This window comes from Anser anser, assembly GCF_964211835.1.
Source record: "Anser anser genome assembly, chromosome: Z".
Classification (NCBI taxonomy): Eukaryota; Metazoa; Chordata; class Aves; order Anseriformes; family Anatidae; genus Anser; species Anser anser.
The window spans coordinates 76356918-76429006 of NC_139723.1; the positions used below are offsets into that span (position 1 = coordinate 76356918).

The following is a 72089-nucleotide window of genomic DNA, read 5'->3' on the forward strand; positions in this document are numbered from 1 at the left end:
ATGCCAGGACTCCTCAAAAGCATGATTCCCTACTTCTTCCCTTCATACAGTCATAGTTCAAGATTTTAAATACTAAAAATTAAATTCTATGAACTAGCTTGTCAAGCCAAATTAATCCCTTAGGCGTCCTCCACTGCCTGGACCTGCAAACAGTAGTGTAAGGTGAGAATCTGGGGCTCAAACTCATCCCTTCCCTTGTGATATGGACAGGATAGTGGTAGTTCCTGGCATCTGGCATCACACTGGTTTCATTTTGCCTTCTGTGCCCCTTCCTGGGGTATTCATAGGTCCCCAGGTCTACTGGTAGGAGGTTTTAATGATGATGATGTTCAGCTCTGTTAAAAGAAGTGTCTGTAACTAAACCCTATAGTTCACTGAATCCTTTCTGCTGCTTATTAGGTCTGAAGATCATCAGGCTTTAACTGAGCATTCAGGTTTAGGTGTGCTTTACTTTGAAACCATTTACCACTGATCTGTTTGTCACTAACTTTTTAGCAATTACAACCCAGCTGCCTTTTAGTAAAATCTCATTTAATACTGACAGCTCCTCCTTGAAGTATTAACAAGGAGTGGGAGCATACTACCTCTGCTACTCAGCTGTAATGGCTTAATTATTTCTGAACAGTGACTGTCAGCGGCCATCTACTACAATACACATCTTGTCACCTTCTTTTTTAAAGTCTAATTACATACAAAAGTTAACTCTGGACTTTGCTTCTCTGCATTTTAGTCAAATTTTACAAAACTTAGTTTTGAAGGTGAGCAGAGCAACCCTGTATTCTCAGGGGAGGAATCTGACAGACTCTTTCTGACAATGAGAATAAGCCTTATTAATCAGCGTGAGTCTCTTATAATAAGATGTTCTGCATCAGTGGACAAAAAACAAATCTTCCTCTCAGGGATTCAATGTTGAATGTGCGTATTTGAAGTGATTTGAACAGGGGCAAGGAGATGGGAACAGAGCTCTCAACATTTCTTCAATGATGATAGATGATTAATAATATCGGACTCCTACCTGGAGATTCATACAAGAGTCTAACTGAGCCACATCGGTCTCAGTTGTGCAGTATCTCAGATCATGGTCCCCAGCCACATCTAGACACAGACACAAAGCCAGAGCTATGCTGTGGGTGTAGTAAACTTTAGTTAACCTTTGCCAACTGCATTTGTCATTATACTTCCCTTTCTCTTACCCTGCCTCAACCCTGGAAAGCGCTGCTAATATAAACTGCTTATTTAAATGCATTGCCTGCTAGTAAGGAAGAAATCACACATTTTTAAGTGTCTAGATCTGGCTTTTTAGTTTTCCCAGACTCCTGGAGAGGTGTGGTTACATTTTACAGGTCTGGCTAAGACTAACTGGTGCCTGGCGGTAAGGTTACACAAATAAACTCACTCTACGGAGATGAAGAAATGAATTTTCAATTTAGAGTTCAAACCAGCTGTGATTGCAGAGATCTCCCTCAACATCTCTCAAAACATCAGTTTGGACTCCTTATCAGCACCTGAGCTGAGGGAAGAAGAAAATAAAATGGGGTCTAGTGGGTATTTAAAGATATATGTATCTACATAACATAATTATACATTGCTATCTCTACCTGCAGTCTGCAAATTTTACTGTTACTGACAGAGATAACCAAAGATCATAGAATCATAGAATATCCCGAGTTGGAAGGGACCCATAAGGATCATCAAGTCCAACTCCTGGCACCACACAGATCCACCCAAAAGTTTAGACCATGTGACAAAGTGCACAGTCCAACTGCTTCTTAAATTCAGACAGGCTTGGTGCAGTGACTACTTCCCTGGGGAGCCTGTTCCAGTGTGCAACCACCCTCTCAGTGAAGAGCCTCTTCCTGATGTCCAGCCTAAACTTCCCCTGCCTCAGCTTAACACCGTTCCCGTGGGTCCTGTCGCTGGTGATAACAGAGAATAGGTCACCTGCCTCTCCACTCCCCTTCGCGAGGAAGTTGTAGACTGCGATGAGGTCTCCCCTCAGCCTCCTCTTCTCCAGGCTGAACAGGCCCAGTGACCTCAGCCGCCCCTCATATGTCTTCCCCTCTAGGTCCTTCACCATCTTCGTCGCCCTCCTCTGGACACTCTCCAACAGTTTAACGTCCTTTTTGTACTGTGGTGCCCAGAACTGCACACAGTACTCGAGGTGAGGCCACACCAGTGCAGAGTAGAGCGGGACAATCCCTTCCCTCGACCGACTAGCAATGCCGTGCTTGACGCACCCCAGGATACGGCTGGCCCTCCTGGCTGCCAGGGCACACTGCTGGCTCATATTCAACTTGCTGTCAACCACAACCCCCAGATCCCTCCCTGCGGGGCTGCTCTCCAGCGTCTCGTCGCCCAGTCTGTACGTATAGCCAGGGTTGCCCCGTCCCATGTGCAGGACCCGGCACTTGCTCTTATTAAACTTCATGTGGTTGGTGATCACCCAGCTCTCCAATCTGTCCAGATCTCTCTGCAAGGCCTTTCCACCCTCATCTGAGTCCACAACTCCTCCTTGTTTGGTGTCGTCGGCAAATTTGCTCAAAACACCTTCTAGTCCTACATCCAAATCATTTATAAAAACATTGAAGAGGACTGGCCCTAAAATGGAGCCATGAGGGACCCCATTAGTGACCATCAACCAGCCAGATGTGGCCCCATTTACCACAACTCTTTGAGCCCTGCCCGTCAGCCAATTGCTCACCCATCGCATGATGTATTTGTTTAGCTGTATGCTGGACATTTTGTCCAGTAGGATCCTATGGGAATTACTGATCATAGATCATTGATCATAGATCATTGATAATGTCCTATAATGTCCTATAACCACTTAGAAACAGACCCAGAGCTATAGTCTGTATTCACTTTTCTTCTGTAAAGTGACCTATGTTTCACCAAATTTTAAACTGGCCAGTTGTCCTTCTTCACAGGAGAGTTAAGGTATTCACACTCTTGAATGAAAGGGGATTTTATGGCTAATGAAAAGCCACTCTGACCTGTGATGGTACTGAGGAATCTGCCCACACAGGATTTCACACAGAAGCCAGGGAGGAGCACTCATGTTTCACATTTTGCGGCCTGGTGATGTAGCAGTGACTGCACCATGAATTTGTTTGCCTTCATTTTGCAGTCACTGTCCCACTCTCAGTGAACCACAGAAAGCAAGTAGCACCTCTGAGAGTCACTGAGCGGACAGGAGGAACTGTCAGGCTTTACCCTACCCCATCAGGCTGCAATATGTCTGACCTCCACTGCCTCATTTGTTTGTGGGTAAACTCTGCAATTCATTTCCAGCACTATCAGACTTGGACTTTTGACAAGCATTTGCCTGAACTATTAAGGCAAGATCCTGTTGATTTTAGCAATTTTCCAGCCTTGTTTTTCTTGGCATCATGAAGAAGTCCTACTAACAGTGGTGATCTGATACCATCTCTGAAACATCTCTTGTTATCTGAGAGCACTACAGTCAGTGTAGTCGTACAAAGGAAGGCGCTTCATCTCCCTGTCTCCATCCCAGCTCTTGGAATAATTTTCATGCCAAAGGTAACAAGGAGATGCATAGACTGAAATGCATCAACATTTGCTTATAGCATTCCTACATTGTTCAGCAAACTATTCTCTTTGCTTGTAAAGAAGCACCTTGCTAAATGATGACAGCAAGAGTTATATCATGTCTTGGATCAGCTGAAAATTATACTTTTTTAATTCACACTGCAAGGTGTAAATGCACATGAACTGAATGCTCACCAGATCTGCTTGATGGCAAGGACAGAACAGCTCTCACCTAGAGCAGCTCTGCAGGGAAAGAACATCTTGCTAACAAAGGTTTCATCGCTGATTGCGTTCATGCTTATCCAGCTCTACTCTGGTAATAAAACCTATGTTTCTGCTGTGGTTTTACTCATGTGAGACTAGCAAAAGACATAGTTCTTGGACAAGAAACACCCAGGAACATGAAGTGATGCACCCAGCCTTAAGGGAGGCAGGAGGAAAATTCCTACTAAAAATTTCCGGCCTGCTGAGACAGGCTCCACATGAAGACAGTGAGGTAGATGAGACAGGACTTATCCCTTAATCTGCCCAACCTCTGCTGCTGACAAACACAAATGCAACAGCAAGAACCATCTGTACCCCATGCTATATTGTTACGACTGATTGCCAAAAAAGACATGTTGTGATTCACTGACTGAGGGATTCTTCTGACATACAGTAAAATGGCTGGTGGCATTTTTTTTTGCAATTAAGAGACACTGATGCTGTGCCTGCATTGCTAAATAAGGCAGAGTCAGTGAGCGAGCTTAGTGCTGGGCTGCTGATCGCCTGGGTTGACTCTCTCTCAGCACGTCTCAGCCCAACCGTCCCCTCTGGGATGAGAGTATGGGTAAAACCACTCCTTTTGTGGCTTCCTCCCCTCAACACTGTCCCCCAGCACCCTCCTGGAGGATTCAGCACCCTCAAGCACCCTGGATGCCCTAACACCCTGCCTACTATGCACACCTATAGGCTCATGCAATATGAGTACCCACCAGTGGCCTGTTACACCCATGCATTATCTCAGGGCTGGAGCACAGCGCTTGACCTGTTTTATTTAGTGGTATGAAGGTAACTCAAGTCTCCTGTCTATGGGACCAGGAGAAATTACAGTTAGAAAGCATGCTTCATCAGAAGAAGTCTGCCTTCTTCCTGTTCAGCTTGTTCTTCCTAATTTCAATAGATCTTCGTTATTACACATTCATATAGCACTTTCAAAAGCACCCCACTTGCCTCAACTGCAAAATTTGCTAGTACTTTCTCTAGCATTTGTTACAAATATCAGTTTCATTCTACCTCTGTGTTTTGGCTCTTTTCTTTTCATTCCCTTTTATATATATTTTGTATATGTATTTCTTCTTTTAGTAATGGAATATATGCATTCAGCAGCTACAATTTTATGCCACAAAACCTACCTTTTCTATGAGTTTTAGCACATAGAGTAAGAGATGAAAATATAGCTAAAACCAACACAGTTTTAGGACAAAAATGTAGGAATTGTATATTCCGCATTTTTAAGCACCACTCTAGATGATCAGTTTAATTTCAGCCAGGAATGAGTCCCCCTTCTCTCCAGAGGTTTGCAAACATTTTGACCTGACATCAGACATCTGCAATGTGCCATGGCAGTGCCTGTGTGCCAGACTCCTCTAGCCTTCAATTTTTCATTATACCCTTAAGGATGAATGCCTGAAAATCCCACTATCTAACACAAATGGGTTTTGCTCATCTGCTCTCTCAGTGTGAAGAAACATGAACAAAAATTGCCTTAAGTGTGAAAGAGGAAAGGAGAAGGATTTCAGCTAATTAGAGGCAGATCCACTCCCAAGCCTGTTCTCTGAGCTCAAGTCATCTCTAATTATAAAATTCCTCAAAAGATAAGAACTGTCCTGCACACAACTGAGTGCATAGTGCCGCCTACAACGGCCATTGTGAAAACACAGAACAGACCTTGAATTCATCTGGGATTTTGGTGAATAACTGTCAGAGAGAATCAGAGAAAGGTCTTACAAATGGCTTGGAAGGTCAAAGGGAAAAGTGAACTCCAGCATTGAGGAGCATGTGCAGGAAGAGATGTCTCATTATAGAGCCGTGACCTTGAACTATGTCTGAGCATTTCATGCTTCCAAACTAAAACTGACTTCCTGCTTATGACTGAAGAGCATTAGAGAAAAAGGACAAACACATAAACAACTGCATTTCCTTCCTCTTCCCCCTTTCTGATATTTCTGGACTTGAATTGCTATTTATTTTTGTCCCTGTTGCTGTGCCAACAGGTAGCAAAGTTGGGATCCAAAAAGTATGAAGGCAGTTCCATCTCAGCTTGTTTATGTATCGCCCAAGAGCTTACTGAAAAACTTCTGGGATAGACTACAGAATGGCAAAACAATAAGGTTTTTGTTGTTGTTGTTTGTTTTCTTCTGAGGAGTTAAGCATAGCTTGACATTAGGTTTATTTATGCTGCAGATAGTGCTGTTAGAAGGCAGGTTGCTTAGACTCCTCTCCAATCCAATATTAATCCAATTTAATATTATTAAATTAATATTACTTAGAGGTCTTAAAAACAACAAGAACAATAAATGACAAACAACAACAACAAAGGAGTTCACAGATTTGTGAACGTAAGAAAAGGAAAAGACAAACTGTCTTGCTTCTTCTGCTTCAGAACATGAAGTATGAAGATGCAAATTTTGGCTTACACAACATTCATGTCATTCAAGCATTAATACAGGACTACAATGAAAATCAGGACAGAATTTTGTTAGAAGGAACTCAAGAGTGTCTTAAAGTAAAGAATACATTGAAGGAGATATTTCAGAGATTTTGAATTGTTTTATAACATAGTGGAGATTTGCCTGATACTACTTTGATTTAAGGTAATGAGATTCATTGCCAACACCCAGGGAATGGACAGCATTCTTCCAGCAGCACAACACCAGAGACTCACTGGAGCAATGACAAGCCCATTAGCACCAAAAAAAAAAAAAAAAAAAAAAAAAGCTTGAAACAGAAGGAGAGCAAACAAGCCTTAATACTTATTTTTCTCTACAGCCTCGGTGGGGCTGATGGGGAAACGATCTGTTTTCTCTGTAGATGCACTTCTGGGATCCCCACACTTCCCTTGGATATCATCCATTTCCCTCCTACCCACCCCCCTTGGAAATGAGGACACCTTGTGAACTCCTTAGAAAATATGGAGGAAACTGTTGTGAAGCTTGCTGGTCACAATCCAGCTTCTGCATTGGAGGGAAGCTACAAAAATGCCTGGGGTATAATGAGGTCTGATTTTAGAGCCTGAGCTTATCATGCTTACTTGAAAAAACTCCTAGTGAATGTGTATTGACCACAAAAATCAGGCCATTAGTCTGAAAGAGACAAGCTACATTTTACATCATTATCTCTGAGAATAAAAGGCTATATAGATTTTGGCAAGCGGAGCCAGATATTTGTGAGTGTCTCTTTAAATCTTGCTTAATAGATAAATGACACTTGAAAGTACTTTTTATTGCAGTTGGCATTTTACCTAAGGTCATAACAAGTTGCTTCTCTAGTAAAATGTCTTTTTTTCCTAACCACAAGGATATAATTCAGACTCTTGGATTTATAAAATAAAAAATAAAAATAAAAATGTTTAAGTGTTAAAGCAGCCCTCTGGGAATAAAAAGTAGAATTTCCCATCCAAGAGAAAGCAGTCACTTCAGTGTGCAGAACTGGCAGGACACCAAGGCCTGTAGTACTTCCTACAGACAACTTTCCAACACAACCCTTGAAAGAAAAACTCACTTTTTCACCCATTGAGGTCATCTATGATAACAGCAAACTATAAACAAAAGGAAAACAAAACAAAGGAAGTCTCTTTGCAATGACATGAGGTGGCACACTATTAACTGGGAAAGAATGAAAATAAAAAGGCAGCATACAAGCAGATACAGGCTCTCTGCCATGCAGAATCTTGCACCCACATTTGCACAGCGGGATGTGTTTGACTCCAGAATTGTTTCCCATTGAGCTTTCTGTGAGCAGTGTCCAGGAGGAAGGGGCTCTTTGTTTTCAATAAGGGGAGCAGAATCTGGCCCTCTTTAAAACAGTTTAGATCTCAGGATTTATCTGCAAGCAGAAACTCACCTTAGCTTTTAGCCAGTTGCCATCTGGCAGCCTGTTTGGAGCAGGGCTCCCTGCGATCAAAATGAAACATTCAGTCTCAGTCTGCTTTAGCAATTGCTTGCTGCACCTTGCAGCTGTTGCTCTTTTTGGGTTCTTGTTTGGCTTTTGGTTTTCCTATGTAAACTAGTAGCAAAACAATGCCAGTGATTAGCAAGCTGCAGAACCTGCAGAGTGGCACATACATCCAATATGCAACATACTCTTCCTGCATGTATGTGTTACACCTTTTGTTCAACTCACTTGAAGCTTTAAGTTCTGCCCGGGAATTGGTACACTCTGAACTGCAGCATACACTTTCAGGGAACTCTTTCCTACTGTATGCGTGCATCTTTAAAAAAGTGGCCAACGTAACAAAGGTAATTAGGAACTGAAGCCAGCTGGGTTTTAGGCACCTGGCCAACACCAGCACTGTTGAAATCCCAGTAGGTGTTTATCTACAACCTGCAGCTCCTAAACACCTTTGTAATCTGTCACTATTTGTGCCAAAGAGAATATTTTGCTGAAACACTGCAAATACACTGGTTTGGTTCATAAAGTTAATGTACACATTGGGTTTTATACCCACTGGAGAGCTGCGGGAGTTCAGGCATCACAAAACTATCCCCACTGTCTGGCCCAGAGATAAGGGGGCAGGTTCCAAAAATTTTGCCTACAAGCATGAGGGCAGGCACAGGCAGCCAGACCTATGGCAGCACGCATCCATGCACCACTGCTGTGAAGTCCAGGAATTCTGTTCCAGGTAAAATCCAAATTTCATGCAAGCAAATTTTCTAAGAAAGTAGACATTAAAGATGTGTTTCAGGCACACAAGCTCAACACCAAAGCACTTTGACCTTTCTGAATCCCTTGCAGGCAGTTGTGGGGACAGTGAATGCAATCTTGTCTGCTGATTGGCACCAGGCAAACCAAGAGCTTGTCCAGCTTGTGTTCAGACAAATTGCCACATGAAAGGAAGCAGATGAGCTGCTAGCATCCTGGCCTCATGGGATATAGATGAGGAGAGGAGGTCTTCTAGCATACTTCTCCTTACCCTCTCTGCAAAAGCCAAATGCATGTTCCCCATGCCTTCATGAGAGATTAGTTGTAGCCCAGCAGTTCTAGAATAAAATTACAAATCCCAGATTGTTTCAAACCATCAATGAACCTGTCCTTGCCACTACTGTCCCAATAAGAAAATGCTTAACCACCTATAAAGCACAAGCTGAAAACACAGTCTCTCTCATTAACATTTTTGATGTGATGCCCATTTGGAGTCAGGAGAATGCTGTATAATTCTCCAGACGAAGGAGAAACCACAATCATTTGACTTAGAATGTTTTCTTCTTCCTGTAGCTCTTGTGTACATTACTTAGCTCATATCCCTGACAAGTTTTTGTTTTTATTTTCAATACCTACATTCCCCTTTACCTACCTACCCTCCTCATCACGTAATGATTTTCCTTTCCTAACTTCCCCTCTAGAGGATGGTGCCAAGAATGCACTCCCTGCAGAATTCATAAAGGCTTTTATTTTCATTTTAGGTTTTTAAAATCTTCTATGGTTGTACATTCCAGTCATATACATTCTTTACACCCCTTCATTATTTATACTGAGTCCCAGTTATTACTGAACATTTCTTTTATTCCCTGCCATAGACTCGTGTACTTTTGATTTCTGTGGAAAAAATGAGTGAGGTCTTCAGAGCAGTTGCTCTTGATGGTCCAGATTGCTCCTGTTTTCTTCCAAAATCACCCTGCAATTGTGTCTTTTGGTCTTTTACTGCTGGATCTTCACTTTGTTATGGTGTTTTTTATGCACCATGGTATGGGAGGACGTCTGGTGTAGAAATTCATCTTCTGAAGATCACCTCTGAAGACAGCAGTCTTGATTCAGTACCCCATGTGGTTCCATTTTGCCCCAGGATGCTACAGTCTGACCAGCAATTCTGAAAACCTTTTTTCTTGATGGCTGAAATATTATCCATGCTTTACCTTTAACTTACCGTAAGTCTTGGTAAGGAATTTCCAAAGCCATTAATAAAGAAGAAGCTTTAAATGGGTTTCTACAACCACAGAGAATCTCACAGTCTTAATGTCTTCAAAATTTACCGATCACTGAAAAAAAAAAAAAGGAAAAAAAAAAGAAAAAAAAAAGCTAATATCAAAGTTATGTCTGAAAAGGTATTCTCTAAAACAGGCAAGTTGAGGTGTATATGTTTGTCTTGGTCAATGAAATGCTGTACTTTTGTAATTCAGCCCATCCTTCACTTTGGAGCTGGGAGGACATTGGTGGTTAGAGTCATGGAGGAGCACACCACTCCTTGTTGGAGTGCTGGCTCCAAAAAGCTTTGCAGATACTGAATCTGTAGTTTTCTACAGTCTCTCTCCCAAGATCCCTGTGTTTTCCAGTGCTGGTGGAGGAGCTGAAAGGGCTGTGTCACCATGGGCAGAAGTAAATTTCCAGAGAAGGGTCAGCCACGGGAAATGAGAAGTTTTGATGAGAAGCTTGAGGAGTGGAGTACTAAATCACCTTCTGTAAAAAGTTTTAAAACTCTGTATGTCTGATGCATTAGAATACATAAACATATATACATACAAATATATATATAATTTTTTGACATTGTCTATATGGGAAATCTGTCTTCCCTGTATATACCTGTCCAATCTCCACCCTGTATCCCTCTCTCCACCACTTTCTCTCTGCACACACAGCGTTCTCTTGCTGCATCACCTCCCAGATTTACCCAGCAGCACAGGGCAGATTTATGTAGGTATCACCCCAGTGACAGCCTACCCCACACTGGCTACTGTGCAGTAGCCACGTAGGAGAGGATCCAGACCTTTCTGTACATTATACATTATACCTCACGTTCCTCCTCCCATTGTGGAGCAGGGCTGGCCCGTCACCATGCACCACGGAGCAGGAGTTTGCTTGGACCAAACCCATGGATCATCATTCAGCAGACATTGCCCTGACGGCAGGAGAGGGCTCGCAGGATGCAGCTCCAACGATGTGGAGGGCACTGGCCGACGATGCCTTGGGATTTTCTAGCGCTGAGGGCAGTTTTCCAGCAAGAGGGGCGCAGAGCCAAACCTCATGGCGCAGAGGACTCTGCTGAGGACTCAGTAGGAAGGGAGGTCCTCCCCCAGACCTCTGGGCAAGACGTACAGTCTGTCCTCTGGCACCAGGAAAGGAAAGACGAAGGCACCCCATCTCCCACTCTGACGTTCATGGTTTAATTTCAACGCTTGTGTGTTCCAGGTGATTGTTATTCCCCACAGTGTTTGTAGGCTTAAAAAAAATAACTTGAGAAATACTAAGTTAATTATTGTGGTTATTCAACATGCCTCAGAAGGGAACCACAGTCCCATCACTCTAGTTCTTCTGGCTGCAAGTCTGTTCCCTCAGCTGCTTTGAATTTTCAGATGGTCTTAGCCAATTATGAAGATATAAAATGATGCAAGGACTGTAAACTCCTTTTACAGAGAAATGAACTGAAATGCTTGTTTCTTTTACAGAAGAAGCAAACAAAAGTTCTGGCACTTGCTTTAGACTGAACAAATAAATGAGGTACAGTGCATCAAGCCTTACAAGATTTGAAATGTGTCTTTATAAGGTGTAAGCAGGAGATTGTAAACCAACTTCCCTTGCTAAAATTCCCTAGTAAGAATTTTATGTGGCTTGTTATTAAATGTTTAGTCTGTATAAGATGAAGGAAGAACTGAGTCCTCTCAGATTCTAAATGTGGCATGTAAAATGGATGAATCTGTTTATACCTCGTGCAACCTGAATTGATCAAAGAGAACCAGGAATGAAAGAAAAATCAGAACAGAAGCATTTAGGACAATGCTATAAACCACCCTTCAATTCATTACAGTAACCTTCCATATAATACACATGAGGAAAATGCCATGGTCTTCTTGCAGTCGTACCTGTCAGATACTATTGCAATTACCACTATTAGTGTCTCCACACAAGCTGCTACAGAAAAAGTCCAGTTGTCCTTCTGTGTAGTAAAGGAGCCAATTATTATTTAATATTCTGCTTAGACTTTAACCCCAATAAGTTAGAGGGCCTGCCTTTCCACATCATTACATTTGGCTCACATACAATGCTTTTGTACTCCATCAGAGCCTGGTTTGAATGATTTAAAATAAAATAGTGAAAAATTTGCTTGCCTAATGTGCTTTTTCTCTGATTTTTTTCATTAGCTTGGGTGGCCACTTGTCAGTAGGAGGCAGCAGGAATAACAGTTTGGTTTGTTGGGAGCACATTGTTTATGAAATGTTTTGAATTAGAAACACATCTAGGGATTTGGATGGACGTGATTACAAACTAAAGCGCATGTAAAAATGTTACCCCAAAGGGCATGTTTGTCATTTGTATTGAGACTGGTTTTGTCCTTTACCACATGAGTTAAGACAGGGTTTTAAGTTCTGGAATTACACTCATCAGCTCCACAACACATGGAATGAGAAAGCCAGCAGTAGTAACACTGTACTCGGCTAATAAGCTATAGGATGAATTAGTAGAGTCTCACCTGAACAGAAAACATCCTTCTCACCAGCCTTCACCTTCTCACCAGGCTCCCCCCTGGTTGACAAGAGAGTGGTTCAGGAGTGTCTGAGTGGGCTCAACGCACACAAATCCATGGGTCCCAATGGGATGCATCCATGTGTGCTAAGGGAGTTGGCAGAGGTGATCGCCGAACCGCTCTCTATCATCTTTGAAAGGTCCTGGAGAACAGGAGAGGTGCCTGAAGACTGGAGGATAGCCAATGTCACTCCTGTCTTCAAGAAGGGCAAGAAGGAGGATCCAGGAAACTACAGGCCAGTCAGTCTCACCTCTGTCCCTGGAAAGGTCATGGAACAGCTTGTTCTGGATGCCATCTGCAAGCAATTGGAAGAGAAGAATGTTATGAGGAGTAGTCAACATGGATTCACCAAGGGGAAGTCATGCTCGACCAACCTTGTTGCCCTCTGTGATGGCATCACCAGCTGGGTAGATGGGGGGAGAGCAGTGGATGTCATCTACCTTGACTTTAGCAAGGCTTTCAATACTGTCTCCCATGGCATCCTGATAGCAAAGCTGAGAAAGTGTGGGATAGAGGAGTGGACAGTAAGGTGGGTTGAGAACTGGCTGACTTGCTGAGCTCAGAGGGTGGTGATTGGTGGCCCAGAATTTGGCTGGAGACCTGTGACTAGTGGCATTCCCCAGGGGTCGGTGCTGGGTCTGGTCTTGTTCAACATCTTCATCGACGACCTTGATGAAGGAATAGTGTCTACCCTCAGCAAGTACGCCGATGACACAAAGCTGGGAGGAGTGGCTGACACGCCAGAAGGCTGTGCTGCCATTCAGCGAGACCTGGACCGGCTGGAGAGATGGGCAGGAAGAAACCAAATAAGGTTTAAGAAGAGCAAGTGTAGAGTCCTGCACCTGGGAAGGAACAACCGGACATATCAGTACAGGCTGGGGGACGACCTGCTGGAGAGGAGCTCTGAGGAGAAGGACCTGGGGGTCCTGGTAGACGACAGGTTGACCATGAGCCAGCAGTGTGCCCTGGTGGCCCAGAGGGCCAATGGGATCGTGGCATGCATTAAAAGGATTGTGGCCAGCAGGTCAAGAGAGGTGATCTTCCCCCTCTACTCTGCCCTGGTCAGGCCTCACCTGGAGTACTGTGTCCAGTTCTGGGCTCCCCGGTACAAGAAAGACAGGGTTCTCCTGGAAAGAGTCCAGAGGAGGGCCACAAAGATGATACGGGGCCTGGAGCATCTTCCCTATGAAGAAAGGCTGAGAGACCTGGGTCTGTTCAGCCTGGAGAAAAGAAGACTGAGGCGGGATCTCATCAATGTGTGTAAATACCTGAGGTGTGGGAGACAGAGGGATTTGGCCAACCTTTCTTTCAGTGGTTTGTGGGGACAGGACAAGGGGTAATGGCCACAAAATGGATCACAGGAAGTTCTGCACCAGCATGCGAAAGAACTTCTTCACAGTGAGGGTGATGGAGCACTGGAACAGGCTGCCCAGGGAGGTTGTGGAGTCTCCTTCTCTGGAGATATTCAAGGACCGTCTGGACGCGTACCTGGGCAGCCTGCTCTAAGGAACCTGCTTTGGCAGGGGGGTTGGACACGAAGATCTTTCAAGGTCCCTTCCAACCCCTACAATTCTGTGATTCTGTGATTCTTTGTATTCCTTCTTCTGTCAGTAGGTCACAGCCTGGTGTGATCAAGCAACTGTGATAAGCCTGTGCTTTACTGATATACCTACAAGCAAAGAAAGAGATGTCAGGAAACTCATGTGAGTTTCCTACAAAAATCAGCCTTCTTTTCTTTAGATATAAACAGTTTTAAATATTAGAACTGCTTTTTCAATATAACTGAGTGACGGCCATTGGGTGGATGGGAGTGACACTCGCAGCCTGCTTTCCTGCTGCACTCCCAGTGCCACCAGTGCTGCTGGTCCAAACCACAGCACTTAGATCAGGTGTTCTGCTGCTGCTCCTTCAGCTGTCTGGCAAAACCTTTCCCATGAAGAGGCACAGATCCCACCTGTGCCATCACATATGCTGTGCCCTTCTTGGGCTTCTCACTGCCAGCCCTGAGTAGGTCCAGGGTAGAAAGCAGGTACAAATGCCCAATGTAAATTTGTTTTTAAATCAGCCAAGTGCCCAAGCAGATAACACCCTCCTTGAAATACTGCTTTCCACATCCTCTAAAAGAAAATTTCTTAAGGTTTGTTTTGAAACAGTATTTCGACAGCTATTCTGCTGAAATGAGGTGAGAAATGTAGGCATACATATGCATGTATTTTTTCTTCTTTTTCCTTCCTCAGAGCAAATAAATCAAAGCCCCAGTTCTACCTACCACTTTTATTTCTGCAGTACAGTTGGCAAAGAAAAGAACAAATAAGGCCTCCCTACAGTTATTTGTACACTTTTTAAATGACCTCCCATGTGTAATTTATAATATTCATAAAAATTACCCTGACATTTTCCTATTCATTTAATAAACCCCAGGAGACCATTACAGCTTCTAGCCACTCACACAGAAAGTCACACCATTTCTCACACATTCCAAGTGGAGCCAAAAGATGCTGGCAACCCATCAACTACAGAGCAAGCCTGTGAACATATTTCTTCCAAAATGTGTTTTCCTTACATTAAGACGGTGTGAAAATTTCTAATTCTTGCAGAGAAACAAAAACAGTCTGTAAAAATCCAGCAACTTGGTAATATTTCAGCATTGTGATCAGAGTCAAAATGAAAACAAAGAAAGGAAGCTAAGGAACAGCAACAGCACCTGCTGTCCGAGGTCCCCAGCAGTTATACAATCAAAAGGAATCAGCAGATCCCATCCCAAGCAAAAATTTCCAAAGCAGACCATTGAGAAATGAAAAAGAAACACTGTATGCATGAAAGGCACCTGTCTGGCATCAGCAACAGAACTGTAAGAAAGCAACAGGCAAATGCTTGCATTTCAGTGAAACACAGGCAAATGCGAAACAAATGTAAAAATACTGTCATTGACAGGTGGGTGAGAGTTACAAACATGAGAAAAACTAGAAAACAAGGGCTGCACAACTAGTACACAGATGGGATATAAATCCAGAAATGTGTTTTGACTCTACCAAACAAGACACAAAGGAGGGTGACAAAGATTTCTTCAAAGCATCACAAATACCTCAGGGCTCTGTCAAAAGCTTGCAAGAAAATTTGCCTTTTATCATTTTTTTTTTCTTTTCTGCTCTTCCTGCTCAACAATACTAGTGCCAGTAAAGTGAAGAGGAGGATAGAAATTATTGGGTACAATATGTCCATTTTGAAGCAAGGAGGTTATGCTGTTCGGCAATCTTCTCGTCGAAACAGCCAAGAATGGAACCTGATAAATAATAATTATCAATTTGTCCTTAAATATGGTCCTTCCATGTCTCTGCAGGGAGCAGAACACTGTGAATTACATGTCTGGTATATTTTACTGCATATTTATTCCTGACTTTTCATTTTACTACTTACTAGGGACTGTTTTTCTTAGGGTCTTGTTGCAAATGTATCTGGACCGACAGCTCAGTGAAATGAAGAATTACCAGTGGGTTTTGCGTGCTTGCACCCAAGCTTTCCTTCTTCTTTTGGCTTTGGCCGGGAAGGATCTTGTAGCTTAAGTGACCACTCTTAAGGTCACATGGAAATGCCACTTGCACGGAGGGACAGGGCAGTCAGCAAGCAGAGTGAAAAGCAATTTTTCTGCTAAAGGGCTCAGGATTCTTCATGCTGGCTGGAACACCAGCACAAGCTGGACCCCAGGAAAGGGGTAGGTGGGTGCTAGGACTTGTCTGTGCATTGCTGGCAGTGGTCAGATAATTCTCTTAGCAGGAAATACAGAGACTATAAAATTGAACATGTACTGCGTTTGTCGGAACCGCAGCGTTTAGTACACAAAAACCTCTTAAAATCACTAAAGTGCCTCAAAACTTCTTCATAAACCAGCACAATAATAAAGTACTGTGTTCCCAACATTATGGATGGAAAAACCTCCCAGAACAAAGTCCCAGACCTTATCACAATTGCTTCCTGATAGGAAGCAAGGCTAAACAGAGCCCAAGGCCAATCGAAGCCTGCTTGGAAACCTTGTCTCCTGTTGCTCTAGGTATCAAAATAGGAAGTAAACAGCTTAGGAACAGTGCTGAGAATGGTTTGGAGGAAGTACAGTTTCCTCTCCATGCACTTGCTAAATTTGCTTATCTTTCATGCTCTCAGCATCCCCCCTTTACTCACTGCAGTCAGCAAATGCTGCAGAGGCCTTGCAGAAATGACCTAGAAAAATAACATTTATACAGAAATCTACTGACAACTCACATCTCCGAGAAGCTTTGCAGTGCTCTGCCTGAGAACAAGGGCTTGGGAATGCTGCTTTAGTGGGAACAGCAGCACATCAGAGCCCTCAGACCTTCTCTGTCTGAGGCCCAAGATCTGCACCAAAGATACATCTCAGCTAGGAGGTGATCTTACACCTTAGCTGAAGATGCAACCTGTGTGTGATTTTCACCCCTTTTATACATGTATAGTTGTACATCATATATATGTATGGCTAAAAATTTATAGTGGTAATGAATGTTATAAATTATACATGTATGGTTAAAACTCTTTGAAGTACTTTATTTGCATCACTTAATGGCTTTCATTCACTTTAGCTTCCTTTGGATTTTGCAAAAACAACAAAAACCACAGCCACCAAAAAAAAAAAAAAGAATTTTGTATGAGCTCTAATATATGGGCCATCTATATGAAAGATAATGCTTTAATATATGAAGATATTTTTTCTGAACATACAGATGAAGCATGCCTGATCTTTTAACAAGAGATATGATGATCTTATTGTCTTAGGTGAGGGCTTTGAGGAAAGATTGGAAAACAGTAAACCTAATTATGAAAGAGATGTAAGGGCTATACAAGTCACCAATGCTTTGACCTTACTTGTGGAGGGCAAATCAGAACTGACATCATTGTGTCACCAGTATCAGGATCCAAGTGAACCAAGTTAGTATTGGTGAATTATGATTTGTTGTTGTTGCTGTTGTTTTCACAGTTACAGGTTCTTTCTTCTTCAAACGCATTGTCCTTTCTCCCCAGGAGAAATCTTGCCAACCTGCTCGATCCATCAGGTTACATAAAACATATTTAAACTATCCTTTCTATGCTACCATAAAACTTCCCATTCTTTTTCTCCCCAACATTTTGTGACACTGTCAATACAACTCTAAATTGACACAGGATGTCCCAGTTCGATTGACTTTTCCATTTAACTGATAGTAACAAAGTGCATGTAAGATTTGGCCCCAGAGCTAAGAATATATGAATAACTTTCGTAAGTCTTAGCAAGGGACACCAAACATAACAATAAAATGGACTGTAAGTATACATTAGTATTAAGAAGATTAAGGAAAGAGTCCATTACTTAGTGTAGAGGAAAAGATACAAACAATTAAGGCTGGAAAATCTGAAGATTTTAACCATATTTTCTCAAGCTGATGGCAAAATAATTCACATTCTTTATGGGATAATAGAAATTAGGTTAGAGTAAGGAGCAAATATATGACTTTTGAATGAACTGACTTGATGAAATTCACATCAGGTTGAGAAGTGGTTCAGCTGCAGAGCTGCTAACTGCTCTCACTGAAAATGCCTGATGTACAGAGACGTTCCCAAAAACTGGGAAAAGCAGAAATAAAGTACTTTTATAGGGAGGAAAGGAGAAAAAGAAGAAAAGAGAAACCAGTCAGCTTCATTCCAGTTACTAAAATACACAAGGACAATAAACAACTGTTTCTGAGGTAAGTAGGCAATAAATTACAGGCAACATGGAATTGTTGAGAACAAATCACATGAAACCACTCCAGCTTTCTTTATGACAATAACAGGCATTGTGGGTGGAGAGAAACCGCAAATGTCATTTATGTTGATTTACACAGAACAGTGACAAAACCCTTACTAGGCTTTCTCAGAAGTTAACCAAAGAAAAATTTTCTAGATGAATCAACAATGAAGTGGGTGCTTAACTGGTAGAAACCAGAGCAGGTAGGTATCTGTTTTTTGTTGTTGTTGTTGTTGTTGTTGTTTTGTTTTGTTTTTTAGAAGGAAGAATCTAGCAGGACTCTCAGCCACTGTGCCCTAAGTGGGGATCAATTTGACATTTTCATGAGTGATTTGGTTTGTGGTATATAAGTCATCATTGCTAATAAAGTGGCACTGGCTGGGAGGAGTGGTGGGACATGCTGGCTGAGAGCCCTAAGGAATTGCCACAGTTAACAGCAGAAGGGAAAAGGGGGTTGCATGGCCCAGAGAATAGGAAGCACAACTGAAAAGTGGTAGTTGCCTTCAAATATGTGAAATGTAAATGCAAATCAGGAGGGCAGAGCCTGTTACCCAGGCCTGTCTGCCCTCTAAAACCTGGACTAATAGGCCTACATTTCATCAAGGGAGATGTCAGCAATGCCTTCGTGTGAACCAGTTTAGAGGAGCATCTGTGTGCAATTGATCCTGCTTGGGGATCAGGGCTAGAACAACACTCATCTCTTTCCTAGCATGGCATTTCTTCTGATTTTAATTGTAATTGAATATTTGTGTGGGCTTTAAAAAGGAAAGTAAAACCTGAGATTAATGCGGGGACATCTACTGACATTTTGCTTGGACTGTTACCATCATTAGATTGATACTAGTTAAATGAGCAGTGAACATCATTTAACTTCATTTCAAATTTTAATTCAAGATCAGTTTTTCACAATGAATCCTTCAAGCAGTGGTGATTAGCTATTCCAAAACAAAATTAGGTGTTTGAAAAAAACAAAAGGGAGGGGAGGGAGAGAGAAGGTTGGATTCCAAGCTGGCCTAGAGTTTGCATGCAAGTAGTTTTATGAAGATTCTCAAAGACGTTTTCATATCCCATCACTTTTTGCTTTCACCAAGTGAGAGATCATTTCATATTTAGAATGAAAATCGAGACACTCAGGAAAACTAAGTTAAAGACACAAAACTTTAGCCACATTTGTTTTTCATTTTCTTCAAAAGCTCATGACCAGTCTTTCATGTGTGTTGAGTATATATTTTTAATTTTTTAATTTTATTTATTGGAAAAGATTCTGTGCTGGACAAAAATACTATATCAGAACTCTCCTGGATGCTGCTACAAGAAACCTCGAGAGTTTTAATGCAATACATGGAATATGTAGAATTGTAGCCTTGTCAAGATTTTTAGAAAATATGATCAAGAATTTGTAAACATTTGTATCAGCTTTTCATCACCATCACACTCACAGATTTTAAGATCAAATTTAGCACTGGGAACCACTAGAGAATTACAGAGCATTTTATACCTGAGGAATCAATGAACAAGCAAACAAAATCCTTTTAAAAAGACAAAAATAGGAACTACAACCATCATAATCTCTGGGGTTGGGAAGTACAGACAGCGCCATCATCTTGGTCCATTTTTTTAAGGAAACAGGCTAAAATGGGTCAAAGTCTACAAAGAACATTAAAAAAAAAAAAAAGAATAAAAATTTCAGAATACAAAGCAAATAGTTTTGGAGAAAGTCCTGGCATATTAAAGAGGCAGAGGCTGAATGACTGTGAGTTGAATACAGTCTGTTAAACCCTTGTTAGCTAAATAACGTATTTCCCACACACATATCTCTAAAGACCTTCTGGAAACAGAAGCTGCTTATTTGTAAAGGGGCGTGGGGTGTGGTGGTGTACTCCCCTGGCCCTCCCTAACCTGACCCTTCCTCCTGTAACCCTGCTTGGGCAATAAACTGGGCTCAAGGTGGGTTTGGGGCAGACAAATACAAGGGCTAAGGGAGTATGCACTACCCAAATACAGCTGGTATGTTAATACAACTAGTACTCATTCGTCTCATCCTATGAACAAGAGACAGCCCAGAGCCCATTTTGCTCTCCCATGTTGTTGCGGGCTGCATGCCTGGACCTTCCCCTTCTATAGGGATGCCTCTTGAGGTTACTCCTCAAGGTCAAGAGATTCCTGAGCTGCAAAAGACACTTGGTAAGTGACTAATAGCTAGCCTGTTGAAACTCAGCAGGTAAGTTGCTAAATATGCTGAAATTTTGTGATCTTAGCTAAGTGACATAAAAGATTGATTGTGCATATAATCTTTTAGCCATAAAAACATTAAGTCTGAGATTGGGATGGGTTCTGGCCATCTTGATTCTTTGGGGTTTGAACAGCAAAAGGGACTCCATTCTGAACCTCATTACACAACATGAGGCCTGATGTTTTCAGCCTGACCCTGTACTTTATGCAGTAAATAATCAAATGACCTCGCCTTCACAAATCTTGCTAATGTCACATTTACCACTAGAATTTTGTTAAATTGGTGTCTCATCCACGATTAAGACCCGCTAAATCACTGTTTTCATTCATAAATATATTGCTGCTTCTCTCTTATGAGCGAAGTGCATGATCCCTTCTGGGAGAGGGGGACATGCTCACATTCTTGTCTAGATCCAGTTAGGGATGAGGGCATGGTAAGCACCCAGACAGCTCTCCCAGAGCCTGGAGCTTTCCATCCAACAGAGATTAAAGAGACATGAGAGGTGAGAAATCAATTTTCAGTGGGGGGAAATAGCAGAACCAGTCTTTGGTTTTCCTCCTGAACACAAAGATCATCTTAATAATGATGAGAAAGTAAAGGAGCAGAGGCTTGGATGCCCCCAAATAATGACACACCAGGAAATTAGAGTATTTGGCAGTCCAGGCGTGCACCCTGAATGGATATATGCAGTGATGTACTGCCAGTATTTTGACAGCATTACCACACTCTCCCTCCCAGCACTGCTGCCCTGGCCCTTCGATTCTACAGAGCTTCTCTTCTCCAGGTATGACCATGTCTGAAGGAAGAGAAAGAAGCATCCTGCATGGCTCATATGCAGGATATTTAATAACAGGCATTGGAGTGTTTTCCTCTCTATTTCTCAAAAAGCTTCAAATTATCTTGGTTTTATCCCACTGTAGGAAAAAATATATATATATATATGTATATATATATAAGATGAAAAGGGTTACGGGACAGAAAAACTATTTCCTGCCAAACTTTAATTTCAAGTCCATTGAGTCAAGCCATTCTGACCTCCCTGTTTAAATTTCAGATTTACTTGGCCAGCCCTTGGGCTTTTGGACTGCAAGTGCTTACCCTGTGCAAGCAGACCTCTGTACAGCCTTTCCCGAAGTTGCAATAGCAAAATCACTTTGGGAACCTGACTTTGAACTGGGTCGATGCTCAGTGTCAGGGTCAAGGTTGAGTGTACATGCAAGCAGTTCTTTAAAAATGTTATTTTCTCGCAGTTTAAGCCCATGGTGAATGGGCTCTGTGGTCATATGTTGGAGCTTATCTTACTTTGATTTATTTGCAGTTCTTTTATATGCAAGGGAAGTTCTGAAGGAAATGTACATTTTGCCATGAAAGTCACAAATCTTGTGTTGGGAATCCACACATCATTTCAGTATTTTAGCTGAACAAGTTTTCACCATGCTTCATATGGTTTTGTGATAATAGAGCAACTTTTACTACAGAATGGAAATTGCCCTAGGGCAAAGTAAAATAGGTTATATTTGTATTATGTAAAGTGTTTTGTGATGTGAGAAAATATACACACACATTTTTTAAAAGGAGAGAAAAAAAACTCTTTTAGTTCATGTTTGGAAGTTTGGATTACATGCCAAGCTTTGATTGAAGGGCGAGCTTAATTTGAACACCTGAACCAACAACGGGTATTTCAAAATTCATCCATACATATTGCATTGCTTTTATTTGAAAGTTCAGAAAATAATGGTGGTAAGAATTTTAAGTAGCATGTTAAATCTTCAGCCAGTCTTTCCACTCAATATATTTGTTAAAATAATGTGCTGAAGCAGCAGGAATTTATTATTGGGCTTTTTCACACAAGACACACCTTGAATTTTTCCATTCTAAATCTTTTAACAGATGCACAAACTGGTGAAGTGTTTCACAGAAAAAGCTTCATATATGACATGAGTTCAAACAGCAACATAAAGAAGATATGAATTATCAGCTATTGATCTGTATCTTAACTAGTTTCAGATTTTCAGTCTACCATTTTTAGGTGTTTTTGAAGTCAACAGTCCTATAAAGCAAAATCTGCAACAGACATTAGGCTATCAAGAAAAGTCAGTTATCATTCGCTTATAGTTGGAGTAAGTTTCTGGTTTAATTTTTTTAAAATAGCTGTTTAAAGTATCACTTTTACAAATTCATAACACTGATACGCCAAAGATTTTGCAATCATTTTAAGATAATGTCCCACTGCAGCCAACCTTGCATTTACCAGCAAACTGAAGCAGTGTCAGAGGCACAGAAACCTGCATTACTGTATCACATGCAGTAACTGCATGCAAAGATGCCTATATTGTCTGAACAGATGAAGTCAGACAACAGTGCAGAGATCCTGAAAACCAGACTTACTAGGACATATAGCACCTTTGCTTTTGGAGATGTGCACACAGAATGCTGCAACAGATGCACAGGAATCAGACTCTTGTGTTGCAAATACACACAGTGCAGCATGGGTGCTGCACCAGACAGTGCTGCCCTCTCCTCTTGACACAGGTTGCGTGTTTGGATATCATCTCTGGCAAAATGCAGGTAACATGGGAGCTGCTGAAATGGATTAGACCACATTTCCTCTTTCCCCATTTGTTGCAGAATCATACATTGGCTTCTTGCCCACGGGCCCTTTGCCTCCACTCACGCTACATCCACCCTGCCACCTTCTCTACAGAGACAAACCATCTGCATAAACTTTGGCTTTAAATAGATGTCATTATGTTACACAAAGAAATGGCTAATCTCTCTTGAGCTTACATTAAAATTCAAAAGTTTAAGGTTGTTTCTTTTGTTTTTATTTTTGTTTGTTTGTTTGTTTTTATATTCTCTGTATACATATTTATAATCCTGCCTTTCCCTCAGAAACATCCCATCATTTATTCTTGGACAAAACACATATTGTAGTATGGCACTAATGCAGTGGCTAAACAGATCAGCTTCCAGGATCAAATCTGAAAAAGGCAAAGCCCTGTCAAGCTTGCAGAATTCTAGTAATAAGTCCTGGCTTTTAAGTTATGCCTAATGTCTTTTGTTTTCAGCTCAAAAGCGAGGATTATAAAAGAGTACAAAAGCTGTTTGTAAGGTTACTGAATCAGAAGTAATTGCCCACTGAGATCAGACAGCTGTTGAATCAGGAAAGCCAAAAGTAGCTCACAATTTTATAAGAAGGTTTGCAATTTTCAGAGCCTGTTGTGTTATATATAGTTAGCTGGGCTGCATGGTGTAGGTCACAATATTTCATCCATTTCCTACCCAGCCTCTGGGTAAGTGAAAGAATCACTGGCTTAAACTTTTATTAATAAATTGTTTTTCTATGGTGTTTTGCTTCACAGAAGAAGAGCTACTTTGGGGAAGGAATAAAAAGAGTCTCTTGATAAGGAAATAATCCACACAGGCAACCAAAAAAAAAAAGAGAGAGAGAGAGAGAGAGAGAGAATTTCACTAAATATTTCAGCATTTATGTGTGTTTCTGGAAGCAAATCACGTTTTGTTTCCCAGCAGGCTACGTATTGCTGGGCAGACTCCACTGCCTGTGGGCAAACTGGAAACGTTCCGGCCAGTTCAAGGCAGTTTGCCATTTCACTCAACTCACTTTTTGGAAAAGAGAAACCAAATGGGAGAAATTGTCCTGGTTTTGGCTGGGATAGAGTCAATTTTCTTCCTAGTAGCTGGTATGGTTTTGGATTTAGGATGAAAATAATGCTGATAACACACCGATGTTTCAGTTGTTGCAGAGCAGCACCTACACCGTGTCAAGGACTTTTCTGCTTCTTGTGCATCCCTGCCAGCAAGGAGGCTGGGGGCGCACCAGGATCTGTGAGGGGACAGAACCAGGACAGCTGGCCCAGGCTGGACAAAGGGATGTCCCACACCATATGGCATCATGCCAAACAATAAAACTGGCGGATTTGCACAGTGGGGATGCTGCTGCTCAGGGACAGGCTGGGCATCGGTGAGCAGGTGGTGATCAATTGCATTGTGCGCCACTTGCTTTGTATATTCTTTCATTGTTATTATTGTTACTATTTTCCCTTCTTTTTCTGTCCTATTAAACAGTCTTTATCGCAACCCATGTGTTTTACCTTTTTCTGATTCTCTCCACCATCCCACTGTAGGGAAGTGAGCGAACTGCTGTGAAGTGCTGAGCTGCCTGCTGGGTTAAACCACAACAGAAATGTAGAACAATGTCTGCACTTGAGCAAGATTAACCCTGCTCACTTTTGAGTTTTAACCTTGTCAAAGAATCTCTGCCTGAGCAATTGAAGTTTTGATAAGGACTTAACGCAGCAGGAGTTGTTTGGAAGATGAAAACCACTTGGAGGATTTTATAACAAGAATAATTAGGCACTGACCTCAGCATTTGTAAAAACAAAACAAAATTGTTGCTGCATTACTGCGGTTAAAAATCCCCAAGATGTAGAACTTGTGGAAAGTGTCTTCCATACTTTTAATTAAAGTAATCATTTGGAAAAGAAAATCAGTCACAAGATTTGGTAGCACTGAGAGAGCAGGTGAAGTTCGTATAGGATGCTCCATGAATAATTGGACTATCATCAAAAAGACAGGATACTCTAGAATACAGGTACATCCAAAACAACTCAAGAAACCTGGAAATATGATACATTTTTTATCTGTTTTAACATCTTAGAAAACCAATGGAAGGACAAATGCAAGTGATATTTGTCGAAACTCTAAATAATACAGGAGAAGAAAATATGTGGCAGGAAAATAGTTGTGTGTACAACAGATATTGAAAGTGAGCAAATGAAAAACAGCACACTTTTATTGCAGTTAGATTTAAATATCAATATGCTTTGTCTGGGTGGGTGGAAGAAGTAGGTCTGCAAGTATTTGTTTTATTATCGTAGAATCTTAGAATCGTTCAGGTTGGAAAAGACCTCTAAGATCATCTAGTCCAACCTTTAACCTAGTACCAAGAAGTCCACCACTAAACCACGCTACTCAGTTCTCCATCTACATGTTTCTTGAAGACCTTGGGATGGTGACTCAACCACTTCCATGGCAGCCTATTCCAATGCTGCACAACCCTTCCAGGAAAGAATTTTCTCCAAATATCCAACCTAAACCTGCCCTGACACAACTTGAGACCATTTCCCCATGTCTTATTACTTGGTGCTTGGGAGGAGAGCCCGATCCCCACCTTCTTTAAGGTAATTGTACAGCTCTATAAGGTCTCCCCTGAGATTCATTTTCTCCAAGCTAAACAACCCCACTTCCCTCAGCTGTTCCTCATGATATAATTTTTTATTACCATAAAAATGTGCACACTGCCCTAAAGCAAGGCAGATAGGTTGCAAGTCCAATAGTCTACAAAAAATGTGGCAACTGGGAACAGCAAACACTGAGCAAAGGACCAGGACATCTAGAAGTGCACATGACTTCATGATTAAATGATATGGGGAGATTAAATGCATAAAATGAGCATTTTCAGGGAGAGCAAACACAGTTTAAAAAGTTTTTTATAGCCAGCTTGCGCTAGCGCCTGTCACAGGTCAGCTTTTAGCCACTGTGCAAGATTACCTGCTTGGAAATCAGTTATGGCTTCATTTCTGTTTTCCCTAGTGAACAGCTTTCCTTTTCCTAGATGTTACAAAAATTTGGCCTTTTCAGAAAATTGCTCCCAAGTAAGTTAGCAGCCCACATCCTACTTTCAAAAAACGTGACTTGCTACTTAGGAATGTAAATTACTTTGCATCACGATCTTTGAGAAACGTAGGTCAGCCCAAAGAGTGAGAGAATAATAGTCCTTGTTCTCAGTCGCCCAGAGGTCTAAGGGTGGGCAACCTCCGCCCCCACAAGCAGAACATGCTTGGCTGAAGGGACAGGGTAGCAAATGAGTGCAGGTCACGTTGAGTTGAATGCTTTTCATTTACACGTAGCATGGGCATGCCCTCCACCAGCCTGATGGAGAGGCTGGATGCCAAGACTAATGATAGGGCATTTCAACACCTTTCAAAAGAGAGCATTTATTTGTTAAGGGCATTTTTTGATACTTTGTTTTGTGTGTGTAGGCAATATACACGCAAAGGCCTGACTTGCTGGACACTCCTGGAGGAGGCAGCAACATGGCACAAAAGAAGAAGGTAAAGCCTCTTCCAAAATGTCTTTAAAAGTTTTTGTCAAAGGTTTTAACCCACAAATGAAAATAGATTATTACAGCACTGATATAGTTAGATTTACTTCTCTGCAATTGAACTGTTTTTAAAGACAAACATTTTTATGAGGTAAATATATCAAAGCACATGAAATAAATACCACATCACAGGAGTACGGTAAATTATGTACAGTAAGTTATTAACAATACAGTAAATTATTAAGCTAGTAGTGCGATACCCATCAGGAGAGGTTGGTGCTGGTCTGAATCCACAGTGATATTTATCAGCCTCTATGGATATGTTTCAAACTTACTATTATGCAAGTGCTGCCCTGGGAAGACTCAGGGAAGTCAGATACACTCTCATCACCTTGCAAGCAGTGTTAGGGAAGGTCCCAAGGAGATTTAGTTCCCAGAGAAAGACATTAGACATCATAAGAACAATAAAGAACACTTACTGACCTAAGTGATTCACAAACACTTGGCTGCCTGCTCTTCTCGCTACCACAAGCTTTGTTTTTATTCTCTAGGCAGAAACCTCTGATACCATTCAGTCTGGCCTGCTTGCTTTTATCCAGGTGCAAAGTCATTGCTAAAGAGGGGCAGATACACAGGCAAATCGTACATTATTTCCTAAGCTTCTCACTCAGGAACAGTTTTGTCCCATATTACTGTAAGCTCTTTAAGGTAATAACTACCCTGGAACATTGTATCTCTAGGGGCAAAAGGTTAAAAGAATATTTCACAGAGTTGCTGAGCATCACATAATGTTCAAATTACCAAACCTAATTTTAAAAGTTCATAACTAGTAAAAAACATATTAAATTAAATAATTGTTGCTGGACTAGCTCAAAGAAAACATAAACAAACAATGAAGTTACCAATAGTTACTCTAAAACAAAATCCACATTCCCACTTTGTTCTTTCATATATTTGGGGGCTGCCAAATGGCTTATTTACTTTTACTAGATAGTGCTTACTGATTCTTAAAAAAAAAATAAATCAGTAAATCACAAACTTAGTTATGCAGCCTAACAAAGGGAAATAAGAGAATTATGTGTTGAAAAATGTTTGATTATGTACAACTGTAGTATTCATGTTTTGGCAATGAATAGCAATCAGAAATATCAGAGTGTCTTCGGTGATGACAGTTGTTTGGAGCCCAAAATTTTAAATTCAGGTATTTATGAATCAACAGAAGTAGACTAATCATAAAGACAATAAAGCAATTATGAAAATTTGCCGACAGACTACATGATAGTAAAATGTAATTCAATTAAATGAACTAAGATGCAATTTCATATTCAAATCTCTTAGGCTAAGGAAAAGACTCAAAGGCATAATTAGATATGATGGTAATTGCTTAAAATCTCACCAGTGCACCCTATTAAACAGCTAATAATACCTTTTAGTGCTCCTTCACGGAAAACCTGTTTTAGAGCTAACACTAGGATTAAAAAGATAATGTCATATAACAATTAATCCCCAAGGCTATGGAGTATTCCTATTAACAGGTGTAGCTGAACATTTTTACATTGTAAAAGTTGGATTAAAATACCTGTATCCAAAGAGATAACTAGAATAACATTACAAAATGGGACAGAGGTAGTGTTGCTTATACTAGTTTTGTTGCACACCAAAATTGGCTTTGTTGAATAAAGGTTAGAATTTTAATTATTTCAGTCTTCAGGAAAACATATTTTTTCCATCAAGAGCATATCATAGAATCATAGAATGATATGCTATCCTGAGCTGGAAGGGAACCACAAGGATCATCAAGTCTAACTCCTGGCTTCACACAGGACTGCCCAGAAAAACAAACTATAAGTCTAACACTCCATGAACTCTGTCAGGCTGGGGGCCATAACCATGTCCCTGGGGACCTGTCCCAGTGCCCGAGCACCCTCTGGGTGCAGAACCTTTCCCTAACCCCCAGCCTGACCCTCCCCTGTCCCAGCTCCATGCCCTTCCCTCGGGTCCTGTCGCTGTCCCCAGAGAGCAGAGCTCAGCGCCTGTGAGCGCCCTCGTGAGGGAGCTGCAGGCCGCCATGAGGCCTCCCCTCGGCCTGCTCTGCTTCGGGCTGAACAAACCCAGGGACCTCAGCTGCTGCTCACGTCTTGCCCTCTAGACCCTTCACCATCTTCATAGCTCTCCCTTGGATGCTAACGGTTTTATGTCTTTCTTACACTGTGGTGCCCAAAACTGCACACAGGCCACACCAGTGCAGAGCAGGGCAGGTCAATCCCTTCCCTTGACCAGATAGCAATGCCGTGCCTGATGCACCTGAAGCTGCCAGAGCACATGGCTGGCTCAAGTTCAACTTGCTGTTGACCAAAACCCACAGATCCCTTTCTGTGGAGCTGCTCTCCAGGCTCTCAGTCCCCAGTCCGCACATATAGCCAGTGTTGTCACTTCCCAGGAGCAGAATCCAGCATTTGCTCTTGTTGAACTTCATGTAGTCAATGATTGCCCAGCTCTCTAATTTGTCAAGATCTCTCTGCAAGGCCTCTCTGTCCTTGAGGGAGTCAAGAGCTCCTCCCACTTTAGTGTTCTCTGCAACCTACTTAGTATACACTTGAGTCCTGCATCCAGATCACTTATGAAAACTTTAAATAGATCTGGCCCCAAAATGGAGCCCCGTAGAATCTCAATGCCAAGCTTGTCCGATTACAGCTCTTTTTGAAATCCTGGAGGCTAATAAAATGAGATATAACCTGTCTTTGTAGGTGCCAGAAGCAGCTTTCCTCTCCTTACTTCAGGGTTCTTCTATCTTCCCTTCACATGTAGGAAGACTGTATTCTTCCTTTGTTAAATAAGTCTCAAGTTAATTATCATAACCATAATTAGTATACCTTACATAGACAAAAAATTCTGCTTGAAAAATCTAACTGCCTAGAAAATTTTGAAAATATAATGCTAAAGAGTATGGCTTCTGACTAGTAGCATCTCCTACAGTTGCTTCAGAAAATACATGTTTTGATACAATTCTTTGCATTAGTAGCTGAATAATAACTCCTAACCAGAAAAAAAAAAAAAAACGTAGATACAATATTTGTAAAAAGAAAAGTTATCTATGCATCTATTTAGAGTTTCAAGCTTCTTACAAAAAAAAAAAAAAATCTGCAATTTTCACTCTGTTTGGGAAACTACTCACTCTTAAGTTGTTTCTCTTTCTGAATGAGAATAATCTCCTCGAGTTTGCATGGCTGATTAAAAGTCATTTTATTAATTAATTAATTTATTTATTTATATATTTATGAATGTCCTATACATACTTGCTTCTTTCAACTCCTTAGCAAACATTATGAATTATAAACATGGCACCAAACTTGCTGATTTCTGTAAAAGTAAGGAAAGATTCTCAAATACTAAGCTTCATTATTTTAATACTAGCAATAAACTCCTGATTGCAGCCTTCCTAGGAGATTTATAAATATTTTTTGTCAGTGTCCAGTTCTACCATTTGCAACATGACGCGACATTCATAGTAGTATCGAAAGTTCAAATCACAATATCGTCCTAGGAAGCTTTAAAGCCACTCTTAGACTGAATAAAGATATCTGTTAAGGATCAAATATAGATCAGTAGTTGCTCATTTCCCCACTGACTACTATTTACTAACCTGATTTTCTGGATGACACACAGAAACAATGGAACATACAACTTGTAGAAGACAATTGCAGTCATTCAGAAAGGAAAACAGAAACAAATGGCACTGTTGTTTGCTTGTTCAAAATATTTTATGGTTAAAGCAAGCAAGTACATCCCTGCACGCACAAGGAACAGATTGATGGGAAGAAGATGTAGCCATGACACTGAAGCCCAGCAAAGGGATTGTAACACTAATTCCCAGTGCTCTGTGTGGGCCTGCACAGATATGACTAGCTGTTAAGAAATGCCATGTAATCCTGGGAGAGGTGTTTGAATCCTGGGTGCTCATTTAAAACTAAAGAAAAATATGCTGAGAATGTGATGCTAGCATATACATGTGATACTAGCAGCAGTATTCATGAGATGGCTTCTATATGTGATATCAGGTTCGTTCACAAACTCAGAACATGTCCACCTCTCCCTCATACATAATGCCAATATATTACAAGGCTCATCTATTAACTAATTCCCATCAGTTGTAAATCATTGTGCAAAATATGACATAAAACTTATTGAGTATGAGGTACCACTCCTCCCTTCAAATTACATATGAATTAGGCCTGAAGCTGAGTTTAAATATTCAATTTCAGATTTTTATATTGTTCCCAGAGTCATTGTTTTCTAAACATGGAATTTTAAAGAAATCGCTAAAGTATGTTGTGAAAGGAGATCAGAAGCGTGCAACCAAGTGTGAGAACTGGGATGGGATAATTTTAATGAAAATCATACTTTTCTATCATTGTTACTCAGAGGAAAAACTGAAAAGACATAAAAATAATCCTTTTTGCCAAAATTAAGCAATGAAACATCCTAGGGGAATCTTCAGAGGAAGAATATCCAAGCAGAGAAGCAGAGTATATTTGGGGTTCTCTAACCATATGTGAAGCTGTCATATAAAGTTTTATGAGCCCTTTTTGAGAAGCTATAAGGAAGTCTTTGTTAAGTGTACTGGAGATAATCTGAGCTCTTGAAAGTGCTTTTTAAGTGCAGTGAACATTAGTGCCCTCCGTGCTAGCATTAGTTTTATAGAAATACAAATGTATTTTTATAGAAATACTATAGATACATTTTCCTTTTTATAAATAAAATGTTTCTTCACATGTAAATGGGACCATGACCCACTTAAGAACTGTATATATTATTTTCAGCCTCTAATATGGGTAAATAGTCTCTTAATGGAAAGATTGGCTGTCATATTGTGAAGGAAAAGTGTAGAAGGTCTTACAATTTATAAAGCTTTTCTGGATACTGAGGCTTCTCAGCTCTTGCGGGAACAAGTAGGAATTCTTGCAGCTCCTAAGTTCTCTCCTCCCAAGTTTGTTTGTTATCTCCTGCTAAATTCAGTCCTTAGCAAGGTTTGAAACAGATTAAAGTCCATCCTCTCAGCTTGCAGTCTCACAGGTTAGGAGTTCATGAGTTCACTGCTATTGCTACAAAAACTCAAGGCCCACTTTTCCCCAGTGTTTAAAATATGCCAGAGAGAGTGAGAGAGAGAGAGAGAGAGAGAGAGAGGAAAAATAAATAAATAAATAAATAAATAATTTTTAAAAGATACAAAGCTTTCTGACAGCTGTCAGGTCAAATAAATAAATAAATAGATAAATAGATAAATAAATAAAGAGTTAAAAAGCAAAGAGAGCACAGGGATGTGCATTATTGAGACTGAGGCCTCTCAGTCTGCCAAACCAGTAGCTATATAAAGATCTTCTACTCTTCATTTATATGTTCTTCTCTGGTTAACCTTCCCAGGTCATGGCTAGATAGGGAAAAAAATAGGCAAGTGCAAGGAAAAGACACTTTAATTAGCCACTGCCCTCTGCAAGTGGGGTCACCAAAGTGATGAACTTACTCAGCATCCACCAGTAAAATCTTTTGGTAAGAAGACATGTCATAAACACATGCACGAGGCTTCCTCCTCCCTTCTTTGAGTTTCTAGTCCCAACCACATCTCTCCCACAGAGACAGCAACCTCCATGAGTGCTGTCCTGGCAGGGTCAACCCTGAGTCACCCTCAAGCCTGCAGGTCTTTGGGACAGCCTTAGTATCAGATACAGGGAATAGTGATAGACAAGGGGAGACGTTCACACTATCCTTGTCTCTACTAGGGAGTGATCTGATAGCATAAAGGAGCTGGGGCTGAGGACCTAGCATTCATACATCAGGGTCAACCTCTTCCAGTAAGCCCATTCACAGACCTTCTGGGGCAGCCATTCCTTCTAACCAGGAGATGCAATACAAAGTAAATCACAGAAGAATAAACAGTTGGAGCTGGAAGGCACTACCCTGCATGATACTAACCACCACTACCAGCAAGGAGGACAGCTGAAATGTACCCTTACTTCTGACAGTAACTCTCAAAGAATGGAGCAACATTTTGGCAATTCTTAGCACAGCATAGGGTGGCATTCAGGAGAGAAATGGAACGCTTCACAGAAATTAAACATATCAAAGGTGGACTTGAATAGCACTGGGATAGGTTGCCCAGAGAGGTTGTGGAGTCTCCCTCCTTGGAGATCTTCAAAAGCCATCTGAACATGGTCCTGGACAACATGCTCTGGGTGTCCCTACTTGATCAGGGGGTTGGACCAGATGGGCCCAGAAGTCCCTTCCAATCTCAGCCATTCTGTGAGTCTGTGAATTTGAGAAAGAGATTGCAAATGGAAAGTGACACCAAAGATGTCTGTGATTCACCTAAAACCATTCATACACGTGGAAGTAAATGCAGGTGGGAAGGTGGTAATTTCACTTTGAAAAGAAGACTGAGAATCAAAAACGCCAAAAAGAGATGCCATGCAGAAAGGCTGGGACTGCTCCAGATCAAACAGGAACAGCAATTCCGGGGTCTGGACCTTGTTGCTGGACCCTATTCAACAGTGACCAAAAAAATATTTGGGGTGGGACCCCACCTTCACTCCAGTGTTCCCTGAAGGAGGCCATCTCAGGTTTGCCAGAATGGTTTGAAACACGATGGGGTGAGAGCAAGAGCCTGCGATGCCACAGCAGGTCCAGAGGGGAAGGAAGGGACAAGAAGAACAGCATTACACAATTACACTTTTTATATAACCACAGTGCAAAAACCACACCATGCTTTAAAAGAGGGTGACCTTCCAGGAGGAAGGTAAACAAGGCATGGGCTTTAAAGGAAGCCAGTTTACTTCACAAACATCTTCAAGCCTTAAAAGCAGGCCATTCTACAGCATTTGGGCAGAAGTTTGACTACTGCAAAACAGCAAAATAGCTGAAATGAATTTAATTGAAAGTAAACAAAACCACAAACCTAAGCATTCAAAATAAATACTGAAAGCATAAAATAAACCTTTGCCAATAATCCAGTGTCTATTTCGATGACATTCTTGGGCTGCTGTTATTTTAAAGTGAAAGTTTTAACAATATACAGTGATATAATCCAAGCACTGCAATAAGCTCGGCTTTAATTAGGAGCTCCAAGCTTTCCCATCCCAAAGAAAAAAAAAAAAAAAAAAAGGTCATGTTACACTTGAACAGTGGAGAGAAGCAGAGGAAGACTCCCTGGACAAGGGAATTTGCTCTTTTTTTTTTACCATACAATGCAGAGGATGTGTGTATAGCCCTTTTTCCCTTCAAAATACCTTGGTGACTTGAATGGAAATGTCCTTCTTTCTTCCAGCGACACTGTTTCCTTGCGCACGATCTTTGATATTTCTGTGCAATTCCTAGAAGTCTCCCAGCTTTCTGCAGTATGCTTATTCCCTGGGAATTACCTATAGGAGCAACACGTCTGCCTTAACCATTCAGCATGAAACTTCCAAGCCACATTCCTGCACTCTTGCCCCAGAGTCTCCTTTCCCTATTTTCCTGATCTTGCAGCCACAGGCAGTGTGCAAGAGCTCTGAGCTGCACTGGTGTTCCCCAGCAGACTGACCTTCTGTGTATGGGGTGAAAGAGCTCCACAGTGAAAGAGCTGAAAACGGGACAATTTTTGCTTAAAAAAAAAAAAAAGGAAATAGTCAATCCCCTGTGACACATTCTGCTTCTTGGGCATCTAATCCGGTTCTTACAAACTGTTCTGGAGCAAATGACCAAAACCTTGACAAAAGCAGTCTCTGCACCCAGTGGACAATTACCATGGTGTTATAACCAATATCCCTTCATACTCCCATTACTTTCCCAGTCCCATCATCAGGCAGAGAAATATGTTCACCTGTTCCCAAGGATATCAAGGGTGACAGTGATTTCCTCCACACAACATTTTGGAGTGATACAGGAAAGCAGAACTGTAAGTTAAGTGTCTGTGGGTCCTCTCTCAGGTCGGCCACTCTTTAAACAAAAATTTTGATCAATGCACAAGAAGAATTTCATGATGTTTTGTTGCCACATTTTCAAAATGGGGGAATATTTGCAGAGGCTGATAGGACAAAGACAGCTCTTCCAGCCCTCTGATTCAGTTCGACAGTGTAAAGGAAATAATAATAATAATAATAATAATAATAATAATGAGAGGCAAAGATTTTTAACAGATAAAGTCTACACACACACTTATCCCTTTTCTTCTCTGAGAGATGTCACAATAATTTTATGATGCTGCTAAGGAAAACCTTTGGCTTGTATTGGTTTGAAAACAGAAATTCTTTGCATATCATAGTCATTAACTAGCCTGGCTAAGAATTACTCAATGTTAACCGTGACCTACATGGATTGGAAGCAATTATCCCTTGATACTAAGAGCTTTTTCATTCAATAATGAAAAAAGGTTATTTTTCACTATGGGCCACATTTGAAAAAAAAATAACAACAAACCAAACCAAAACAAAAAAATGTTTTCCAAACCAGCCTAAATGCAAAAACAGATATTTACCCTAAAAACAATTTGTTTTAACTGATGCAACATTGCTTCTCATAATATATTTGGATCTATTTCAACAATTGTTGTAGAAAAACCGTGAGTCCAGGAGCTCAGAGTGCCTAAGGGCTGCCGTGGCAAGCTTGCACCATCCCATTGCCATGCTGTGTCACTGGTATGAGGTACAGCTGCGATGCTGGGGGGCCAAGCACACAGGATTGGCCTTGGCTACAGCCCTTGCTGCCCCACCACGGCACAGATGTGCACCCTTCTCCCCTTGTAGTACATGCTTGAGCCGCAGCCAGCAGTAGGGAGTTCCCCTCTTCAAGGGGAATCGTTCACAGCATCTCTCCGGTCTAGTTAAGGGAGCAAGGAGCCCAGCTTTAAGTGTCTCCATGTAAGAGATTAACGCTACGAGAGCTCGGTTTGCAGGAACAGAAGTTTCAAACGGCAGTTTTAAGTAACGAGTCAAGGTGCAGTATGAGGAAAGAGCTGCTACTCACTTCTTTCCAGAAAGTGCTTATTCATATCCTCATGCCAAACTGCCCAAAGCACATCTCTTGGGGGCTTTAAAATGAACATTTTTTGCTCCACCAACTGAAAGTGATAAAAGTTTCCCATGGTTTAAATATGTAATAAGAGCACAGCACAGAGGATTTCTGGTAAGAAACTGTGTTCTGCTTTCCGGCTCAAACCACAGGATCTCGTTCTGAGCTAAGGACGTCAGTAGGGCTCACTGGATGGCAGGTGTCACCCACTAGGGCTGGTGGGCAGGACACCAAGTGGTCGGTCCTGCGAGGGGGCAGAGGGACACATGAGTACTCACTGCTGGGCCTGCAACCACGGGCAGAGTTATAGAAGTGCTGCAGCTTGGTTTGTTGAACCAAGGATTTGAGTTTTTTTTTCTAGCCAGGATCAAGCAAGGATTTTAGCCCACTTTTGGGGAAGAAGGTGTTAGCCTATATGGGAGGGTTTCTCAGCCTTTTGGGGAAGAATGGTTGAATTGGGATAAACCATGAGGAAGGATGCCGGGCTGTAGGAAGATGTGTCGAGGGAGATATTTCTGAACCAGAAGGGAAATGAGTTGCGTTTGGAGGAAAGAGTGAGGGTGAAGAGGTGGTGAGGGGAAAGCACTCCCATGTGCAGCAAGCAGGGAGACAACAAACACATGGAAGCACTGCCTTCTCTTTCGATTTCACACTCTGGCTTGTGCAGCTCCCTTCTAAGCTGAGGTAGCCACAGCAAATAAAACATAAGGAGTACATCCCACTGCAGAGATATTTTTGCTTCCTCAGATGAGTTGAGCTATGTACTCTGCTTTTTCCTTCTAATTTGACACTGTTTTCTAGCTCAGAATTAGTTGTGAACTTGCACTAACTGTGCCTGGAAACCACAGGGAAAAGCAAGAGAGTCTTGGCAAGGGATGGCACAGTTGCAAGGCACCTTCCCTGACCTCCCCGAGCAGAGCTGTGCTCCTCCGGATGCGCTGCTTGCACTGCAGAGAGCAGAGCAGTGACCTTTCTTCTGCAGCCTGGAACAGATGAGCTTGGGCTTGTTCACAGAGGGCTTGGGGGCACGAGGGAGGAAGGATATTTCATTCTGTTTACCATCGCCAAGAAAAGTCTTTCAATAAATGAGAAATAGTTATTTGTTTTGTATTGGACTAGATTGCATCCAGATTCTTCCTCTGTTGGAGCTTGGTTGTATTTCATTCCACTTGTGTAACAATCCTGGCCCTCTCTCAGAGGGGTTTGCATTTTGGATGATTGCCTGATAAGTGCTAGGATGGGACCCCTCAGCACTTCCCCATGCAGTGCGTGTAGCTTGTACCACAGGGCTATTTTCCAGGGGGTGAAGTTGTGGGATAGGGAAAATATTTTTCGTGATACTTCATACACTGTGACTCAAAGAGCATTGGGGTCTCATTTTGGCTTCTCTTCCCCATTCAGCTGATGGTCAATTTCTTGCCTCTTTCTCTAAAAGTCATGGTTGAACAACACCATTTTGCACACAGCAATCAGACACCTCTGGGACAAGGCCCAGACTCACACTAAAGGTGGACTTTCTCAAGTTAGAATTGAGCAAAATACATCATAAATGTGAAGCCAAGGGTTTATTGTATTTCTTGTTGTTGCTGAGGTTTCTCCACGTGGGTCCTTTCTGCTGCTGTCCCACAGTTAAGAGAAATAATCATCCCCATTGTCCCTGAAGCTGCTGCAAAGATTTGTAGGCAGCAGTTGACTCCTGAAGGAAGCTGTCAGTGCCCTGAGGGCACCAACAAGAACTGCTGGCCCTCACCAAACTCCCTGGGGCCTCCCTGACACCCACAGCACCCTGACAGAAGTCAGAGGATGGAGGCCAGGATGGAGCCATTCCCCTGGTCTGGGGGAGCGATAGGCAGGAGCTGCCCTGGAGGAGGCACCCTCCTGGAGGAGAGCAGAGCCAGGCTGCATGCACAGTGGAGCAAAGGATGGCCTGGAAGCACATGCCCAGTGATACAGCTGGTAGGTAAGTGCTCAGCTGGCACTTGAACACACGTTCCTACTTCCCAAGTTCATAATGGATCTCTATAAATGGCTTTTTTGCAGTAGTTCCCTATGGAAAATACATGCAAGGGATGAGAGTAGGAACCAGGGGGAAAGTAGCTGAAAGAAATTTTAGAAGAGATTTGAAGACAAGGTAAAAACACAACCAACTGTGCTTTTCTGGTGATTACAAATCCAACATATAACAAAAATCCTCTCTTTACTTCTCACTCTAGTAACAGGTCTAGTTGTCATATAGATAGTTTGTTAAAATCCCATATCAGGGACAGTGCCAGGATCTGACCAATGGCTTTGTCCTGGGGAATCACAGCCTCAGATGTGAAGCTCCTAAAGATATAAATCTGGTCAGAAAGTGGTGTTAAAACGCTTCTCAGCAACATACAACTCCAGACAGTCTCATAAAGGTGACTGTGCCTACCTCAGTGGACATCAGCATGGGTGGAAGGGTCACTCATTGAGTCTGTGAGCTGTTGCTGTTATTCTGTGATTGATTTAGTAACTGCTAAGTAGAGAAGTAAAAAGAAAAGTGGGGTACAGTTCTCCCACAGACAGATGGGCAAAAACAAATTCTTGCCTTTATACCTTAAAGAAGAGGGATTTGTTTGTTTGTTTGTTTTGTTTTTCACAGTGGTAATGGCTTTTTAAAAATCTTTACAACTCTTTGAAAACACCTGCGGTCCAGAGAGCGCTTAAATTACCCAGCAAGGACTGAAATCAGTCAGCCCTCAGGCTGTCCCACCAGGTCATTTTGGACCTTTCTTCGTCCTGCTAAGGCTTCTGCGTAAAATTTATCTTCTTCATTTTTAATCCAAAGCCACAGCCTTTCGGAAAAAAAAACAGTATCTGAGCAAACCAAGCCGAAAGCCTTTGCACGGAGCCCTGTTCAGAGCTAAGGCGCAGGGAGAAAGCGCAGCCGGCAATGCCACCTAGCTGCGGCACTGCCTCCCGGTGCTGCTCGCCGTGGTGGTGAGCCCGTCAGCCTGCGTGGCCCTTCCTAAAACAACTTCTGGTCATTATTCCTTCCGCTGGAAAACGTGTTTGTTTTCACTCGGGGCATGAGATAAAAGGCTGGTGCTTCTGCAGCAGTTATGTTTTATTGTACTTTCAATCCGTTCTTGTTTTATTCGTCCTTTCTTCTGATTTTAATCAGTTCTGATTTTAATCAGATGTTGCTGTGATTGCCTCTGCTCTGGTCTTTCCACCAGTACTGGAAATAATCCCCACTCCCTGCTTCCCACTACCTGGATGCCTGCATGCCATCAGCCAGTTTCTCCTTCCTTTTGACCTTCTCAGTAATAAATATAACTGTTCATTTCACAAAAAAAGACATAGTCTCCTGTGCAGTAGTTTCCAGCACCTTTAGAAAAATAAATGACTAGACTCATTCTTCAGACCATCCAGGTAGCCCTGGATTTCACAGACAGCACAGCTGCCCCTGCTGCTTTTGTCTTCTCTCTGATGTTCCAGAAAGCTGACGATAAGGAAATAATTATATATCCAAAGTCTAATATTTCTCTGCCACTAATCAAAAAGAATATGAAATAACTTAGGCAATAAGCAAACCTTTTAATGCAAATGATGACTGTTACTCATGAAGGTTTCAGCAATTCTAAAGAGGATTTAATTTTGAAAGCATTCACCTCCCAGCAGACTCTGTAAGCCACAGAAGACCTCCTGGACACTCACATCATCCATGGATCCAGGCTCTAAAGCCATCCAACACCTGTGCAAACAGAGCTAGTATTACACAAGGCAGTGTGCCCTGCCATAACATCCACTGTGCTGGGCTTCGTGCAAAGGACATACATCTTTCCAAGGGGATCCAATGTAGCAGTGTTCAATAATGGCAGTGTACCTGCATGGTGAAAAAATGACACAAAATGATCTCAGATAGATCACAACAGCAGCAGAGGTTGCCCGAATATCTGCCATGGCTCATTTGTCCTGAGATAGTTTGAGCTGCCAACAGTCTGGCCATGGGGGGAGATGCTGTGTTCTGATTCATACTCAGCCAATGTGAAATATCTGTAACTCAGTTGGAGCTCATTAACTACTCATGACTCCTCTGTCTTTTCCAGGAATCGGACTATTTCTGCATATTATGGCCAATGACCCCGTGCATCTTCCATGGCGCGTGAAATACAGCCAAACAGACAGGGACTCTGCTAGGCATGCAGAAGAGGACACACTGGGAGGAAGCAGAGAGGCTATCCCTGGAAAATCACGCGCTACAAAGCATCAGTGGCCGTCTGCTCTCATTCTGCCTCGGGGGGAGCCCGAGTCTATGGATTCATCCCTCCAGAACACAGCGAGGGGGAAGTGGTGGTGGTGTGATAAAAGAAGGATGAGTTAATGGCAATGACAGCCCAACTGGAGCTTGTTAGAAACCAGGACAATGCAGGGTAAGCTGTTGCTAATACATTTGTCAGTAAACTGAAAACCACATCTATTTAAACATGATGAATGCACATAATTGCAGGCAAGCAGAACTCAAAAAGGAGCACTGTAAGCTGTGTTGTGTGAAACCCCTCTGTATTATGAAACCCCTCTGCATTACACACTGTTCACTTTAATCCATTTCTTCAGTATGGATCCCAGAAATTTGCTTCTGGCCAGAACACAATCCCCCAGAAAGGCATTCAGCCCTACCTTAAGCATACATGCTTTGTTTGCAGTACAGGTGACAAAGCAAGGTATTGGGCTATGACCAAAGGTCAGGCTGGTGACTTGACCTCTCACATTACAGTGAAAGCTTGATCCCTCACATTGTAAAATCCTATTTTCAACCACATACAACGTTGCCAAACTATAACCATTTGGAATGAAATTTTCCATGCCAGGTATCTGCCTCAGGCTGAAGTGTTTGGAAAATGTCCACAAACTCAGCCGTTTCCAATAATGAGGGTAAGGAAAAATTCCTTGTTTTGTCCAAGTTAAAAAACAATCGTGACCTTTTCTTTGAAAAGCTCTGGCACCCCTCTTCCTTGGAGCAGGAACTTGTTAGGGGGTTGCCTTTCATCAGAGATATCCCTTTTGCCCTTCTGAGAATCTGCCCAAATTTGGCTTCATTTTAAGCCTTTGGAAAGCTGCATTTGCACATGCTCAGTGTATAACTATGAGATTCCTTTCATTTTAGCAATTGAACCCCTGAAGGTTTCATCCTCCCTGAGCAGGTTTCAACCTGAGGTCAATCAGGTCTTTCCATGCAATTTCAGCTGCAGACCTCCACAGCCTAAAACAAGGCCAGGCACCTGAAATCGGAGCCAGGAGTCTGTCTCTTTTGCACTCTCAATGATATTCTTTGGGGTGAGACAACGTGGAGGAGAAAATTCCTGTGTTCCAACACAGAAAGGACAAGAGCCAGACGTGTAGGCGGTGATGAGGGAGGGAAAGTCTCAGAAATCCTCCTGACAAGACGAGCAGAAGGAGCAGGGACTCAGGGATGGCACATAGATGTGGAGCAACAGCAAGGGATGGATGTAGAGCAGGGTGGTGGGAGGGGGTAGAGGAATGTGGTGATTGTGGAGGTTAGGTGAAATTAAGTAGGGACCTTTAGAGGTGATCTAGTCCAACCTCCCCTGCCATGGGCAGGGACATCTCTCACTAGATCAAGTCACCCAAAGCCTCATCCAACCTGACCTTCAACACTAAGAAGTCTTTTCTCACCTGAGAACATGGTTCCTTGGAATATGTCATGGAGCCCAGGATCAGCATTTCTACGCGCCACATCAAATGCATGTGAAATGCATGCTTGGCCTCAGTCCAGACACTGGAACGAATATATATCCTTTACACTAATCTTCAGGGTTATTCTGTACAAACAGCACCTCTGAATGATACAGTAAAAATGAATGAAATGCCTCTTCTATGTGAGAGCCTGGCTATAAAAACAGAGTGCCATGAAACAAAAGCACATTAGAAAATCAGTAACTCTTGATTTAGGGCAGAGTTTGAATAGTGAGACATAATAAAAAGGTACTTTCATGGCAGAGGAGAGAGTTAAAATTGCACAGATAATTTTAATTCCATTATTTCCCTAACTGCTTCCTTTTAAGATGGCAAAGTCAGGTGTTATGCTTGCAATGTTATCTTTTTTTACTGTGGTCTAATTTTCTTGGCACTGCTGGCATTATCCATGTGTAGTGGGTTTATGTGGCAAGGTCTTGGTAGCAGGGGGCCATAGGGGTGGCTTCTGTGAGAAGAAACTAGAAGCCGCCCCATGTTAGTTAACGGCCCCGTTTCTGGCCAGAGCCAAGCCAATAAGTGATGTTGTTTGTGCCTCTGTGAGAGCATATTTAAGAAAAGGAAAAAAGAAAAGAAAAGAAAGAAAAGAGAAAAGAAAAGAAAAGAAAAGAAAAGAAAAGAAAAGAAAAGAAAAGAAAAGAAAAGAAAAGAAAAGAAAAGAAAAGAAAAGAAAAGAAAAGAAAAGAAAAGAAAAGAAAAGAAAAGAAAAGAAAAGAAAAGAAAAGAAAAGAAAAGAAAAGAAAAGAAAAGAAAAGAAAAGAAAAGAAAAGAAAAGAAAAGAAAAGAAAAGAAAAGAAAAGAAAAGAAAAGAAAAGAAAAAAGAAAAGAAAAGAAAAGAAAAGAAAAGAAAAGAAAAGAAAAGAAAAGAAAAGAAAAGAAAAGAAAAGAAAAGAAAAGAAAAGAAAAGAAAAGAAAAGAAAAGAAAAGAAAAGAAAAGAAAAGAAAAGAAAAGAAAAGAAAAGAAAAGAAAAGAAAAGAAAAGAAAAGAAAAGAAAAGAAAAGAAAAGAAAAGAAAAGAAAAGAAAAGAAAAGAAAAGAAAAGAAAAGAAAAGAAAAGAAAAGAAAAGAAAAGAAAAGAAAAGAAAAGAAAAGAAAAGAAAAGAAAAGAAAAGAAAAGAAAAGAAAAGAAAAGAAAAGAAAAGAAAAGAAAAGAAAAGAAAAGAAAAGAAAAGAAAAGAAAAGAAAAGAAAAGAAAAGAAAAGAAAAGAAAAAAATGCTGCTACACAGCAGCTGGGAGAGTGAGAGGAGTGAGGAACAGCCTTGCAGGCGCCAAGGTCAGTGAAGAAGGAGGGGGAGAGGTGCTCCAGGCGCCGGAGCTGAAGTCCCCTGAGGCCTGTGGTGAGGACCGTGGTGAAGCAGGCTGTCCCCCTGCAGCCCATGGAGTACCACGGTGGAGCTGGGTTCCTCGCTGCAGCCCGTGGAGGAGACCAGGGTGGAGCAGGTGGACCTGCACCGACGGGGGCTGCGGCCTGTGGAAGACCCCTGCCGGAGCAGATTCCGGGCTGGACCTGTAGCCCGTGGAGAGGAGCCCACGCAGGAGCAGGTGACCCGGCAGGAGCTGCTGCCCGTGGGGGATCCAGGTTGGAGCAGTTTGCTGCTGAGGGATGGACCCCGTGGTACGGACCCATATCTGGAGGAGTTCCTGAAGAGCCTGTGGGAAGCTCACGCAGGATCAGTTCGGCAAGGACTGCATCCCGTGGGAGGGACCCCACAGCACAGGGGATGAGAGTGACCGAGAAGGAGCGGCAGAGAAGAAGCGCTATAGACTGACCATAACCCACGTTTCCCCATTCCCCTGCGCTTCTTAGAGGGGAGAAGGTGGAAAAGGGTGGATGGGGGGGAAGGCGTTTTTGGTTTCTTTCCTTTGTTTCTCACTTCTCTAGCTTGTTAGTAATAAGCAATAAATCTTACTATCTCCCTATGCTGAGTCTGTTTTGCCCATCACGATAATTGCTGAGTGATCTCCCCGTCCTTATCTCAAACCCTGAGCCCTTTGTGTTGTATTTTCTCCCCCTTTCCCTTTGAAGAGAGGGAGTCAGAGAACAGTTGTGGTGGAACTCAGCTGCCCACCCAGGTAAAACCACCACACCATGGGAGCTAACTTGCACTTCAAAATGAAGAAGAGCAATAGGCATGGATAGCAGTAGAAGTTGGTATTTGGCACTGGCTCTGGTTATTTAGAGATGAAAAATCTGAGGCAGGAGTTGTTCAGAAAGGAAACTGAGATCAGACTGTACTTTCTAGAAGGCTAATTTGGACTGAAGAGCTGCTTACTCTGGAAGAGAAGGGGTGACCCTGGGAAACTCTTTTTCTCTATATAGCTTTTTCTTCAAACATTTTTTCAGGTATACTTAGAAAGGTGCATAAAAGAAGCACATCTATCATCATATCACTAGATTAATTTCACTTTATAGGAGTTTGGATTTCAACTGGAAAATTTCTCCTGCAAATTAATAAGTTATTAAAAATGCAGACTAACATTTCTGGAAAAGAACTTCTGACCCACTGACATGTGTGCTGATACAAGGAAACATTACAGACATTGGTGTATACTTGTCTGAAGCTCTTTTTACTGTATTTGCTAAATGCACATGGCTCCGCCATGGGCACCCACAATGTTTCCATGAGATAACCCCATGTTTCAAAGTCTTGGAGACAGGGCTAAAGACAAAAGCAAGACGCTGTTGTTGTAAGAATGCTGACAGTACAGTTTGGTACTGAAGAGACAGATTTATAACAAAGCGAAAACCTGCTATTTCAGTGTTGTTGCAGTCCCATGAAGGGAACTTTCTCATTGTTTGACTGTCCGTGGGATATCTGTGTGTTCTACCTCAGTGACTGGGAACAAAAATTCTGGTACCTACTTACCCTACCTACATAACAAGCCTGACTGATGGCCCAAATCCAGACCTAGTCCCTCTAACGACTGCTGCTTCGTGCTCTTACGGACTTTCCCAAAGTGAGCAAGTGTCTCTGCGAAGCCACCAGGCACCATCTGAGGAACTTAGCTTAGTGTCTCAAAACTCTTGCCGAGACCTATAGGCTGACTCAGAAGTTCCTGTGCAACCATTCTGTATGCTTTGGTCACCCAAGATTTCTCTGAAGGCCTTCAGATGTCATTCGCATATATTAACAACTGCTTAGCATATGCTCATATTTCCCAGATGGGAAATGTTGCTTTACATTGAGTAGGTCCAAAATAAGTGGAGATTCTGAGCATTACTGCATGGCTTCACATGAGTCCCTTATCAGCCCAGACATCAGAAAGCCTGTTCCCATGTCAGCAAGCTGAGTACAATGGCATCTGATCAAAATATCGATCCAGAGACACAGAGAAATATGCAGTCCTGCTTGTAGCACATACTGGCATGAGGTCAGAGCCAGCCTGGAAGACTGTTGCGTTCTTACCAGTTTGAGGAAACAACACCTTTTTCTTATGTTTATTTTTGGGCTATTTTTGACTGCCTGGGAGGTGCTCAAATATTTTAGTGTGATGGGAATTACACAAACAATGAGGCTGAATAGGGGATGCATTTTTTTCTTGTGGGAGACATGTCATATGTTCAAGAGTGGCAGTAATTACTAGGCAATTTTTACCTTAAACGGTCACCACCAAAGCAGCCTTTGTAACTATTATTTCCCAAGAGGTCTCTGGACTTGGGAGGCTTTCACAGTCACTTGTTTGCATGCCACTGGGGAGGGGTCATTAACCATGCTGAATTTATTCTATCCATTGGCCTTTGGTCAACTGTCTGTGCTTCTTTTTTATCCAGAGGACTAACTATAGAGAGGCAACAAGTTTTTTATTGTTGTTGGTTTTTTTCTCACTGTCCTCATTCTTCCAGAGTCAGTAAAATTTTTCAAAGCATCAGAAGCTCAGAAGTGCAGGAAACTGCTCACACCACAGTCTGGAGTGTGGGTTCAGCCTGAGTGAATATTCAGATGCTTCTCCAAAGCTTATCTGGCCTAGCCAAAACCTCCTGAATTTACAAAATTGGGCTGGGCATTTTATGAGAACAGGATCTCTTACAAGATTTTCAGTATTTCCTCTACTGACTAGAATGAGATCAGCTTTGAAATCAAAATAATTTTTTTTGATTTAAAAATGGATCATAGTGCTTCCAGATCTTTAAAAGATTCAAAGTGAATTGGCTTGTAGAAATTGGTTGAAGGCTGAGGAGGATGACTCCTTTTATTTTGCTCTTCTTAATCCAGTTTGCTCTTCTTCAATGGCATCCAAATAAACTCTACCCTTGGCAGCTGTGTCTCATTTCAAACACCACCCTCTCCTCTCTCCGACATTGCCTTGCTGCTGCAGCACCTTCTCTTGAAATAAATTATTAACAACTTGTAAATTCTAAGCCACCAATTATTCTCCAAAAGGTCAGGCAGATCAAATGACTTCCACATCAGCTCGAAGCTCCTCCATCAAAAATGAGACGAAAGCACTGGTGTGCCTGATTGTCATTCCAGTCCTGTATCCCAGGTTTCAAAGGCCACCCTTTGGTTTTGAGGTTGAGGATGGGCAGTCAGCTACCTTGAAGCTTTCCATCCAAAAGGTTTTCCTATGAGGCTGATTGTCTGTCTGCTCTTTTGAGCAGACATGTCAGATCATTAACATTTACACCCACTAGGGTGGCTTTCTTACTGTGCTCACAACTGAGCTGGCTTTATCTCTGCAGGCTTCAATGTGGCAGGAGTTGAAATGCCAACTCCCAGCAAGACCTGATAAAGCTTTGCGGAGAGACATGGCTGGCACTACTTTGCGGAAGAGTAGGAGCAGCAGCTGTATCCCACCACTCATTACATCTTCATCTTGCACACACCACCCTCTCTCCCAGAAAACATTTTAACAGCGAAGGTTACTTGCAGTTCTTAGAAGCTTTCCCCAGAAGAGGCTGTTTTTCCTGGTGTTGCCTGTGAGAAGGAACACAGCCACCCTGATGACTCCAGACACGTGAAAATGTAGATGCCAAGAGTGGTGGAGGCCAACCTTGCTATGACCCGCAGGATGGGGCCAGGAAGTCTGCAGTGGCTGCTCATACTTGCTCTGCCTTCCTATTTTCAGTTTGCTTTTATTATTTGTTTCTGCCCTGGTGAGTGGTTGACTTTGATGACCAAGTTGTCCCTTTAATGACCCAGGAGATGGGCAGAACCCAATGGTCATCTGCTTTGTACACAGACTGCCACATTTCCCCGTCAGTGCTAATGGGGGTTAACAAAGGTGATCAGAACAGGGCTGCTTTTGCTCCTGTACTGTGTGCTGTAACTGGGTGTGCTGCAAGGAAAAACATGGATGCATGTATATACAACCCTTCGAGGAGGCAGTAGCAGCAGTATTAGAGCTTTTTTCACACTCAGGAGAAAGCTAAATTCAGCTGCAAAGAATAAAACACAGTGGCTGTGCTATTTCAGAGAAGAGCGAGCTCTGGCCAGGCCTGGACTGCATCCACACATCACAGCTAGAGAAGCTGCAGCACTGCCACAATGAGAAGAAGCAGCCACTGACCCCACAGAACAAGTTAATGTGTAAAAGCTGCTTGAATACCCTGCTCTGAACTACAGCTTTTTACTTTTGCTCAGTGTTAAAACTTGCAGAGATTAAGGAATTTGACAGAGGAAATCTCCCAGCATCAAACATATGAGAGAGGAAGTTCACTGGACATTTTAAAGCAGGCAATAGAGAATAACAGTACAACAGTACTGTAGGTGATTGGCAGCCCATCTGCCAGTAGTTTCATCTGTGTCACCTATGGAGATGCTTATGGTGGCCAGAGGTGAGGGTACGCACCACACTCCAACCTGCATTGTAGTGCAGTGAAGTAGCACATTGAGGCTTCCTAGGGGTAAATGATGAAACCCCAAAAGATGTTACCCCAAACTCTTAGGAAAACACTTTGACAGAGAAAGTGTGGTGATTTAAGGTGAGCAAGTTGCCATGGGTTTAAGTCTCTCTGAATTCACTCTCGTGAATGTAAACCAAATCTTCCTTTTCAGGCAACAGAGCTAGATAATGAATAGATAATGACCATACCAACCTATGGAGCCCACAATTAGCTTCAAATGCTTGATGCTGAAGCAGTATCTTTGAAATTCAGGGTGATTACTCTACTGCCTAGGCATAAAGAAAGCAGGTAGTTGGATATCAAGGATTTATTCAAGTTCCTTTCTGCTATCACACCCTGGTATGGCTCAGGCTGCTAGGGAGATGCAAAACCTGCTGTACATGGTAGTGTTATTTGTCAGCACTTAGCAAATAAATGCTGGTGACAACAGAGCCTTGGGTCGGATACATGCAGACTTGATGAAGTCTCTGAACTGCATTCTTTCCCTTCTGAAAGTTGACATATGCATGCTTTAAATGTGTGTCTATCCTGCAGTTATTTCCTTCAAAGGGAAAGGACTGCCTCCCTCTAAAGAAATCTAAGCAGGGAAAAGGCAAAGATCCAGCAAGGAAAGACAACTCAAAAGACAGAAGCCTAAGAAAAGAGGGGAAAAAAAAAAAAAGGCATAACTTTCACTCTGAGGCTTAAGGACTGGTGATGATGTATGAGACTTTACAATAAGATATTTTCAGTGATTTCCCTCTCCTTCAGACCCACAAGATATCTTTCAGCAAAGCACAAAGCCCATCATTGCAGCTGGGACTGCACAGGGCACCCAACAGTAAGTGGAGTTCAGAAGGCATAAGTAAATTATCATAGGGCAGGTAAGACTTCTCCTTAACCAAACTATAATGGGAAAAAAATCTGACATACCCAGAAAAATAACTACCAGACTCACACAGAGGGGAAGGGAAGAAATAAATCCAGTGGAAAGCTGGACCAGTGTCACCTTCCCACCAGACGTCTGTCTTGTGTCTCCTCTGAAACACACAGCATGGTTCACACCATGCTTCTCCTGGTCAGAACACCTTGGCAACAAATTCATTGACCATTTTAAGGATCCAGGTGAAGTTTTGGGAAATGACATTTTTTGTGCCCTCAGATGGCTTGAAAACCTCACTTTTTTGTGGTAATGTTTAACTGGGACCTTTTCACTGTGAGCTGATTGTTAACATGGATTTCACACCACTGAGAGAATGTGCAAAGTCTACAAAGAAAGACATTGTCTGCTTTGTTAAACAAATGACATTATTTCCCTTCTGCCTAGCAACCCATAACAGGGCCAGAGGATTTGTAACAGGGAGCTAGCAGAATAGAGCATTTCAAACTAGCAAACAGGTCTCATGCTTTCATTGCACTTTGTAGCTTAGCCAAGAACTTGTAAAAGGATTAGAAAAAAGAATGGATTTCATAATCTAATAACTGTAAAAAAAATCTCCATAAACTCACATACTTAACAATTTCATCAGAACTGTAAGGGAATATATCTTTCAACAGCATTTCAAAACACATTTTTTGGAACAATTAATTACTTGAGTCTTTCAAAAATAATGGAAGCTTTATAGAATACTTACATCTTTCCATGCAGACACTAAGATCATCACCTTACCATACCCTCAATTTCCATAGTGAGAACCAAAAAAAAATAACGTAATACTGTTACTGTGAACATTAACAGATCTGTAACCTTGGCCATTTTCTCACACTTCTTCATAGTCATCATAATTCCCTTTATGCCTGTGATATGCTGAAACTGAAAGAATATCTGGATGTTATTTATTATTATATGCCTTATTTTATGCCTTGCACTTAGTAGGCTTGCCTACAGCCAAGCCATATGAGTCAGGCTATGTCATTTCATGTGGAAGGGACAAGAGGATGAAAGCAAGAGGCAGGTAAAGGATTGCAGCCATCAGCTGGGCCTAGTGGCTAACCTGTAGGCCTTGTACATGAAGTAGAGTTGGAGAGGGGAGAGGGGGACATTGCTATAGTATATGTAGATTTATTTATCAATCCAGAATGACTTGATGAGCTGACAATACAACACTGAAACCAGAAAGCATGTCGGGGAGCAGCAAGAGCTGGATGTCCTGTAAGGGCTGGCAAGATAGAACCGAGGATGACAAGGCCACCAGAGAAGTGACAACACCAACAACCCCCTCCCACAAGACTGGGGGCAGTACCTGGTGTCAGTCACCACCCAGGGATCACCAGACAAGCCCATGGTGATGAAGCAGGGTGGAGGCCAAGCTGAGAAGGCAAGTCAGCAGGTTGGGGTGAGGATGAGCAAGGTGCAAGGCTGGGCACTGACATTCCTGCGGCACAGCTGGAGAAGACATCCACGTTAAGGGCCTGAGCTTGACTGCAGCTGCTGGGCAGAGAAAAGGAGATCCCAGCCAACCTCTTCCACATGGATTGTTTTCTCAGCAGTCTGATCCCAGGTTGCCCATTTGCTGGCTGTGAGTCCAGGCATCCCAAGTCTCAGGAGACATGGGACAAGGCTGCAGAGCCCCTTGATGCACACAGGGCATGGACAACATGTATGACATGATGCCTTTCCAGCTTCTTCCTGGAATGGAAAAGGCAGAGAAGAATAGGCTATGATCACCATCTCTTTAAGTCTCTTAGACTCTTAGACTTAAGACTTAAGTCTCTTAGACTTAAGACTTAGACTTTAAGTCTCCTAGATTTATAGACCTCAGAAGAAGCTCCTGAGGTTTAAAACACCCACATGGAGGGCCCCCACAGAAGTCACTGCCAGCAGAAGCTGTGACACACGTGAAATGTTGCTTGGCTCAAGGGGAGACCAGGCAAGCACACAGAAGAGAAATCCACTGAGGGTCACACAGAGTCAATGACAGAATTAGCTCAATGACAGAAAGAAGTTATATACCAAGGAATAAATGAGATGCTCAAAACCTTTTCTGCTTATGCAGGATGTTTTCTCATGGTATCTTCTTAAAGACAACCCTCTAACATTTTGTTTGGGAGTCAAGTTTAAATTGCCTTCTGTTGGTTCCTTCAGCTGAATATCAGAGACTTTAGCTATATTTAATTACCAAGTTCATGTAGCTAAATTATGCTTGTCTTTTTAGAGCCTGATTTTCAAAGGTACCATGTATCTGTGATTCTAGACTGCATTAAGTGTAGCTGTAGGTGCCCAGCACTTCTTCATCATCATGTATTTAAACACAGTTTTTTCCTTACCACAAACTACCAAAAATTAAACACAGCTATTGGCACAGTGTTTGGTAGTTTGGAGACTGTTTTTTAAAAGGTGTTCATTTTCTCCTCCCACTGTTATTTCTGACTGATTGATCAGTGTTGCTGACGATATATTAGAGGGCCCAAAAGTGGAGGGGTAGGCGCCAATCTATTCTCCTTAATCACCAGTGATAGGATCCGCGGGAATGGTGTCAAGCTGAGGCAGGGGAGGTTTAGCCTAAACATCAGGAAGAGGTTCTTCACCAAGAGGGTGGTTGCACACTGGAATAGGCTCCTCAGGGAAGTAGTCACTGCACCAAGCTTGTCTGAATTTAAGAAGAGATTGGGCTCTGCACTTAGTCACATGGTCTAAAATTTTGGGCAGACCTGTGTGATGGCAGGAGTTGAACTCGATGATCCTTATGGGTCCCTTCCAACTCGGGATATTCTGTGATTCTATGATTCTAAATTTCTGTGCTGAAGACAGAGGTTAGGAGGCTGCTGCAGGGAAGCATCCTATTCACTTTTCCTGTCTTTACTCTTCCCTATCACTTACAGCCACTGCTGGAGACAGGACACTGAGCTGCAGGAGAACTTTGTCTGACCTGGGACAGCTGCTTTGATGAACTTCCTGGACATACTAAAGGATCAGCTTCATCCTTCTTAAACTGGGAGCAATTCAGGCTCCTCACACAGTTATTAGAAAGAGAAATGAGCCTCATAGAAAAGCTCAGATGAGACTCATCTTCCTCCATTCAGTATATAAAGACCAATTCCTCAGAATCCCAGTGCTATGCAGGACAAATCGAGGTCCTGATATCCTTTTCTGTCTTACTGTAAAAATAAGACAATAAAAACCTCATTTTGAACATCCTTATTGCTATAAGAATTGCACACGAAAGTTTAAAAACCTTATTTTCTCAAATTGCAAAACTGGGCACCTAATTTGACTCCTGTTGTAAGTGATGCAGTATTGAAAAAACTCACCTGAGAAAAGATCTAACTAATCTTGATGAAATGATTTTTAGATAAATACAGTTATTCATTGTACACACAAACATTCTGCTTTATTGTACATCTCTTATATGATCAGATCAGAAACATTTTGCAGAGATATTTTTAAATGCTGTGTATGTACCTTATTTTACCTCTGGTATATTACAGGTAAGGTATAAACTGTAAAATGTCATGGAGTCCTTCCTACTGCCATTGTTTCTTGTGTTGCTTTGCCTGAAAAGCCAGGTCCCTCATTTACCCATGATCAACACAGCAAACCGAAATGTGATTCTGTGAAAGTTCATTAGGGACAGGCAAAAGAAAGCTCCAAATGATTGAAAGTCTCTCTACAAATGTGTTAGCCCAGACTTTCCCAGGTTGAGCTGTCTACACCCTGCAGTCCATAAGTTATCAGAAGGTGTCTGCAAAGCAGACAGAAGAAAACAACAGCACAAACAAGCACTCATGGCCACACATGGGCAAAGCAACAAAATGAGGGGGAATATGAATATTAAATGAACATTCAAGATTTGGCCCAACTTTCAGTTAATTGTGAAAGACAGACATTATTGCTATACAGTATAAGATGGCTTTGAATTTTCAAGTTGTCTCTTAAAAGTGGGGAAAATCTGGGTCAGTATTTTCTCGACAGTTTAGGATTTAAAAAACTTCCTAAAAAGGAATCCCTTCTGCTTATGTTCAGGCAGCAGTAATTTGGGAGAACAGAAAATGTCAAAACTAATTGTGACAGGAAGATTTTGAATATATACATGTAATGCATAATGCAAAATAATATAACAACAAAGCAAAACAAAAGGCCAATACCTTTTTGAAGGAACTCAATATTCAGAACTTAGAAAAAAGACTAAGGAAGTAGTACAAACCCATGTATTTGATAATTAAGCAATACATTTAATTTTTTGTCACAGGTACCATATCTATATACAGGGATGTGGAGTATGCACATCCATGCACAACAGCATTGAACTTCATGCCTGTCCCCATCCCTCCCTCCCCTCCCCCCACTCACATGGATTCTGTGATTATTTTAACAGCACCATGTGTTTTTCCTTATTTCCATTGTTTAATTTGAACAAAAACAACCTGCAGCCTCACTCACAAAAATCATAAATCTCCCGGTTCAGTAGTCTGTTCGGGCGAATTGTGTTGGAGCTCCTGGGCTGTATGAGAACTTGGGCAGTCCAGGAAGTGTTTATACAGATAAGAGATTTGCAGTGAGAGGGGAAAAAAATAAAAAAGTGCACGGTTCACGTGGGATTTCAGTTATTCACGTGCTCAGAGGGGCAGCAAGAGGAGCGTGGGTTGCAAAGTGGGCTGCTAGGCCCATGGCAGCCGATTTTCTGTGGGCAGTATCGCCCCAGGAGTGACGGAGACACAAGCACCTTGCATGCTTCCCAGAAAAATGAGTGATGGAAGAGTTAAAGAACTGCACGACACATTGCATGGCTTACAAACAAAAGCCAAAGTAAACAAAAAGCAATAATTTATCCCTCAGAAGTCATCGATTTCCCTTATTCTCACACCAAGCGCTGCAGCGTCAGGAATCTGTGTTTGCAGCCAGCACCAGGAAATCCTGACTGCCGGGGCTAAGGCTTGGAGGGATCATTTGCTGCAGCAGAGCAGCACATAGGCAGGAGCCCAGCTGGGAGAGAGATGTGCAGAGGCCTCATGCGGGCAGAAAGAGCACTGTAAAAGGGGTGATATGAGAAAGAGGGCATCAGGCTGTTCCTTTGCTGCTTTCCTGCTGGAAAGCAAGTCACAGCAGAGAAAAGAGGATCTGTGACTCCTTCTAAGCTGTTAAAGTATGAAATGGAAGCTTAATATTAAAGGATTTTTAACTAATTAGAGGAATGCTTCTAAATGAAATTGCTCTGGGAAGCTTGCTGAATTCTATGTGAGAGCAGAGGAGCCTGCTGACAGGGGCTCCCATCCTGCTTGCATGTGCTGAGCGAGTAATTTAATTAAAAGCGAGTAATTCAGGAAGTTTCTTTAACCCAGCCAGGGGACACGCTGTGATTCTCAAAAGGAAGGTGCTGAAGGAGCACAAAATTCGCATAAATTCCAGATTTCACGGTCCCTGTAAAAGTTGTTAAGAGCTAGGTAAACAAAGTGTTTTCTCAGTAGCATGGGCACAGTGGGAAGTGAAAGGCTTAGTTTGATTTAAATTGTGACAAAACACTCTGAAACCATGCGAAGGGCTTAGGGCAGGCAGATGGAGTGTTTGTCAAAGCACAGCTCCTGAGCCCTGCTGTCTTGGTTGATTGAAACTGGGAATTTTTAAGGTTACACATGTAAGGCTGCCCTATGCCTCTTGAGAGTGAAGGTTGAAGGCAGTGTTGGCTGCATTATCTGGATTCACAGAGAGGAGATTAACATGGAGATGATATCAGGGTAGCAGAGGACAGCACAGAATCACTAGGAATTCCTGGCCTCTTGGTTTGTGTAAATTAATAGCACGAGTGCAAAAGGAAGGTTTCCAGGTTTGCTATTTAGATTCAGCAAATCTCTACTCAGATACAAAGGATTTAAAAATCTATCCAAGAATTTGCACCAAGCAGCTATCAAACATAGTCCATAAGAGATAACTGGGGGACAATAAGGCTGAAAGCAAAAACCCACAACAGGAAATACATGTTTAAAATGCAGGTGCTGTATCTGATTGACCAGGGACATTGAGTTATTACAGACAAAGTCCTTAATTCAATGTACAGCTGCAGATGAGAGCTGCTTTTGAGATGCTAAAAAAAATTGTTACATTTTTACATTTAAAGACACAGGATTTAATTTGATTTAGAATATGCTTTTAGGGGCCCTCATGCTGGGAATCCCACATTATAGCTTTCCCAGATCTGTTTCACTGCAGTGGCTCCTTTATTTAAACAGGTTAAATGCAATTGCTGGTCATCCTAAACATACTCCTGAAGGGGGATCATACTCCACCACCAGACTTCCCCAGCCTTTGTCTTGCCTTGTGGCAGAACTAGTTGCACTGGGAATTAGCAGGTGTGCTTCTTCGTCCCCTTCACCGTGCTCCTCTCTACCAGCTGTGTGCAGCAGGACACCAAACCCTGCACTCGCTTTCAGCCATTTTTCCTCTTGTGCTTGAAGTTGGTGCCTTCTTTCCAGCCTCTCCCAGCTAGGTCCTAATGAAGGGGGATCAGGAGCCAAGTGTAAGGTCCTGCAGCTGGGCCGGGGCAATCCCAAGTACAAATAAAGGCTGGGCAGAGAATGCATTGAGAGCAGCCCTGATGAGAAGGACCTGGAGGTGCTGGTTGGTAAGAAGCTCAACATGAACTGGCAATGTGTGCCTGCAGCCCAGCAAGCCAACCGTATCCTGGGCTACACCAAAAGCACTGTGGCCAGCAGCGTGAGGGAGGGGATTGTCCCCCTCTGCTCTGCTCTCGTGAGACCCCACCTGGAGCCCTGCACCCAGCTCTGGGGCCCCCAGCACAAGAAGGACACGGATGTATTAGAACAAGTCCAGAGGGGACCAGAAAGATGATCAAGGGGCTGGAGCACCTCTGCTATGGGGATAGGCTGAGGGAGCTGGGGGTGTTCAGCTTGGAGGAGAGAAGGCTCCAGGGAGACCTTACAGCGGCCTGCCAGTACCTAACAGGGCCTACAGGACAGCAGGGGAGGGACTCTTTGTCAGGGGGTGGGGTGATAGGACAAGGGGGAATGGCTTTAAACTAAAAGAGGGTGAGTTTATATTAGACATTAGGAAGAAATTCTTCACTCATAGTGTGGTGAGGCCCTGGCACGGGCTGCCCAGAGAAGCTGTGGATGCCCCATCCCTGGCAGTGCTCAAGGCCAGGCTGGATGAGGCTTTGAGCAGCCTGATCTGGGGGCAAGTGTCCCTGCCCATGTCAGGGGTTAGTATTAGGTGGTTTTTAAAGTCCCTTCCAGCCCAAAACACTCTGTGATTCTCTGATTCTATGATCTCATCAAGGTCTACAAATACCTGAGGGGAGGGTCCAAAGGGGATGGATCCAGGGGATGGAGCACAGGAGGTTCCCTCTGAGCATCAGGAAGTGCTTCTGTACTGTGCAGGTGTGAGAGCACTGGCACAGGTTTCCCAGAGAGGCTGTGGGTTCTCCCTCCCTGGAGATCTTCAAAAGCCACCTGGATGTGGTCCTGAGCATCCTGCCCTGGGTGTCCCTGCTTGGGCAGGGGTTGGACCAGGTGGACCCAGAGGTCCTGCTAACCTCAGCCATTCGGGAATTCTATGAAGCTAGGAATCAGCTCCTTGCTCTCTACATCCACCTTAGAGATACTTCGTTTTGCTCTGTTGAAAGAGAAGCCAGCATAGCTGTGATTCCTTACCCCACCTGCAGAACAGGAATCTCATTTTCTCATTGTGGAGGGGAGAGAAGTTAGTGTTTGCCCAAGGCTTAGATAAGCTGGAGAACATCGACAGCAATGCCACAGCTCTTCCGTGTTGCTCTGGATAAAGCAGAGCTGAGCCCAGCAGAACAATGCATCTCATTTGTGTGTCTTTAACAGGCCTTCAGCCTGAATATTCAGGCAGCAATGTGCTGCTCCTACCACTAACATCACCCTGCAACTGACTGTGTTCGTTGGCGTGCTTGCCTGTTTATTTAGGTGTGTGAGAGGCTTCCATTGTTATTTGGATCAGACCTGCCTCATTATGTTCATTCCAAGCACTGCTTGCGTGCTGTTTTGTAGACATCTCCTAGACGTACAGGGCACCAAGGGGATTAATAACATTCATCCAAATGTTTTCCCAGAGGTTGGTGCAAGAAAGAAATATTCATATTGACCTCACAGAGCTGGTTTACAGATCAGATTCACTTAGAATGTGTACAGAGTTAAGGCTTGATATGATGGAACAACATTACACTCCACAGGATTTCATGCTGGTTTTCTTTTCTAGACACTTGGTGTTATTCCCTCTACCACCAGGTCCCAGGAGAGAACTTCTCTGTGCATTCTGCAGCCAACAAAGAAGGGTGGTTCAGCATTGCAGAAAAACAACCTACATGTAATGAGCCTCGTCAAAGTATCACCTCTCCATCATCTCTGATCTGCTCACGGCAGCTGGGCAGGTGAACCACCAGGGAGAGGCGTAGCTGGCCATTTGGTGCCAAGAAGGGTGAGGACCATCTATGATGGGTCTGGTGGCCTTGGTGGAGCCTATCAGTATGAGGCAGCGAGCTGAAACAGAGCTCTGAGCATCTGAAGGAATGACTTGAGTATGAACACAGGCAGGAGATGGGAAGAGGAGTACAAAAAATTCGTCTTCAGTAGGTGTACTTAATATCAGCAGGATGGGTTATAACTTTAACGTTTCTCTTAGAAAGAGCGGGAACTTCTTTCCTACTCTTGTTGGATGGATGTGAAACAGCAATTCACCCCTTGGGGAAGGAGCTGATATGTAATGAACATGGCATCCTCCACCCCACTCCCCAAACACAGGAGAAAAGTAGATTGGTGGAAGTAAAGACTTAAATATCGTTGACTTAATTCTCTTACACTTTGACCAGCACAGATTTAAGGTACCTGCTCACTTTCCTCACTGTCTACATACAAACCCATATCTGCCATTATCAACTCTAGGAGAGAAACAAGTATTACTTGCATTATATGGTCAGGTAAGGTTCATGCTATTTTTGGATGAATACAGGGCGCAGAACCCATGAGTGACTTCATTAAGAAAACATAGATTTACAAAAGAATTTACCAACACATGGGCAACAATTGGAAAAATGCAGAGTTACACTCCCAGAGACAGTTGGGCATGGGATACAGGGAGGATTTTTGTTTTGTTTCTAACAAGAAGTAATTCCACAAGTGGAAATCATGTTTATGATCCTTTTCATAAGCCTTTAAAGACACTTGTTTGTGTTGGACACTAAACAGGATTTTGGCAAAGGAGTGACAAAGAAATAAACTTAACACTCAGTAAAAAGCACAGCAAGAACAGGATAAAACATATATCTTGTGACAGTTAGTATCCTAAAATGGGTTATTTCAAGGAACAATCCCAAGCAGTAACCATCTGCACTTAAATGGAGACCAGGACATCAGACTTCTAACTTCAATCCAGGTTACTTTTCAAAATCAACATTCACCAAACTCTTGTTGAAATGAGCAGGCACAGAGCCAAGATTGCACATTTATACAAGTAACTTCAGCTCCCACTGAAGTTAATGGAAGATCTGCCATTATCTGAAATAGGAGTTTTTCACACATGGTTGAAGTCTGGTAAGATTTGGGAGCACTGTTTGAAGCCAGATGACTGTATTTGGCTGATTTGTTGTGCCCCTGACTTAGAGTGATCGTGTTTTTGAGGTCTACTAGCAATAGCTGACAAACCTGTTTTGCTTCCCCATTTCACATCCCTTTAAGATACCTATTGGTCACACTTTGCTGAATCAATAGTGTTATGAAATGGATCCAATACAAAACCAAACCAACTGAAAACAATTCCTTTAGAAGTGGCAAGTCAGTCATTAACTAACCTCACATTTGGCAGCACATACCTCTTTGAGATACATGGAGGAATGAACTAGGCTGCAAGGTAAGAAATCCTCACATTCAGTCTTGATTTTTACAGGTTACTCTAGTGCAGTCATATTATATATTATACACATTACATGTGACAGTGTCATGCTCAGAATCCATTCCTGGACATCAACTTTCCCAGAAAAGACGCACAGTGGACTGGTTTCTTCAGCTGGTTTCTTAAATAAATCTGCATAACCTAGGAAGGGAGCTCTAGAAGCAGGTACCACTTCACTGCAGGGCAAGCGTTTGGTCTTTAGCAAAGCTGACCTCCAGGAAGCCCAGCTGCATCTCCCTCCAGGTTTCATCTATTCCACCTCTCTGTTACCTTGGCTCAATGGTCAGTCTTCTGGGCTGCACCTCAACAGCCCTTGTACCTTGCCTGCTAACATCCCACAAGATTTTCCAGGGTTTCTTTCAGGGCACATGAAGCAAATATGTGTCTGTCCATCCCAAAGCCCTGGCAAGAAGTATCACAGCCCTTCTAATGCACTGCAAGCAGCACAAGAGGAATGGTGATGTTGCATAGCATGGTAGCTCATGGCCGGTGTATTTTCCCTTGCTTTCATGAGATTATAAGGAATCAAAACTTTATTAAAAGCTTCTAATTGAGATTCACAATTCTTTGGTCTTTCCCCAAAGACTCACACACTGATTTAGTTTACAACCAAGAACTGTTAAAAAATACTGCATTGAGAACCATTAAGGACATCTCAGCTGCCAGGAAATGAAGTGTGAAATGGCAATAAAGTCAGAAAGTGCAGCAAAACCTGCTCTCAGTGGCCTGGCTCAGACTCCTGCATGATGGAGTTAGAGATCTGCTGGGGGCCTGATAGGTTTACCCAGCTGTGAGCTGGGGTCACCTACCTCTGCAGGTTTCTAGCCCAGGAGGCTGCCGCATGGATTTTTGGGCTACCTGGTTATCCACCTCCCGAAGCTTCTGGTGCGGCAGTGAGATGGGCTAAAGGGAAGGAAGGTCCACGGGCAATGATAGTGGTACCACTTCACTAAAGAAAAAAAAACGAAAAAAAAAAAGAAGAAAAGAAGAAAAAACTTTGGAGCAAGCTTTGGGGACACGGAATTTAGGGCGATCAAGGATTCTTGACTGCTTTCAGATTTCATCTGTTTAAAGCAGCATCAGTCACCAGTGTCTGCTTACCTGTTGGCTATTTCTCAATGCTTTCTGGCCTGCAAGGACATTTTATTGTTCTGTTCAAGGAAATCTGTAAATCACTGAACTGAGAACAATTATGAGACACAGAAAAGGGCTGTGACACTCTGCGTACCAAAAAAATCTCCCAGACCAACTAAAACTATCAAACATTACCAGCCAGGCCAATGTTACATGCTTTCAGACTCCATCAGTGTTTGCCAAGAGTAGAAGAAAATTTCATCCCTTCTTTATGGACAGAGTGTAGTAGAAAGTAAATGTTTATCACTCCCAAGGGTCTTTTTTGAGGGTTCATAACTCAGACTGTAATGACAATTAAATAACATTAATATTAATCAATATATGCATAATTACTCAATAATAATCATAATATTGTCAATATGACAAAATAATGATGACTGTAATGACAGCCCCAGCATACCAGCACAACAAGGTGAGAGAACTGTCTGTGTCAATCTATGTACAAGTAGTTCTCAGCCTATATCATCGCTTTGATTAATTATTTTGGGGTCAGTCAGTTCAGATGTATGTTAAATAATATATTTCCCTATTTAAATCCATTCTGTTCAAGTGTGAGGGAGTGGAGCGAGAAGGAGCATGACACTGAGGTGGCTTCCTCCTTCCCCAAAACTACAGCCTCCTTAAAACATGTTATATGCTTTACAACAGAAACTGCATTTATCGTAACCCAGGAAAAATCCCTTTATATGCTGCAATTTCCCCTCCTGGTGATGGTGTCAAAACACTCATTCTCCAGCCGTGACTTTAGTTCTCTCCTTCCCCCTTTTCTGAACAATACCCAGATATACAACCCATGCTGCTTGATATTTTCCCCTTTGGCCCCGGCTTTGCTCATTTTACACCCATCTTGACAGTTTTGGCCTCGGCCCTCTGCTTTTACAGCCTTTTAGCATTTGTCACCTAAGTGTCTTCCCAATGTCGTCTCACACAACTTCTGTCTTAAATTTTCACCCAGGTGGGGTTGGCTAAGTGCTTTGCTTCTTATGTCCCGCAGTTTCTCTCGTTGCTACCCTGTTAGTCACCCTTCTGTGGGTTCTCCATGGACGGAGGCTTTCACGATTCACTTAGATGCACACAAATAACATTTGGTGTTGGCAATAGTCCTGATCTAAGCAGGATCCTGGGCTAGATCTTTGGGTTACCTGACCTCCATAGGTCTCTCCCCACTGCTGTTTCTGTGATTCCTGCGTGAGATAGCATCTGCAGGGATGTTTTCCTGTCTCTCACTTTGCATTTGGGACCTCTGATCTATAACTTTTTGTAGTTTTCGAACTACAACTTTGTACAGCCTTTCTGGTGTCTTGAAAGCACTTGGTCATGCTCAGAACAAGGTCCAAAAAAAATCTACAATTTCAATGAAATAAGAAGTTCTCTGAAAACTGATAGCACCACCAGTCCAGTGCCCATATGACATGGCTTTGGGTTAAGGTGTGCCTTACACTGACAGCCTGTCTGCCAGCAAGTAGACTTCACAATGTTCTTCCATCACTAGATCATGCAGTCAAAGCTTACAGTGGGCTGTGTCCCTTCCTGCCACCCCATACTTATTTTGTTGTCGGTTCCAGGCTGGAGAGCTGGTGGAATGCATTCTTGCAAAGCCTAATCTTAAAACCATTGAGATTTGTACAAAGTTTTGGATCAGTCCTGCATCCTAATTCCAGAACTGGGCAGATGGCAAAAAGTGAAGCGTATTCTAAGAGAACATATTGGAATATCATAAGAAGCAATAATGAGTAAAATTTGTTTTTTTTAGTGAAACATTTAATATGCATGACATACACTACACAATTACTCACATTCTTAAAATGAAATGGATAAATGTTTCCAGCAGGCATCATCTTCTAACAATTCTTTCAAGTTGATGCCAAAGGGAAAAAAAAAAAAAAAAAAAAAAAGGAAGCTAGTAAAAGTTCTGTACAGAACATACCATTATTTTCTCCAAAGCTATTAGACGTGTTTTCGTGAAAATTAGAGTCAGGTTAAGAGAGAGGCATCCAAAATATATTTTCTCTAAGGGTGGGGATAAGTAAGTGAATCACGTAAGACCACTGTTTCACATAAAACATTCTGTTTCCATTAGAAAAGGGCTGTGGACGAGAGCTTCCAAAACATATTTATCTGTATTTACTATTTCAATAAATATTTAGCTAAGCTAGGTTCAGATCTGATCAAATATCCCATATAGGTGTGTAAAATCCTGAAGATTTTATCCTGTTAGCATACCTGGCAACATCAAAATCTGTCCACTTCTAGAAAATGTGCATACCTCCAAGGTTACTGAACCAAACACAAAAAGTTGACCATCTGCTTTCTGATCATATTTGTATTACTGGTCCATTCCTCTTACATACACAGCATGTGAAGTCATCCCAAACCCTCTCTAGTCGCCCTCATCTTTGCAAGCTCCTATATTTGTTTCTTCAGCCACTAGCTCAGTACCTTTTTCCAAGCAGTTTTAGAAAATTCACTCTGATTTCGCTGCTTTAAGAAGCTTGTGCTAACTTTACACTAAAAATGTTCTGGTGTTATTCTACCACTCTTGTAGCTGCCTGCTTCTCTGTCTAATCATGCATATATATATATATATATATATACATATATATATTTCTTGCTTGTCTATAAAATTCCTGGCATGCAACAGATGCTGACACAAACTAAAAATGTCCTGCTTGCAGGCTGGGATCATATCTATGTTTTATAGTCAAAAGAAGTCTTTAGATATCACTCACTATTACTACATCTATTTTTGTCATTTCAGATGGCACCTGGGCAATATTTCAAACACCCGGACCTACAAAACATGGGCATGCAATTTCCAAAGTGCTGAGAACAGGTAGGGCACGACAGAGCAGCAGTCAGCAGCCAGGAGAAAAGCAGACCATGCAATGAGCCAGCTGTCTTGGATACAAACACAGCTGTGCAAAACCAGGCAGTGATGGGAACTTGGAGACTGCAGGGCTTGATTCAGGATCAACGCTTAAGTTCATGCATCCAAAATGTCCACGGGTTCTTTGTTCTGTTCACTTTTTTCTACTTTTTTTTTTCTTTTTCCCCCAGATCTCTGCTTGAGGATTATTTAAGTAGTTGTTCTTCCTCCCCCAACTATCACATTACCTTGAGTATTTTTCTAGCGATGCTTTCCTCTTTCCTCTCTTTCCCCTTCTCTTCCTTTTCCACTGACATAGTCTTTGTTTACTCAGCAATGGCTACTCTTCCCATCATTTGGAGGATCAATCGTGGTTGCTACCTATAGATAGCAGCTGTGACAGGCTGCCTACACTTCCAAGTGAACACAAATAAGTAACGTGGAATTAGACCATCTTTGCTCCATTCACCAGTTTTCCCATGTGGAATAGGTGGCCACTGAAATATCTTCAGCTGCTGTTGCTTTGTCCTACAGCTCTTCCCTTCAGGGAGCACCTCCCATGGGTAACCTCAGCGGACGTGCTTGAGCAGCTGTTGGACCAGCTGACCTCCAGAGGTCCCTTCCCACCTCAACCACCCTATGATTCTGTAATAGCAGGTTTACAGCTCAGAGGTCAAGTGTAAGTGATCTGGACCTAGAAGTGATCTGGAGAGATGTAGTGACATGGCTGGTTCTACCACTCACAAATGATTACTGAAGCTGTAGGCATGTGTCATACACAAGGCCTTGCATGATACCTCAAACCCTATTCAGGAGCAATTAGTAGGTCAATAAGTTGCTGTGGCCAATAACTGGAAGGAGACGTTGCCTGTTATATTAACCCATTATGAAAGAGCATTGTCTTGTGCTGTGAACAGTGGGGTCAGACTGGGCCCTTCTATGCATACCAGTACAATCCTCAATGTGGCTAGTCACATGCCCAAAACATCGGAGGAATGAAGTGTCTATAATCTTCCTTCAGCTTTTCTCACTTTAAAAATGACTTGTAACATTTCTTCAGTGTTTTCTGTTGTTGAGATGACTCATTACACACTATATTGCCATGTAACTGCTTGCAAAATGCCGTTCCGTCTGTTTTTACTGTGTATCATCGAGTCCTGCTATCTGTGAAGGGTTACAACTGTAACATCTCCCCAGTCTACACTGTTCATCAAGACCCATGGTTTGCACTGCTGCAGTTTGTCCATAATTGCTCACAGAAAGAGCAGCAAAATGTCTAGAATCAAACAAGATCTCTACTTCATCACTGAAAGGTTCAGAGATCATTTCACAAAAGACATTAAAAAAAATACAACTGGTAATGTGGAAACAAACTAGTAAAGGTTGCCAGCTGATATGAGCTGGAAATTATTTTATTTCAAAATAATTGAAAACATCCATTCTTCTTCTGCTGGTAGTTATACTCACTGAATTTTGGATCATTTTGATTATAACCCATACTGGAAATGCATTATGAAAGAAAATTTCAGCCCATTGCCATCCAGCTGAGGTGTGCAAAGCCACTGCAGAGTCTTTGTCTCTGAACCTTCATTCCCAAACACAGCCACATAAGGCACAATTAATACACAGTCTTGTGATTATTTATTAGTTATGATGTGCGTTCACATATCTATACATATGCCCTTGGTCTTGAAAATGCATTATTGGAAGGGACTGGCAAACTAGTACTCAGGTTTCCCTCCTTGAAGAACAGCCTTTTTGTGAAGAAAACCAGAGAAATAAGAGAAAGAGGGTTACAGCACAGCTCATTTGCCATCTGAGATCCATTTCACATCCTTTGTGGTTCATGTTGACATCCCTCAGCCACGCTGGCCAGCAGTGCACGCAGGGCGGCCAGGCTCCCCACATCCCTCCAAACACAAACATTTGAACCTACCCTCCCTGCTAGAGATTTGGCAGAGACAAGGGGCAAAGGGAGGACACTCTCCTTGCTAAATCTGTGACAAGTATGAAAGACAAATCCAGGTCATGTATGACAATGCCCAATAATTTTAGGCACTCACAGGGTCAAACAGCAACTAAAAAAGCTTCTGGAGATTTGAACTTTGTTGTTAGGCACATGCAGTCAACCTGTTTCCTACTTCTGTGTCTTTTTCTGGATCCTTAACTCTTCTTCCCTGCATGCTTTCTCCTTTAGTCAGACCAAAATTCTTCAGACAAGGACTGTCTTTTATTTCATGTAAGGAATGTGCCTACTGTGCCCTCAGCCCACCATCTAGCTTGAGGCTCCAGAGAAAGAAACAAAAATATTATTACTAAGAATAATAGAATAATGAGTTGTCCTTAGAAACCTCATATGCCCCACTGTGTGTCCTGTTTTTGTCCCCTCCTGTTGACCAATGAATGGGCATATGAAAGAAGATGCTTGATTCAGGGTTACCCTGCGGAGACTGGTTTGCTATTCTAACCAAGTTCTGGGAATAACAGTACATTCTTCATCTTGGAGAAACAAGATACAATAATAAAGACTATTAATGAAATATTGTATTGTGTTCTCATCTTTGGTGAGCCTGAAAACATTTTCCACCGTGAATGAAAATAATCAATAAAGGAAGCTCTTTCTAAAGGAAACAAAGCTGAAAATCATCCCATAAATTTACAGTCAAATGCAGTGTATTTTTATACTGACTCATAAAATGTTTATAAACATTGTTCATTTTCAGTACCATGGACCACTGATCATTCAGTAGATGGCAAGGCAGTACCTGATTCATTTTTACAGATATTTTTCTCACAAAACTTGATTGCATATTCATCCAAGCCCACCACATGCCAGTTTTCCTCTGTTTGTCATAGTAACCACAGCTGAATGCCGCCTCAGCTGCAGCAAAGTGTCCTGTGAAGCCTGGAATGTACTACTCAACTCAAAAAAATAAGGGCTTGTAATGCCAGTGGGTTCACTGTTTTTGAAAGGAGAAGCATCATGTTTTAAAGCATTCTATACATTCAGGAAGCATACTTCAGGATGCCTCTCCTGGTGTGTTTTCTCTTACTGCACTGCGGACAGACCCATATTGTTATTTCCCTTTTTTTTTTCATACCCTAAGTGCAGTTTCCCTGCTCTGCATGCATTCCGGCACAATGGGAAAATATTTTGTCCTGTGCTATGCATAGTGATTTCCCCTGAAATGCCCTCTCCTGATGGTGAAAAAGAAAGCAACCTGTTTGCCTGTGACTGCCAGCCAACACAAAAAAACATTTTCCAGCAGTTGACAGCGCTGCCTGGTTCAGAGGCTGTTCATCCAGGAGGAAAAGTGCTGTGATCAGTGGGAACGTAGCCTCCAGAAAGATACCAATGAGCACAGAGGATCCATCGACCCCTCAGCCACAGGGAAATCAGCAGATTATAATGGTATAATGCCCTGGGTATACAGCTCGCTCTTGTTTCCTCTGCCACAGCTGGTTCAAGTACACATCTGCATGTTTGACAGTGCATAAATATATACATATATGTGTATATATATATATATATACATACACATGCACATGAAATAGAAATTCTTGCTAGCACGATTGACTTCCAGCGAAGCTGCGCTTCAAAACTACCCAACTAACCAGGAACCTTAGATCTTATTGTTAAGGATATTTAAAAGCCTAACTCTCACTCCATTGTGCTTCATCCTTTGATACATTAAGCATCTCCCGCAGCTTATTGAGCAACACTTAGATGGATCTAGTTTGGTTAGCCTATTTTTATTTGGTTTTCCCGAAAAAGAGCACTCTCAAGGGTTTTAGAATACACTATAGGAATGTTTAAAATAAGATTTTAACCTTATACAAAATCCAAGGCAATGGTTTATCTTCTCCTAAATCTCACAGTTGCCTTCTTGTATCTATGTGCTAGCTATTCAGCACAGACAATAAGAAAAAGAGCTTTGCATTACACATTTCTTTTATATTTTGTTAGGAGTCTCAAGAGATCATTGAATTCTGTGGAGCTGCCAGATTCTGTCCTTTTATTTACTCTTGACAGTGCAACAGAGGCATGTGTGGTGAAGGAATACAGCAGCAAGCTTACTTCCAGCCTGCTCTGCCCTTTCCTGAAATACCAAGGCTAAACACTTCCACGATGGGAGCAGCCCTTTGTGTCTAGTAGCAAACATTGAGGTGGAAATAGTGTTGCAAAGCAAAAGATGATATCAAGTAGAAGGACGGTGTAAATAGTGGCAGATTTATCAAGGTATCCGAGGAGCTGTAGCCCTTCTGCTAACCTCAAAACTGGGTGGCAAGTCTTCTGTCATGGGGCTGCTATTAAATCATTCCTCGTGGGACAGTGTGGCTTTACCTAATTTTATGCTCAAAGCTGACCTATGACACAATGCAGCCCTGGCCCTGACATCCCTTATAGAAGGTTGAAGCTGGACATTGAGCTGTGCTGGCAGCCTACTGGAGACACAGAGCACAGAACAGAGCTCTGGGGCTTGCAGAAAACTAGTGAAAGGCAAAGGCATCTTGCCCAGGTGATGGTTAGTCACAGCAGAGCAAAAGGCTACACGGCAGCTGAACCAGGGAGAGGGTTCACCAGAGGCTGGATGTCACTGCAAGTTCAGCTACTTTAACCAGCAAGTACGGGACAGCCTTCGCCAGGCAGTAAGTACTATGTTAACCCTAAATTGTGTCCAGATGCACAAAATTTGTGCCAGTGAAAGTCTTCAGTTCCAGTGGAATTTGCACTCCAGCTGATTCTGGGAGAAGCCAGGGCAAGGGACCCATCTGTAGGGCTCCCACCTCCAGTTTTGCTAAGAAAAACCCTCTCCCTCCACTACTTCTGCAGTAGCCAGAGTTAGGGACTCAGCTCTCCATCTGTTTGGGCCTCTTCACAGCAGTAACAAACACATTGTGCATGCTATCTAGAACACAAAAGCACCCACAATACAAAACAATAAATATTTTTGGCAGGGTCTTCTTAATCAAACGTGTCCAGGCTGCACTCAGAGGGCCCTTCTTGGCCAGTGGGCTTGTCGTGAGCCGCAGCGCACACCTAGAGGAGCCCCTGCCTGCACACTGCATTAGGAGACAGACAAAATCAATCATCGCTTGGAAATAACTACAATGGAGAAGTGGCTGGAGACACAGGTGCAGAGCAATGGATGACAGGAGCTTCCACTGCAGCCATAAATCTGAGGGAGAAACAGATGCCTCACCCACCCCCTAAAACTGACTTTCCCTCGTGTAACTCAAGCCAGGCTGCGTCTCCTCTTTCAAGTGTCAAAAAGCCTTCAGGTGCCTACAGTGTACGTGGTGGGAACTGCCTAGGCAAGCTAAAATAGAGGGCACAGGGGAGATGTCTGGAGCAGCAGATCTCCAGGAAACCTTTCTGTGCTTTCTAATTTCTCCTCCTAAATCGCATTCTTTCTGCACTCACTCCTTCCCCCTCCTCACTGGCAGGGAGCACAGAAGGGGGAACAGCAGGAGATGGTGGGAGAGCTGCTGAACTGCCTGACCTTTTATGCAGGAAAGTATCCCACCAAGAAGACATTCCTTCTACTGCACTAGTTTCTTTTTTCATTAAATTTGAAGAGGTAAAGGAGGACCATTCTCCCCTCACCGTCATTCAACAGGGAAGGGAAGCTGAACACAACACACAACCAATCTCAACTGTGACATTTTCTTGCACATTTTAAGGGTGCTGGGGGATTTCAAGGCTGCCCAGGCAAGTTCTGACATCCAGGCCACCAGTCTCAGTGCATCTCTGCGTGCTCTGGGATCACAGCCACCACCACAGGGCAGCCCTCCTTGCTCAATGAATAGTGTCACTGCAGCATCAAGTGCATCTGGGGCTCATACCTGCTATTCCCCTACTTACACTCTCCTGTGCATTGGCACAGGCTGTGTTCCTGCTGTACTTCAAGCATGCACATGCCCAAGTTGATACCAAAAGTTACCAAGGGTGGCATAATAATATGATAAAACCTCTTCCATATGTCAATACACCTGTAAGGGTGTCTGTATACCTGTGACTGTCGTTGGCATTGCTTTCACCACCTCTCTGCAGCTGGCAGGCTGGTGGGCTCCCAGCAGCTAGGATTGCTGTGCACACTGCTAATCTGATCTGGCTGATGCAACCTTCCCTACAAAAGTGTGGCAGCCCACACAGGAGCAAGAATTGGAGAGTGCATTGCAGCATGTCATAGGTTTTTGGTCGCTTAGTTGCTGAGGCTGAAGATCTGGCTTTTTGGCCACACACTGTGGGTCTTGCCTCAGTGCAGAGCTGGGACGTGACCAGGGCACAGTCCCACGACACTGGAGGTCAAAAGTGCATCTGCATTCCCTAGAGCAGACATAACCCAAGGGCCTGGTTTCCCAGCGAGAATTGGGAAAGACCTTGAAGCCTGGGCTCAGGAACAAAAGGTAGAAGCCTAGAAATTAAACCTGCCTGGGTTTCTTGCATGAGAGGGCAAGGCAGTTCCACTGCATCAGCTCTAGCTCCACCTAAAAGGCAGTGCTGAAACTAAGGAGAGCTAAGCAAATTATCTCAGCCACAATGGTGTGTGTCTGAAGTTTAATAACCACTTTTTCCTGACAACTCAAATTACTCTTGTTCAATTGCAGTAACTGTGGTCTAATGCTGATTCTCCTTTCAGTGGCATTAGCATGTATATGGGAACAGCATACATTTTGTGCAGGCTTATATGTAGGTAGTTCATATGTTGGGCCTAAAAGCTAGAGCAAGAAGTGTCCAGAGATTGGAGTTACAGTCTCTCTGAAATATAAATAGAACAAAAACAGTTTAGTGTAGTATTTACAACATCAAAAAGTGAAGACATCTTTCAGTACTGTCCCACATCGGTGAAGAAATGTCGTGTCATATTTCCTAGTGCTGCTATTCCCTAAGCAATACAACTTATGCCACAGACTAGAACAAAACACAGCCGTTATTTCAGAAAACATTAAATTTTATCAAATAAACATGAGGAAAAGAAAGGTGTTGAAATAAATTTAACCTCTGATTAAGTCTTAGATTCCAAAATAAAAATCAGTCTTGAGTCTTATCAGCTGAGAAAGAATTAACATAGTCTGGACAAAGTTCAGTGTAACCTTGGCTAAGGAGAGCCAAAAGCCACTTGAGCAATGTTTCAGACAACCCTGTGCCCTTGCAGACTCTTTCCCAAAGAACCTGGTTTACTGTGCCCAAACCAGTGCTGAAGTCCAGAGAAAATAAAATAACAACCCATATGAGACACCATCAGTCACTGACTTCTGAAGCCCAGGGAGGTTAGGTTAAAAACTGCTGCAACTGAGAAAACAAGTTCTCGTTTCAAGAACGTTTGACCGGAATAGCTGATCAGACACCGGGGCTCTGGCCTCCCACCCTGGATCTGCAACAGATTTTTGGTTTCTTTATTTATGTAAAACAATAAGCTGTAATAGGACCTATTTTCAAAGTAACTTAAGACCTGTTGCCAGAAGATGAACAAACAGCTCTGATCACCGAGAAGCTGCTGCAGCAATGCAGTATTGGAGTAATTCAGCTGGTGAGGAACCAAGTATGAGTGGTGGGATTTAAATCTGCATTCAAAGCAGCAGTTCTGTATGCTGGGTTTACTGATTTATTTGAAGAAATAATATTAGCATCAACAGGAGATCAGGCAATCATTCTTAGTGATGGGAAAAGCAGCTCCACTCCCTTCAACTTTTACTTTAGAAAAAAATATGAAAAAACATTGTTTTTCTCTGCAAAACAATAGGTTGAAGGCTAAATCCTTTCACTGGGATACAAATTGTATATGTTAATAAACAGCTGCCAAGGATTATTCCTGATGTTTGTAATGAAATCAGATTTAAGTAGCACGCTTATAGCAGGCTAAAAAGCAAAAACAATCACATGTGAATCAGTTATTTTAGTGCACGTAATAGCAAATAAGGGTTGTAATCTCCAAAACAGTCAGGGAATTGTATACTTGTTTCCCAGTAAGTACTACTAGGGTTTGGGCACAAAAGTTCCTTGAGGTCCTGTAACAAGGGAGTTGAAGATGAGCATTTTAAGCATGTGAGTTATCCCACTGACCTAAGACCACCCTTAAAAAGGGTAGCTGGTATTAGGTGGCTAGTATTTCACCCAACAAATCTTTTGACTGAAAGAGCATTTGTTTTCTTTCTCTTCCTCTCTTGAGTCCACAAGCAAGTTCCCACACATCTAAGGTGTGCTGGAGGTCAGTTACCAACTGTGCAGAAGAGGGAATAAAAAGAAAGCAGACTTATTTCTCTGCATTTTTGTATTTCACATCGTGAGACGTCCAGTTGCATATTTCTACTGGGACAACAGACTTCAGTCAGAGTGAAAAGACTTCACTTTTCACGTTACCATGTTCCTTCTAAAGGCTTTTATCTCTCTGGCTGCTTAAAACATACTATGACAAAGCTAGATTTTACCCCTCCTTCCTATTCCTGGGTTGAACTGGTTGAAGTTCAGGATTGGTTTCACAATCAGATAACACTGAGCTATGCCCATACCATGACCAAAAGGTCCCATCCTACTCTCCAGTCATGTTCAGATCCACATTCCTGCTCCTTCCTCCTCTGGAATCCATTGATCCCACAGCAACACAGAAAAAGACTGAAATAAGTTGAACTTCAAGTGATATACAAAAAATATTTTCAGCTGATGCATTTAGATAGCTGTACTCAGTCCATCATCCTCCATTTGTCTGTGCACTAAGTTTCTGGGTCACCCATGTGTCTTGGGAGCCCACAGTTGATCCTGCAACCTCAGACGCTATGTCAGGACAGGCACTCCAAACAGGCAGAGATGAAATCAGAGAGCACAGAGATGAAGATGAGAGACAATATGTGGTTTGCACATGTCGTGAGCTAAGACTAAGACAAAATGAGAGATCAAGATACAAACTGAATATAATGCAGGAGACAGACAGAATAGGTGAGGGCAGGAACCAGAGGATAAGGGGAAATCATTTGCTGGAAGAAGTAGACAGCTTAAGCAAAACAGCATGCAGAGAAATGTGGTTTGCTGAATGCACAAGAAACAGACGTGAAGAAAACATCCAGCAAAGCTCCTCAGAACTGAAGTGAGGAGCAGCCAGAGAAAGCCATGTAAAGAGAATTATATTCTCTCCACAGTCCATCAAAAGTGTACACTGACCAAGAGCATTGCTTTGTGCTTAAATTTTCAGTGTGTGTCATGAATGGGAGATGCCACCACTCCTGGGTAATGAGGCAGTGGAGATTATGCTCTGACCAAGTGAACAGGATTGAAATCAGCAGAATTTCTCCTATGTACTTCAGGGTTTGACTTTTTGCATTTGAAGACTGATGATTAACATTAACTGATTAAAAATGTAGGAATATAAATAAAATGGTGCTGGAAGAAGGGGTTTTACCTTCAGGTGGTTTGATTTCAGGGAAGAGAAAATCATTTGAACTATTAAGAGACAATGAACATATTACATTTTAGACTACATTATTTTTGTTTTTCCCTTAATTTCAAGTCCACCTTTGGGAAAAAAAACTTGCAGGAAAAAAAAGAAAAGTTTGCTCTTACCCAGCAAGCTTAAGAGTGAAAGATGTTGGCAAATTGTACCTCCTGTGGGAAACAAGAGGCAGCAGAACAGTTGTTAGGTCTCAAAAGATCAAATAAAGATCTCAACTATGTCTTGGAAGAAAAAATATTTTGTAAGTATATTTCCCCTATGGGCAGCCTTGTCTATACTCAGTCATGCTTATGCTATGTGATATTGTGATGAAAGTTCATATACTTTATGTTCAGTAACATATAAATCTGGAAGAGAGTTGGCTGTGCCATTGTCACTGTAAGCCTGCATTTCCTAGAAAAATAGCGATCATTTTAAAGATATCACAAGGCCTCCTTATCACTTTTATTAATGCAATTATTTATTCCCAAATCAGAAATCGTGTAAAACATATTTCCTTTTAACCACATAATTCTTTGCTTTCCTTTCAGCTTGGACAGGCTTACAGTTGGTGTTAATTTCTTGTGCCAGAAAACAGATCAGCCTATTGCCCTGCAATTCAACATCTTGTCTGAAATACCAGCTGCTTAAAACACCTTTCCCATGGAGGGAATACAGGATACCTTCCTCCAAGAAAAGCCGATTTCTAACCACTGTTCCAAAAGCTTTGTTCCATTACTATGTCATGACATGCCTAGGAAACATCTCTGCATCCAACAACTTCAAAGCAGCAAGA

At 42.3% G+C, this 72089-nt stretch overlaps 1 long non-coding RNA gene across 3 annotated transcripts; it reads right to left on the minus strand.

Moving 5' to 3' along the window:
* Positions 1–8430: 8430 nt before the first annotated feature.
* On the minus strand, positions 8431–52470 carry LOC310889357. Of its 3 annotated transcripts, XR_014576539.1 has the most exons (4): positions 52382–52470; positions 49245–49630; positions 12516–12560; positions 8431–12407 (listed from the first exon to the last, which is right to left on the minus strand). It is a non-coding gene; the product is annotated as an uncharacterized lncRNA (long non-coding RNA). The 3 variants fall into 3 exon arrangements; XR_014576540.1 differs by having other exon boundaries at positions 8431–12560; XR_014576541.1 differs by lacking the exons at positions 8431–12407; positions 12516–12560 and having other exon boundaries at positions 49048–49630.
* Between the last annotated feature and the right edge of the window lie 19619 nt (positions 52471–72089).